Source organism: Saccostrea echinata, unplaced genomic scaffold, assembly GCF_033153115.1.
Source record: "Saccostrea echinata isolate AGI-Se365-2 ecotype Australia unplaced genomic scaffold, CSIRO_AGI_Sech_v1 ptg000054l, whole genome shotgun sequence".
Classification (NCBI taxonomy): Eukaryota; Metazoa; Mollusca; class Bivalvia; order Ostreida; family Ostreidae; genus Saccostrea; species Saccostrea echinata.
Window position 1 is genome coordinate 51,614,637 of NW_026889803.1, and position 64,830 is coordinate 51,679,466.

Consider the following 64,830-nt stretch of genomic DNA (forward strand, 5'->3'; position numbering starts at 1 on the left):
GTCTGTTTATTAGAGCATGTCCCATTGTTCTTAAGGAAAATGGTAAATTTACAAAAATATGTAAATATCTGGGAGAGAATAAAAAGCATAAAGGACCTTTAGAATGTTCATTTAATGTGTCAAATCAGTGGAACTTTCTAGAATTCCGAGAGTGGATAGACGACGTAAACATTAGCGTTAATCTTGAACTTACCTGCATGAGAGACGGAAAAGTATTTCTACCTTCTCCTTTTCGAGCCGGAAAACTTCAGAAACTTCACGTAAAAAAATGTATAATTGATGGCTAATTGATGAGCTATGGAAGACATCGAAATATCCTGACTACATGTCAGATTTATCTCTCACAGATGTTGCTATTCTTTCTGACCCACATGAAATGGCAGAAAAGGTTATGAACGCAACCTCGTATCTGAAATCTGATTATTGTGGACAGGAAACACTGCTAGGCTTAGTCGAAAGAAACGTAACTATTGTTAGTGAAAAAACAATTGATTTCGGCTTTTTAATTGCTTACCATGATGCAGCAAAGAAACTTCATAGAAATATAAACTTCACGTGTCATTTTGATAATATGGAATATATTGAGTACACTGGTATGAATGCTATAAGTAAGGATGAAATGGACACATTAACATTCAATAAAAAATATCCGAATCTTGAAATTTTTAATTACTCGTCAAATTCTCTCTTTGAAATCCCCAGTCATCTAAGAAATTGGTGGCATTATTTCCCTCGGTTATTATACATAGATCTCTCCAACAACAATATTAGTAGCTTTTCCTTTGAACAACCTGATGCTAAACCCAGTTACGTGACGATTGACTTAAAACATAACTCCATAACAAGTGCGCCATGGGACCTGTCCCCGTTAACAAGTGGGAAAACAGTGATTGTGGTTAACCTTTTGGACAATCCCATTCACTGTGGATGCAGTGCCTGTGTACTCTCCAAGTATCTGAACGATCTCCATCGGCTGGGTTTTTCAGGTGAATTCCTTGATATAAAGTGTCATTCACCAAAGGATATGGAAGGGACGAAGGTTAAAACACTATTCAACTCCACATTTTGCGAATAATTAGATGGTTTCCAATCTAAATGTTTTGTTCATGTTGTTTACATTTAGCACTAATAGCCAAGTGGGACTTCAGAAAAGGACACAAAAAAAAAGAAGATACGTAAATTAAAGTTGACTGTTCAATAAAATTTTATTGATTATTCGCTTCTTTCAGTTTGTGTTGCATGTATATATTTGGTAATTTGAATGAATTGGGTTTTTTTTCTTCTCTTTTTTGGTTTTGTCAATTTATGAAGTCAATAAAATAGGTGGGGAAGTCATGTCTTTATTATTTTGATTTTCCTTAAAAATAGTGGTAAATCGCCAAAATACATGTACTAGTAATTAACTTAAAATATTTTAAGGTATTCAATGTATAACGACCATATTTTGTATCTAATAAATGAACGGTCCTATATTTGTAATTATGGTATCATTTTGATGGTGTTGTGAAATAAAAATACTCCACCAAAGAAATTTTAAAAATGTTGATTATTGTCAAATTAATTGCACCTTGAATTTTACATTGAAGTCTATGGACACAATGTATATGTTATTTAGATATTGTAAAAAGTATTTTGAATTTCATGAAAAGCTCTTAGTGAAATATGCATAGTATACACTCTCTCATTATTAAAATATGAAATAAAATTAATCATTTACCACAGATATTTTGACAAATTAAAATTTTCTTCTTTGCATCAAGGGCAGATAACTCTTCAAAAACTTTGAAACTTTTTATGTATATATATGCATAAAAGCAACATTTATTCAAAAACTTCTACATTGGAAGGAAAGAAACCTCTTGCTGTGCCTGCAATTCAACATTTCGATATTAATATCAACAACGTTTGATATAAAAAAGGTTATTTTCATTCATTTGTCAACTCCATATATCCCAATATGCTCGAAATAAAAGACTCCATGGTGTTTGCATCATTTGCTACATCAATGGATAATTTTACTGACTATAAACTTTATGGCCCAGTAAAGCTAAACTTTATAAGTGGGATAACTATTTTTTTCCTCACCTTCCCCAATACACATGTAGTAATATTCCACGATCACCTGTATGGTGTTCATGTTGGTGTTATGGAGTTCCCAGCTACCGCATTTAAAATTAGCTTTTCGCAAAGTTATTTGGTCGTTATAATGACCTTGTTTGCAAATGCAACCTATGCTCTGACATGTTCATCACCAATTGTTTCTCCGTTGCTTTTACACCATTTTCACTACGGACTACACCGTTCACCTGATCAACTCAGAGGGCAAAGATTTAATGTGACATGTCAACAAGGACTTTCAAATCTCCAAGGCCCCTTATACCATATCTGTAGTTTGTGTAATGGCCCTGTTCAGGATTCAGTTTTTTTCCTCACTCAATTTATGAAATTGCTCACTGTTCGTTTTCGTCATCGTAAACCTTACAATATTGTCAATTTTTTCCCTTTGTTTCTTTCTGATGAAAAAATTGATAAACAATAATAATCTTTATTTAGATAAGGTAACCATAAGTTTGAACAAGATATTTATCATCAGGAAAAAAAAAATCATAATCCGCTTATTCATTAAAGAAAAAAAAAGTATAATCCGCAGAAAACAAATTTTGTTTTTTTCCTGCAATAGTTGCAGTCATTAATCAATTTCCATATCAACAGAGATTGCATATTATTGTTCATATTTATATCTTTATGAGTTATAAAAAGTTCCAAAAAGAGTGGTAAAAAATGAAAATAATGTATTATTTAACCGTACGTTGCATTGATGGAAGAACCAACTTCCTGAGAAACTTCTCATACGGTTGGCTTAAAATTTATATAGATTTAAAGAAATGCTGCGGCAAGATATAATGAATTTTTCCACATTTTTACGAAAGGATTGTACAGTTGGTAAAAATCTCACAAGTTAAAAGGTAATTTGTTCCATACATGAATGCTGGAATATTGAAAAAAAAAATTTAAACAGATTTGTTCGATACTTTGGTAAACGAAGGTCATGATTGGTTTAAAAACGTAAAACTTTACATCAAAAGAAATAAATTCAAATGAGTCTCTCAGATATTCAGGTGCAATATCATGGAATATTTTGTACAGTAATACATATATTTATGAAAATATTTCAAATCATATATGGTCAGTCAGCTAAGTTTTTTTTTTCAAATATGGTAATGATTGGGCATCAAGTGCCACATCTCTATTGTAATTTGAGGACTCTGTCTATGCCAGCACTGGTTACATTGCCCCAAATAGTTAGACAATAATTTAAAGAAGGCAGAATATATGCATTATAAAAAGTTTTCTTGTGTATATGGAACGATTTTTTTTAACTTTGCGTAAGGTTAATAATTTATATGTAAAAGATTTACGAACTGAATCAATATGGTAATTATAGCGCGATAAATGATCAATATGTACTCTTAAAAGTTTTTTCAGATTCAACGTTTTTAAGCAATTTGATACACTCAAATGTAATTCAGGAAAATTTATCTTCGATTTTTTGTCTTGGGTTCCCATAAGCACACATTTTCTTTTATTAATATTCAACAACAATTGATTTTTGGAACACAGATTTTTCAGTCTCACACAAGTCAAAATTTAGGGCATTTTCAATGCATTCTACACTTTAATGATATGTATGTAAAGTTGCATCGCCGGAAAACATATCAATATTTGTATTATTTACATGTAGAGGGAGATCAGTTGTGTATATATAAGAATAATAGCGGACCTAAGATAGATTCTTGAGACACTTCTGCTTTGACGAACAAAACCTCCGGGGATTATGTACCCATGTTCACACACTGAGACCTAGAATCTAAATTAGATTGAAACCATTTAATCGCCATTTGGTCAAAGTGATATGACTCAAGTTTTTTATAAGGATATCACAATTAACCAAATCAAATGATTTGCTAAAATCTAGGTAGGTTATGCCTACAAGATTCCCTTGGTCCATAGCTTTTAACCAATTGTCTGTTAGTTTTATTGGTGCAGTTTGACAGAATGAAACTCTCGAAAACCAGATTGTGATTTAAATAAAAGATCAAAGATAGAGGTAAAGTTCAGTAGTCTATTAACTGTGTCTTTCAAATAATTGATTTAGATAGTGTTGGAAAATGGATATAAGTCTGTAGTTCCCAGGATCAGTATGGTCACCATTCTTGAAAATAGGAGTGACTTTAGCCTGCTTTAAGGTATGTCACTCGTGAAATTTGTTATATCAAGGATTTTTTGAGAAGTATATTTTGGATAAGTACTCATATAGTATGACTCAAAATCGCAGAGAAAACAGGGGGTCAGTGTGCATCTGACTGAGCTACGGTACAATTAAGTTGACCTTTTTGCACTTAAATTTTAACTCTTTGGTTAATCACTTTAACCCTTATCATATTTTATCAGATGTAACCATGGCAATAAATATAATCTTATTTTACGTAAAATAGTTTGAATAATATTTATCATTGAACAAATCTTGCAAATTAATGCGCGTAAATTATTGTGTGACCTTTTTGCACTAAAAAAGTAACATATTTGGGGTATTAAAAATCTAAATGGGCAATAAAATATTTTCTTGTATCAAACTTTTTACGAATTGAGTGCTGATCAGTCACAAGTATCGAGTAGTTTTAAATAATGAAAGAAAAAGCTGGGGTCAGTGATGTAAATTTTGAAATATTGGTCAAAATATGCGATTTTCAGGTCAAAAACTGTGTAAATTTTATCTTGACTTCTTTAATATATCTTCATTTCTCGGCAAAGTTTGTTGAGGGAAGGTGTAAAATTTGTTATAAAAATATAAATTAAGACCTATATTTAATATTCCTAGCATATCATAACGGAAAATATTCTCTGAGTAAAAGTATGTGAGGCTAAAGTTCCAAGATATTAAATTTAATAAATGTGCAGGTTTGCAGAATTTTCTGCTAAATATCCTTCCACCACAAGAAATAGTCCCTCATAAATTTTGCTTCTTCATGAATTTTTGAGCAGTTTTTTCATTGAATGTTGAACAATTTACATTGTTTCATTTAAATATGTTATGAAAATGGAATTTTAATAAATAGTTTTGAAGTAAGAGGTTCTGCCTGAACTTTTCTAAAAAGCTGACGAGTGACATACCTTAAACGTGAAGAAAATACACCATTGATGCAGCTAGCATTTATAAGATGCGTAATTGATTAGCTGAAAGTTTTGGCTGACGAGGTCCAATAAAGTCAACACCTACTGACTTGTTTACATCAAGTGTATTCAACATACAAAATACATCCATCTTACTAATTCGATTAATGATTAAAAAGTTTTCGTTCCCAATTTTTGTTTTTTAAATTGATTTAATAAGTCGAAATCAAAATTTTGTTTGGACATATCTGCTTATAATTTGCTGGATACTTCAGTAAAGTGTTTGTTAAAGATATCTGCAACGATGTCCTGTAATTTTTTTAATTCCACATCATTTTGTGTAAAATGGGACGGTATATAATTTATTTGGATTTAGATGCCAAATGGTTTAAATATCCCCACATTTCTTTAAAACTCGAGTTTTCTCCAATGGCCAATTTGTAATACTATGTTTTGGAGTGATCAATAAATTGTATGACTTTATTTCTCCAAAGTTCCCCATCAAGCACCCCGTACTCCGTTTATTCAATATGTCATTTTTAAAAACTTCTTTTCAGAAGCAAAATTGGAATAGAAAAACAAATAAACGTAATGACTATAACGCCAAGTTATAGAGGGACAAGCAGGGGGAAACAACCTCAGGTATGATAAAAACTACATAAATGCCTTAAGAAGGTTGGATCCTGTTATCAAAAGTAATGAGAATATTTTATGAATCTACACATAGCTTAATTAAAAATCAAAATAAAAAATGGGGGTTAATGCACTTCTTTCGGCGCCACGGGATATTTCGTATGATCTTTTTGCAGTGCAATTACGACTAACATATCAATAAAATTTTCAACCTTTTCCCTTTAATATTTTTACTCAAATAAATTATGGGTACAAACACAGTCTTATTTCATCTTGAATAGACACATTAAAATTTGTGAAAACAAAAAATTTCAAATTGCTTCGCATGGGCAGTTATTTGACATTTTGCATTCGAAAAATGTCATTTTTCTGGCAATAAATAATTTACAAGCAGTAAAATCATTTGAAAGTAATGACATTTTACTGAATTTCAGCAGAATGGTTGCAATTATCTTACTAGTATATATGAAAAGAAAATTAAAAATGGGGGTAAATGATATTAATTTTTAGATATTACTAATAAAGTGTAAATTTTAAGCTTAAATTAGGGCCATTTATTTCTAGTCTTTCAAATATATATTATACTATATTTGTCAAATCTGATGATAGAATTTATGATGTCGTTAATTTAAGGTTAAATGCTACATCACAATTTTAATTAATGATGTGCAAGACATATCTTTTAAAACACGGTTTCAGCATGGAAAGATAGACATCAGCTCTTAATTATTTTATATGAATTTTTTCGTATTCTTTCAAAGGAAATATAACAATTGTTTTATTTGTAAATAAGATGCTTAAGAGTTTGAAATTTGCTATTAACAAATGTGCAATATAAATATCTAATGAAACATGTCAAGAAGAGTCAGAGAGACTTTTGAAATTTTTTAATAAAAAAAATTTATGAATATAAAAACTATAATTTTTTAATGAATTTTAAACATATAGATGAGATTTCCAACAGTAAACCTATAGAGAAGAAGTATAATGTAATTATATTTCATAAAAAAAATCTGAATCGAAATTGCGAATTTTAAGGGGGAAAAACGCTAATTTTCAAATTGGACCAATCCCGATCAAAATTAAACTGATTATAAGAACTGGATAATATAACAATTCTTCTAGAATACTAGGTTCATTTGGTGTAATATGGTTTACAAAATAATTAAACTTATCAATCAAATAGATTTCTCAGTAGAAACTGTATGTGATAGGCTGTAAATAGTGAATTTTGTATTGATTTTGATCGGAATTGGTGTAATTTTGATCAGGAAATTTAGAATTAGCAACTTTTTTTAAGTTCACATTTTCATTTCAAATTGTTTGTACAATATGATTGAGTATTATATCTTTCCCCTTTGTGACTTATTTCTTAAAGATTTTAACCATAGATTAAAAAAATATTTTTTTATTAAAAAAAATTAAATTGCCAATCTGACTCTTCTTGAAATGTTTTATTAGATATTTATATTGTGTACTTATTATCAGCAAATTTTAAACTCTAAAACATCTTATTTGCAAACAAAATTATTTCTACAATTTAAAAAAAAACCAATCATATAAAATAAATGAGGGATAATATCAATCTCTCCATGCTGAAACCATATTTCATATGAGATACATGTATCTTAGAGATCTATTAGATAAAATTTTGGGGTAGCATTCCTCCTAAATATATAATATGGAACCAACATATAACAGTTCACTGCACAAAATTACTTTGTGTGCAAGCTGCGAGAAAAAATAGAAATCCAAACTTAGCAACACTGTAAATACTTCGGAAGAGAAAAATTGATTTTTTTTTTCTTCTAAAAAAAACTTCCGCAACAAAATATAGTTTCTCACTTAATGCTTTTGGTATGAAATTTAAACACGAGGTTTTAATTGAATAAAGTTAAATTGGCATTGTAGAATCCAAATTTATTGTAAATTGTAAGAACTAAAACATTTTGCAGAGTTTTTAAAATAGAGATCATGACGAAAATTTGCGCAAAAGCTCGGGAACGAACCTCTTAACTAACCTCTTAACTAAATAAATTTTAAAATCATCCGTTTTGAAAGTGTGTAAATACGGATTAATTATCTATCTTTGGGAGTTATTTTTTCAAGGGAGGATATTCACATGGAAATTAATTTTAGAAATTAGATATCCTGTATATAAATGGTTAATGTTGGTATTATAGAATTAATATTCTTGATGAAGCTATTATTGTCTGTGGCTTGCTTAAATTGACGTCAGGCAATAAAGCTGATTTTCTCTGAAGTAATGATCAGTTGAGGAACCTATTATCTAAGTAATTGTAGAAATGCTTCTTTTGATAAACCATTATGTGTATACTATCTTTCATCATGTTGTTTATTCTACAGGTGACTCTCGATATTCGAAGTTCAGAGGTATGGATGTGCGATTTTATCGGTATACACATGTACCGGTATATCAGGATTTTTAATTGCGTGATACATATCGTGATACGGAGACTAAAATACCGGTATTTAGGTACATAGTTATAAATTCCAGAAATTATTCAATTATTTGTTCATTCTTTCAAATTACAATTACAGGAAGCGTAAACAATGTTGAAAACCTTAACTTAACGGTATTTTAACATCCAAAATTGCTTCATAATATGTAAATAAAAAAGTGAAGTTATGTTTTTCCAACATATTTTTCGGAAAAATTATGAATATTCATTTAAAATCAGTGTAAAAATTGCTTGTAAAAATATCATGACATTATTGTGATATTTTGGGAAAAATCGTAATATATCGCGATACGAATTTTTGGCGATACCCATCCCTGAATCAGAGGACCTTAAAAAGTTCGAGAGATCGAACGTTCGAGAGATCGGAAGGCAAGTATTGTCTACAACCATGTTGTGTATACTATTTATCAGCCTGTGTGTATACTTTTATCATTATGTTGTGTATACTATCAACCATGTTATATATACTACGTACCATCCATCCTGGTGTGTACAATTTATTATCCTGTTGTGCATACCATCTAAAACCATGTTGTCTAACTATCCATATTATATATAATATTTACACTTCCCAGTTAATTCAAAATTTACAAAATTAATTCTATGAAAGTGATTTTAAGCCCTTTCAATCAATTTTATATTATGTCGACACTTGAAAATTTGAATTAATAGTAAAGAATCTTCGAATAGTGGGGTTCACGGTAGCTCAGTCGGTAGTGCGTCGGTGAGTTCGAATCTCGGCCGCGACTGACCTAAGTCGATAAAATATAGGTAGCAACTGTTCCTTCGCCATGCGCTCAGCACTTTGAAGTGAAAGTTGCGGGTCCTTCGGATGAGACCTTAATAACCGAGGCCCCGTGTCACGGAAGGCGTTGGCACGATAAAGATCCCTCACTGCTCAATGGCCCTGAGTGCCGAGTAAAGGTCAAAATTTGAAGCCCTTCACCGGTATATGGTGACGTCTCTATATGAGTAAAAAATTCTCGAATGGACGTAAAACAACATACAATCAATCACTCGAATGGTGGGAAAATTCCGATTAGAATATTAAGTATCATGAGTTGGATAACATTTTAGATCTTTTTTTTTTGGTTTTCTAAAAAGCTAATTTCCAATTAAAGTTAAAATTTGAGAATTAATTATTCATATACTTTGATAAACAAGTAGGTGTTTTTCTTTTAACAAGTGGATTATTCATCTCAGCATATTCATTTTATTGATAAAAATGAGAGAATAGACGCCTACTTTCTTTGCTGTACCGATTATATCTGTAGTAAATTCTGCTTATTAATTTGATAATCGAATTGCGTGGTGGAGATGTAAGAAAGATTTATATTCATATATTGTTATCAGGTAATGAAAGATGAACAGTATGGACAGAACACCTTTATATTGTTATCGAAAGATGAAAGATAAACAAATCTGAATACAGCACCTGTTTTATTGTCCATTTAATGAAAACCTTTGATTTGAAAGATACCACGCGATAGCAATATGCACTTTTCAGCCTTGTAGTGTTATTATTTTCTCATTATAGATAAAGAGAAATCAGTTTCAACATCTTGCATTGATATAATGTACCTTTACGATGGAGTGATCCCCATCTTCAAGTTGCCAACTAAGAAATAAGTCAAGAGGCCCATGGGTCACAACACTCACTTTAGTCGCCTTTGTCCTACTATTTTTAAGAAATTTAAAAAAAAACCTTAACATTTTTATGAAAAAAAAGATCTCATATCATTGTTTTAACCTTAAAGGGATCACTTAAGTTGAATTCACACAGCCTGGGGTGCTTTCATATCATTATGACTTCATTTGATTTTCTCCAAACTATATATGCAGAATTAGTGTTATAAAATCATGCTAAATGACACTAGATTCTCCCTTGACGAAATACATGAAAATTTCTCTAAGCACATAACTTGTTGACTGATTTCTAAGGGTGATGGTACAGAATCTTAAATTGATGTAAAAATTGTTATATACAAATGAAAATTTATAAAATAAATGAATGCTAGTGTATGCATTTTTTAAGGGAAATGTTAAGTAAAGAAACCTGAAGAATCTCAAAATTGCCATAAGATATTTCGGTTAGAGACCCCCTGGAAACTTTTAAGGAACGATCATTTGCCATGGAAACGCATTCCCTACTGCCTTGTTACACACTTTGCGAGTCCTTTGTTTTGATCAGGTAGACAGTTAATATTCGGCCCAACACCAGGTTGATTTTGCAAGTAAGGTCAGTATACCAACCAAAGAAGTTGCACAATGCAGACTTAAAACTAGTTAATCCTTTATCACATAAGCTTATTTATAATCAGCACGAACTTAACACTACTGTCGCTGAAAATATAATGCTGACAGAAGCATTTTGTTTATCGAGCTGCATTTCAGAAAATTTTTGCTTATTTTATGAGGAAAACTTAGTTTCTGGTATTTGAGTTGGGTTAGCTGGAAAATAAATAAATCGGGATCGGAATATCTCAAATTCCTTCTCTTTGCCCTGGATCCAAATAGGAAAGGTACACGAATTTTGTAGCAGACAAAATTTTGAAAAAAAAAATATCCTTTCATTCACAGTGTTTCTTAAATCCCAACCCATCCCATTCCCAAATGTCAAGAGTAAAGGTAGAATTTTGCATCATGAGGTAAACAAAAATTTTAGAAGTTTTGTCTGTTGTTGGGTTTTCTCTATCATTTCAGGTTTTGACTAGAGGATTAACTTCACTTGAAGATATCAATCGTGGCGTTCCATTGGTCTGACTTTGTATGCTGTGACTTTTAATTGTGTTCAGCCTCGCGTGAAGAATTCCAGCATGGCATTCCATTGAAATGGAATTGAAATTGAAAATCTTGGAATTGAAAAACACCCATTGAAATGGGTGTTTTGGTTGTTTTTTTTCCGTTGTGTCATCTTGTGTTTCAGTTTGCGCCGAGCCATACTGATGCTGTAATTCATTGTGCTGCTGCTGCTTAAAACAAATTTATTTACTTTGAAAATGTGTGCTGCTTTCAACAAATTCATGAACTGGTACTGTGGAATCATCATTGTTCATGGGGGATCAGTGTTCGTGGATTTCGTGGGTAACCCTTACCCACGAATTTACATCCCCACGAACAATTATTTTGTCAACGTACTGATTAATTAAATCTACCAAATAAACGAGCTGCCCACGAAATTACATACCCAGGAACCAATAAAATTTTGCTTGCCCACGAACATTGACCCCCACGAATTTAAATGATTCCACAGTATGCTTTGCTTGCTTAAAACAAACTCAGTTACTGTGCAAAATGTGTACTGCTTTCAAAAAATTCATGCATAGCTTTGCTCGCTAAAATATGTTGAATCACGTTAGCGGTTAACTCGAAACGATAACTCTACATTACATGTAAAGTAAGGATGTCATTTTTACTCGGACAGCTTAGTCGAATAGTCGGAGGCTGTAGTCGAACGATAGTCGAGTACTCGTTGAAATTAAATTTTTCTTAGGTCATTTACACTCTGTCTTTACATACACTGTTTGTACGATATGAATTCTACGCTATCAGCATTGTACATATATATTTCTAAATCGTAAACATTTACGTATTAATAAATATATATATCTTATGTATATTTTAATTTCAAAGATGATATTTATATTGCAAAATTTCTCTCAATGCAGGATATCAAACACTCGCATTTGTCATTAATTTTCTTGATGTTTGTACATGTACCTGTTATTGGTCTATGACTTGAAGCCATTTGAACGGTTAGTTCAAGTTAAATCAGTGACCCGTGACTGGTAAACAGTTAAAAGCGTACATTTTATAAAACATAGAGAGCTTGCAAAAATTATATAAATATTAATTACGAGAATTTGTGCAAACAGTCAATACAATCTCAAAATGACTGAAAATGACTTCAGAAAGAAACACCAATAAATTACTCTCATAATGTTCCCCAATTTATATGTACGAACAAATGTATATCAGTTGTTTATTATTAATTAATTATGAGCTTCTTAACGAGTGGTCTTATGATATTAAGGGTTGGAACTTTATAATTTGGACCTAGCAAACTAACTAGATCTTGACACCCCTCCATTTACAGCACTAAGAGGTAGGCGATCCTATATAATCATTTTTTTGGTAACAATAGTTATTTTTCCAGGTTTGCACTCGGCATTTTTGCGGTGAATTGAAGATTTTGATATGTATGACGAATGTTGGCATTTAATATGAAACACCATGCGGAATGCAATCTCAAGTTTCACAAAACGTAACTTTCCATCGTGACATCATTTAGATTTTAAAGGCATGTTGCCGACCAAAAATCCACACACAAATTATTTCCTTTGAACAATTAACAGTAATTAACTGAGCAGTTAAGTCTTAGCATGAGTTTACTCACGAAAACACTGATGCGTTTTCAAGTCGATTTGGCGAATCCATTTTATTACCTTAAATTTGGATTACTTTTTTTTATATATATTTTAAAACGAAAATTTTAACGAATAACCGAGTAAAAAATATTTAGTCGATAGTCGGTATGATCGAACGATAGTCGAGTACTCGAATATGTGTTGACATTCTTAATGTAAAGTTTATGTAAAATACATACATGTAAAATATAATTGGAAGGTTAATTACCGAAACGGCCATATTTATTCTTATTGATAGTATATGTATATGCTTTCATGTTGTTTGCCGCTGCTGCTGCTTGTATTTTGGGGTCGCCCTTTACGCTTGGCGACCCCTTGCTGCTTTTAAAAATGCCACAACCAACAATCGACAATATTAAAATAAACGTGTTTAAAATCATGTTAGTATTATTTTCCTCTATATAAATAATTATAATTATGCTGAATTAGTGACATATTGACAAATAAGACACGTGTATTCTTTTTGTCATTTTTCTTCTTTTACCGATTGATTTGATATGCTTTTGTTGCTTTTATATCGTATTCATCATTCAAAATATTTAAAAACGTAGTTGAAATGTAAGAGAGCTTTCTATTTTTCAATTCTAATCAGAAATTGAAAGATTAAAAAAGGTGGAAAGCACACAGTGAGTACATTTTGCTATTAAAATGAAAGATATTGATTTAGCAATTGCAGTTATCAGACGAAACAGGAAAGGATATGGAAACAACACCTGTTTTATAATTATCAGAAGATGATATTTTAACAGATATAGAGACAACACTTGTTTTATTTGGCTTTATTCCTATCTTTATATCACCTTCTACTGATGGGAAAATAATAGATGTTAACAATATGTACAGAACTTTATCACCTTCACAAGGCAATTAGTTTGTTTTTTAAGGATAAGAACACTACTCTTGGTCTCCCTTTTGACCGTTCAAGTTGGACAAAGAGTAAATTTCCGCATGTACTTTTATGTCATGAAATTTGTTTTCAAATTTCATAACTTAATATATCTGAATTTAAAGGAGTTGAATGTGTTTTATTTCCTTTTAATAGGATTTCTTTTTCAGAAGAGATTGAATCTTATACAGGGTGTCCCATAATATATGATACCATTTCAAGATTCTGCGAAACCGATTGTAATGAATATTGGATTACAACAAATGCATTATAAACATCTCATAAACATCGCATATATTGTCCAATTTTACTCACATAATTTGATAGTCATTAAAAAGAAAAGAACAAAATGAGTTTACTTTGAAAAATGCTATGGTTTTTAAATGATGCCCTCTAAATGACCTATCTGTGTAATGATAATGTCTAGACATTGCACAAAGTTCCTTTTACTTGAGACAACTGTGCCTGTATCGGTAGTAAGTTCTGGATTTCATCAGAGGTAAACCTTTTATATATGTTAAGGATTCTGGTTTGGGTTTAGCAGCAGTAACCTAAGTCTAAGATTGATAATTACAGTTTCAAGATGAGAGTAGCTAGCTCTTTTTGATAATCCATTTTGATTAAAATTGCAGCTTTTTGCAAAAGTTTGATGTAAATTTGATACGTTGCAATTTCATATGTGTAAGATTTTTTGTTGGCATATTTAGTTGCTAAAAATTGTACTTATTCAAATTGTAATTATTCAAATAATTTTAGAGACAACTATCAAAGAAATTGGCATAGCGATGTGTTTGTCGCAGATATTTCAAATGGTAACATATATTTTGGGACACCCTGTAATATTGCCATATTTGAAGAGGACAAACTCAGAAAATATTCCATAAATGGAACACTTCACCATATCAAAAATATGAAATTCTAAAAGAAGCTAATTTGAATTTGATATTTCCATTTCTCTAAATTCTTTGTAACCATGTACCTAAATAAAAGAAACATACTTTCAATTTACATGAACATATGGCATGAATTCTTTTTATTATTTTATTTTCGAGGCGGTAAGATTTTGTTTGTGTGACGCAGACGAAAGGATATCAAAAATAGCCCACGTGGCGCAGTGGTTAGAGCGTTTGCTCTTGAGTCGTAGAGTACGGAATTGATCCGTACGTCACGGGACTCGGAGACCGGTCTTTTGGATAGGACTGTATAAACCGAGGTCCATTAGGTGCTGGTACCATAAGGATCCATCAATGCTCAAAGGCCTTAAGTGTCGATTACATGTCTAAATTTGCAGTCCTCCATCAGCAAGTGGTGGCGTCTCAATATGATGAAAAATTTCAAAGGGACGTTAAACATTAAACAAACAAATAAACATAACATTGTAATCGAAGAACAATAGATCCCCCGCCCTCCTGCATTTATCAGTGTACAGGTATTTACTTACTGACTGTGAGTTATTCGAACTATATTTTTAAATTTATATAGTATAGATCATTTCAACTTTTATTGGATTTCAAATATTTTGAGTTTTATTTTATCATGATAAAAAAGTTAGAATATAGTTAATTTTTATTACTATTCAAAGCACAACTGTCTAACTACCTGTATATACATTATCAATGGAATTTTCCAAAAATAATAATACTGACGAGATCATTTTTTTTTATATTCCAGTGGCTTTATCTGCTCTGATTAAGAGTAAACTGAGTTATGTTTGCCTCTAAAATCAAACATTTCATAATGGATAATAATAATTTAAATAGTTAAGCCTTCGTTTTTTTATTGTTTATATAAATATTAAAATGGGACATCGCCCACATTATTTATTTCTTTATTTTTGTTAATGTATATTTTTTTCTTTCCTTTTCTTTATCATAAAAGAAATTGTTCCAATGCATCTAATATTAATTCACAGCAAGATGCATTTAATAAACCTTTCTCATCTACCACCTACGCAAATTAATCCTATACTATTATTTGTTGGTCTTTTCTCTGAGCCCAGCCCCGACTTAGTATTCATAACGCAAACACAAAATCAATATAAATGAATATACTATATATTAGTGGCAATAGTTTTCTTACTGAATCAACATTTAAGAAAAGTTCTCCGCAAACAGAAGATATTCATTTGCGGTTGAAAGTTAGAATATGTTGCAAAGAAAAATCTTACATTCCTGCTTTGCAAGTATTTTATCAATTATCTTGTGTCAAATTGTTTTATGCAACACAAAATGTAATTTTGAGGAATTTTGTCGCAACAAAACAGAAAGCGATACGACATGTTCATTCAAAAATGTAATCGACTGGAATATCAAGGACCTCAGGGAGTGGCTGGATGTGATCCCACAAAATATTAACATCGATGTTGATATCACTTGCTTTGGGAATGGAAGAGTTTTTTTACCCTATCCCTTTAAAGCAAGAAATCTGCGAAGCATTGAGGTGAGAAAATGTTTCATTGATGGGTTTTATTCTGAGTACATGATAAATTCAACATATCCCGATACCTTAAAAAGAATGGTACTTGAAGATGTTAAAATCGTTAAAGATCCTTTTGAAGACCTAGGACATTATCTTGAAAAGTCATTCGTTAAATCACTAGCTTGTGGACAAGAAGGTATTGTTGATTCAACTGTGATCAACGCTGAAGTTGTGGATCCTCCACCATCAACAATCCTTGATGATTTGCTCCAGTTCGATGATGTTGATTTAGATAGCATGGGGAAAAATGCTACAGCCGAAAATGCCACATGTTACTTCAAAGATCTTACAACACTTACTATTCATGGCAGTGACAGTATATTCAAAATGCATTTTGAATATATGACAGACAGATCCATTTATCCAAAACTTCGAATACTGAGATACCATCCTACAAATCTTATAAAACTCCCACTCCAAATTAGCCAGTGGGATGTTTTCTTTCCCTCTTTGTCCTTTTTAGTTCTCTCCAATAACAATATTCAGAACTTTTCCTTTGCTCATCCGAAAAGCGAAAAGGAGTCTCTAATGATAAATTTAGAGAACAACAAAATCTCTAGCGTGCCAGACGAAATTGAGACATATCTAGACTGGAAACCATATCTTCTTATTAACCTTCATGGTAATCCCATTCACTGTGATTGTCGTGCAGAAAAACTCAACAAGTACCTACAGAAACTGGCTGAAATACCGGATCAAATATTTCAGAATTTTTATCACTTAAGCAATGTTCTTTGCTACTCACCAAGTGAGGTTGCAGGGTCTACCGTACGAAATGAGACGCGTTACATTCATTGCTCGCCGTAATTTGTCGATGATGAGGGATGAAAAATAAGTGGTTATCCATCTATTGTATACATCTATTTAATTTCCAATTTTTCTGTACTTCTGTTCATGCCTGTGGTATTTACAAGGTTTTGTTAAACTATTTCTGTCAACTATTATTATTGAGATGAATGGGAAATAAATACGGTTTTAAATTTTTAACCGTGTTGAGAAATAGACTAAAATATTTCATTAAAATTTTCATTTTCACGCTTGTGTTTAGTTCATATGGGAAAAAATAATGTACCCAGAAGAGTAATGTCCAAACATGAGTCCCAAGATATTGTTTTGCCCAAAGATTGGACATCTTCGTTTTCTTATGTTTTTCACACAGTACAAACGTAACCAGTAATTCCATTGTATCCAGAATGCATAAATTACCGGCTTTCAAATCTGCTTTCGATTAATGAAGTCTTTTTTATTCTTCAAACCTTGCTTCTTTTTAAACGATCCCTCAGATTCACATAGTACATATGGAGAAAGAAGCAAATTCCTCTGAAACGCCAAATAAGCACGTATTCAAATATCTAAGCTAGCTTCAAATAATTGAAAATAGTTTTAATTCAATTACTCTTGTTTTTAATTTATTTGGAGATAGGTACATCTGATTTAGAGATACATGTAGGTATAATTGATTTTAAGATAGTTACAATTCTGAAGAATTATATATTGGTATAGTTGAGTTTATAATACGTACAATTAAATGGAACCTGGTTATCATTGATTTGTACCTATCTTCAAATCCTTGTGGAGATGTTTTATTGTGTGTATCTTCAATTGAATTGAATCTATTTTTCAATTAATTGTACCTATCTTTAATTGATTTAAAGATAGGTATAATTCAATTGAATCTATCTGTAATTAAATTAAATATAGGTGTAAATGATTTGACATAATGTTCACTGATTTACAAATAGGCATAATTATTTACACATATCTTTAATTCATATATATCTATTTACTTGAGCAGAATTTAATTAATTGAAGATAGATAAAAATATTTCATTTGAAGCTATCTTAAAATATTTGTACCTATTTTCAAATCAGTTGTATATAATTTATCCCATTTTGTATATATTGCGATGAAGAGTGGAAAATAACCCCTTGTGTGTGGGTAAGTTGAATTTCTTGTGAAATATTTTCTAAAGATATAAAATGCAGACTTGCCCCCCGCACTTTATATATACCCAAAAATACGTTTAATTGATTAATTTCATGAAGCCTTTCACAATAATTTTGTTTTTCACTAGTGCCGATGCGATTTTTGTGCAACATTTAAGAAAATTTATAAGTGTCCATCACGTGATCAACACAGTCATGTGACATCACAGAAATGATTTTTTTTTATAAAACCTTATTCAACTCTCTTTACAATTTAACTGTGTAAGTATACATAGATTACAAATTGAAATCAAAACATAGCTAAAAATAAAAATAGTATATATCAAATGCATAGTAAGTCTTCGGACAGCCTTGCGTAAATCAATTATACCTTCAAATCTTTTAAAGTAAGGTATAATCAAATAGAACTTTCCTGCAATATAATTGGACTTATCTGTAATGAAATAAAGGATGAGTGTATTTTATTTAGATTAGGTTTCATTTTTAGAGATGGGTGCAATTATTGTCATATGCAATATCCCATGACAATGACTACGTGTATATCGAATGGAAAAGGTGAGAATAACGCACAATTCTCAATCTCATAAATCCTGTTTGTGATTCTAATCGTGTTCGGGACAAAACACTTAACCATGGAAACTCCAGAAGTTAGATCATATGCCTAAGATAGGTAAATGTTCCCTGTTGACCGGTGACACCCATCGTGAGCACCCTGTATTGATCAAGTAAACAAAGAGGCCCGTTCTAAAAATGTTTTAAACAAGGATCCGCTTTTACGTGGGATCGTTGTTAAATTCAAGATAAAATACTAAGTAATAAGGCAGACCAATGAGCAGAGGATTATTTTGTAAGTTTAAATAAAGGGTCTTGATGTCAAGGGCGCAGAAATACTCGCAATAAATCATTGCTAAATATATATCCATTGAGTTATGGCTAAGACTTGCAGTTATGATAAAAGCAGGGTCTGAGGCAACATCACAGTAAAATGAAAATCCCTTCCATTGTAGGTTACATTTAATATATTCGATCAGTGAATACTACCTATTCAAAATATATTACTAAAGTCAAGTACGTTTCACACAGTTGCTCAGAAAAAATATAGTTCCATTCATGATCAGCAGATACAACAACAAATTTTTAGAATATCGATGTGTATGTAATATGTGGAAGAAAACAAAATTAACGGTAATTATTTTAAGAAAATAACTATTTCCTCAGAAGTGTAAATAAGAAGTACTCATATTCCTAGGCTAGCTGCCTCCTCAGTCTTTTTCACAAAAATATATGTCATTATTCGATTGACAATTTTTTTTCCACCAATGAATATTGATTATACTGTTATAATAATTACATTACTTTAATGATTATTGTTCGTTAATTATCATGCAATTTACTTTTGAAAGAGAATGTTAATCATTAATTGTGTCTGTGTGTGTTTTAATAACGGAATGGTTATAGGAACACCTGCACATATTTCTGATCGCACGTGTGTCGAGCTAAGCTATTTTGCTGATGCAAATGTAAAGTTGCGACAAAATATAGGTCATAATTCTGGCATAGAAGCATTATCAAATATCCTTGTACAGTATTTATGCCATCCACCGAGAGTTTCATGTCTTGCAAGTACAGATGTGTGCACTGTTTCTTAGTTTCTTGTTAGAAAGACTGGTAGGAGTATTTGCTACGGGCATGAAGAACTATGTACCATTTTTTTCCCTTAGAGATCAGCTGCGTCGGTATCTTGGATACGGGGTAACCCATATCTTTTCAGGATTGAATACCTCTCTACACAATAACGACCTCTCCCTTTGAAACACGACGTTAAGTCAACATCACAGCAACATACATGGGTTTAAATGTATCAAAGTTGGTTTACAGTCAAATATTAATATCAAAGGTTGAGTTATGATCATTCACGTGTCTGTGAACATAAAAAAAACCCAAAGAAACAGACGAATAATCTTAAAAGTGATACCTTGAAGAAACTATGCATGCAGGATCTATCAGTTTTCTTTCTATGATAAAAAATTGTGATGTAAACATTCTTTAACTGTTTTATGCTTGTCTCTCCTTTTTCAGACATAGACCACCAAAAATATTTAACCAGTCATCCCATACTTCTAAAGCTCTTTTCTGATGGATAAAAGAATCATGTATTTGCAATGTTTTTTTAATTCTCCGATTTGACCATACTAGGCTTTTGTAAATTTTTGGGTTCATATTTATAAAAACACAATTGTTTTTTTTCCAAATGCTCAGTTGGTAGAAGCCCGTGTAAGAATTAAAATTTCAAAACAAGTTTTAAAGCTTTATATTTTAGTATTTTTACCTTGAATATTCAATCAAATTTCCAAAAACAATTTTTGTATTTTGAGTTTTTAAACAATCTGATGTTCAGAAAGTTTACGCTTCACAATTTAAAATTTAGTATCAATTTTTGTATTTTGAGATTTTAAAATTTACTTCAAACTTCTTAATTTTAACTTTCAAATCGTTTAAGATTTTTTGAAATTTAAAATTTTGATTCAAACATTCAATTTTTTACATTTTGAGTTTGTAAGACTTTCACTTAAATAATTCAAATACCAAATTTCAAAATCCTACTTGAATTTTAAAACAATATCAAAAACGCTTTTGGTCAAACATACGAGCTGTTATTTGTAATTTAGAATATTGAATTGATGCAGGCAAAGTTTCAAAATTCTGTTCTTGTTTTGAAATTTGAAAGTCTGTTTTTTTTAACTTAAATATTAAAATTTAATATACGAAATCAGTTTGAGTTTTTGAAATTTAGAATTTTGAACTAATATAATTGTTAAAATTCTTAAACTCTAAATTATTTTAGGAATTTGTATTGTTGAGTGTTACACGGACCAGTAGATCTCTTTAAATGAAATTAATAAAAAGACTCCTTTCATGACATTAAAATTCTCACTCTCAAATTTAATTTTCAATTCACGATATAATAGCCACTGATAATGAGCAAAATGTTAGATAGTATTCAATTTTCGTATTATTAGCGAGAGTGTATAGCCTTCTAAAAAAATGAATCTTTTTTTTCATCAGAAAGAAAAATACACACATGTCATTAATACAATTTTCCGTATAAACACTATGAGGAGTGGTAAGGTAAATTTGTGATTCAGAAATTGCTTCTGCTTGCTTCCTTATGAGTGAACATTCTCATTTGAAGGAGCTCCAAAATAAACATGGATTTCGGATACATCAGACATCTAACATTGTTAAAGAAGCACAGTACTAAGTATTTGGATTCCAAAATGACAGAATTAATATTTATCTTTATATTTATAAAATGTTATATATAATCAACCTAACATAATGTTATTAAAATACGTGAAGTCATATGCTTTTTTTAAAAGAAGTTTTCTTGGGAATTATTCTTACCTGTGAAAGGATTTCAAATAAGAAAGGCATTGAAATTTGCTTATTTTATCTTATTGTGCCTTTTAAGCATCTTTTTTTTTTTTTTTTTTTTTTTTTAGACATTTCCTAAATTAACTAATTCGTGATGCACAGCTGTTTTTTCAAACATCAGAAAAACAGTTGACACTTAAATCTCAATTATGGAATTTGGAAATGAACCGTTTTATTTTTAAACGAAATACACAAAGCTTACATTCCAAAATATCCTTTAAAAATAATTTCAATATTATCATTAAAATTTTATAAATAAGTTCAATAACTTGAAAAATGAAATGAGTCCCATTATTTTTGAGTGAAATATTCAAAAGAGGAGATAAGGAAATAATATTCATGCATTTTTTTTTTAAAATGGTATTACTTTTTTACTAAATACGAGATACATACTTTATTCATTATTTATCATTACACTTTCTTATCTTTAAGTGCAGAAAAGTCAATATTCATATTTTACACATCAATTTTTTTGAAAATTTATAATACTATGATTGAGAATTTATTTACATTAAACTTATTGATATATCTAAATTATCTTTTTAAACAGCAGTAGTTTAAATTATAATGTGGAACTTTTCCCTAAATGCACAAATGTCAAGTTTAACTGGCTGTCACACTTGTTTCTCTTTTAATATTTTAATTCTTTCTCATTATTGATATTAGAAATGTACTTCATAAAAAACATACAATGCAATACTCTCAGGTGATACCCTCTTAAATAGACCGTGGGTATTTATTTCTAAACGTAATCTTAGAGAAAAATGATAAAAACTTCTATTTATGACGAGAGTGGTAGAACACTGTTCCTAGCATTATTATCTCACCTATTTTATATATTTTTAGAACACATTTTCCCAAAATGTTTTACACAAAAAGAAGAACATTCTTGATATAGTCTTCAATTCAATATTTTGATATGGTGACGACGATTTTAGTAGTTGTTTTCGTTCGTATTCCAATCCATTTGTCCAACTCAACTAAAAATAAAAGAGTCTGCCACATCTGTTTCATATTTGAATGTTTTACTATCTATAAATAGTGTTTGAAACTCACTGCAAAATTAGCCAGACCTTCAGGGCTGACTGCTAGTAAAAGTTGTCAGCCCTGCCAAAGATCTACTCGGTCGAGAAAATAATTGTCTTTTATAAATTTGTTGATTATGTGACTGGAACCAGGTCACCATTACTTCAAACTAGAATCTGTAGACTGATGAATTCTTCCTCTTGGCTTATTACACTTTGCTACCGATACTATTAGTAGATATGAGAGATTTATTAAATATATGAATAATTATCGAAAAATTTAACAGGTCAAGCTGGACATCAATACATGCAAATGTGTTCGCCCGCTGCAAAATTGTGCGTCACGGGCGGTCGGGCGCACGGTTATTTCAAACACTGCTATAAACGTGAATGTCCATCTAACTAACTATACTGTATTAAAAAACTTGATAAATTCAGCATCAATCGTAAACTGCCTATATTTATTCAATAATATTCAAATATTACTTATATATAGCATATATGTCTTCTATATGATTCGGAAATTAAAATCATGTTCTGAGTACAATTATTTTTCTTTAAACTAATGAATGCTGCTGACAAATAAGCAGATTTAGCCGAGCTTCAATATTTTTCACATCAACATTTCGCAAATTCTACGTTCTTTACATGGACTTAATTTGCAAATACAGTCTATTGTTGGATCCTTTTGTGGCAGACATGTTTCCAACCAATTATAAGGCAATTGTTTTTATACCAGTTTGAATGCGAATGACTCTGTTTTCCTGATCAAAACAGAGGGCTCACGGAACCACTTTTAGGCTCCTGATCACATCTTTTGTGTTTCCAGAAGTCCACGATTTTGCCCTGTTCACGATTTATTTCCTTTTCAGAATTAATAAAATTATCTTCATATTTTACATGATTTGGTAGACTTGATTGGTCAGAGATTATCATTGATGTAGTACAGTCCTATAATCAAATAAATCAAAGGAAAAGTTTTTGAAGAGAATCTTTCACAAACCGGATCAGATGAAAGATAAACCTAGGTTATATTGTATTGAAACTTTTTTTCCTTTTAACAAGATGTTACGGTCTTCAAATAATTTACTTAAAAACACTAAGAAACTTTTTAAAAATCTGAGGTCACAAAAGCTTACCAAATTCATAAGTATTTAAAATACGATTTTTCAATACTTTATGCATCCATTCCTTGCGATAAAAGAAGGACTAGGCTTTTGACATTACGAGGGGTGTTCGGAAAGTTCGTGGACTAGCGCCATAAGATTAAAACCGCTTAAGATACATCAATGAAATTTTTAACGTTTAATTAGCATCATCTTTTTTATTTATATAATACACAATACATCATTAGTTTTATTTTTTAATAAATTGTTGATGTTTTTGAAAGCAATGGTATGCCCAGGCGGCGCAACCTCGTAGATTACGTTTTTTTCTACCTAAGTGTAACTTAGATAAAACTCTTTTCTTTTTGATACATGACGATTCGTCATGTAAAAAATCCCGTTAATTCACTCATCGGTATGACACAGTTGTACCGTAAAATTTGCAATTTTTACCCCATTCTGTAAGTTCTATGAAATTTTATCGTAAAATTTATATGAAATGTCCAAACAATTATGGGTTTGTAATGACGTCAGAAAGGGGGGTGGGGGGGTTCTTTTTCCAACATTCTATAAAGTTTCACCCTCTGAAAAAAATGGCATAGACCTAGGGAATATCTAAATGGGCTATCGAAAAATAAAATGCATTCAGAGTACTTTTTTTAAACGCCGAAAAAGATTAGAGAGACGAGAGATGTAAAAGTGAATGTCGATTTGTAGTGAAAGTGTTCAAAGTTTGTCACGTCGAAAAGTGACGTTGATCATGTGTGATAGATGTAGAACTCCGACAAGCAAATATGCTGTTATAATCAAGTGAGGATCTTTCAGATCTATTTACAATATTATATGCATTCACTCATGCTGTTCATGAAATTGTAAAATCATATCAAAAAGAGACGCGAGTTTAAATCTTTACTTAACTCCAAGGAAACTCATCAAGATAAGTGTATGAGGTAGAGAATGCGGACATTGAAAATAAATGACGTCATGAAACTAAATGGCAACAGCTCCGGATGATCATATAATGTCTTTTTTATTTTATGATAATTTGGTAAATAGTCAAGGTATCAAGCTAAAATTTTCAACACTTCTTTAATTTTTGTTGTTTTATGTTCATTAAATATTTTGTAAACATACACTACATAGTATTAATTTTATCGCATCAGTCCACGAACTTTTCGAACAACCCTCGTATGTACAGCTGTTTCTTCGAAAATTTACATTCCATGTCATTGTCATCTACAAACCGATTTTATAAAAAAAAAAATCTGACTCCACACACAGGTACTCTGAAGTTGATATTAGAAAGATGCTTGAGTTTCTCATTGACAATATTATTTAATCTTTGGAGGATAGGTCTTCTAGCAAACCTGAAATAACCATGGGTACTTACTGTGCTCCGTTATTAGCAGAACTGTTTTTATATTCATATGAAGCAGAATTTATTCAAAAACTGCATGAAAAGGAGGAGTGTTTTGCTGTGACCTTTAATTCGATTTTTATTCATTACTTCGTTGATTCTTTATATCCCAGTGATTTCGAAATAAAAAACATCGCGGAGTCTGACACAACCTCTTTTGTCATTTAACTTAAGAAAAACATTGATAGCAAACTGACTACTAAACTTAATGATAAACGTGTTATATTCAACTGTTCTATCGTCAACTTCCCTTCTTTCTGGCAATATACAATTATCACTTGCATATTTGGTTATTTCTCACAGTTGATTTGATACACATGTTCCTCGTACGAACAATCTTTTAAAACGAGTACTGACAAACAAGTTTATGATAAAAAGATAACCACAACCTCGTTTGAAGTCAACACTCTAAAACTTCTCTGGTCGATAGTATGATCTTTGTTTGCAAATAGAATCGGTTGTTAGGTCGATTGTTAACTTACGTTTTTCTTACAAGTCTTTAAGCCATTATTTTCATACTGAATTGAACTGATTTCTCCGTTTACCCACTCATGACAAAGAGCAAACAGCCGTTGTGACGGATTGACAGGGAATGCTTACTTCTCTATGGTACCTTACCCCACCACTGATGTATCTAGAGGTCCTTGTTTGCTCCGCACACAAGTTGTATTGTTTCATTTGGATTTTGAGATTGATTACTGTATGCTTTCTTTATATTTCTTTCAAATCTAGGAATATTTAGACGATTTTAAAAAGATTGAAAAAGAAAATCGTTTGTATGATAAGACACTAAATGCGTGAAAAGATTTTCATTTAGATATTCAGTACAGTGTAAATTTACTTACATTTTATTCTGCATTGTTCGTGTTTGATGTAAAATGTTACGACAATGACTATAATCGTCTACTGTGGATTCTTTATTTTACGCGAGTACTTTATATCGCAAAATGGCCCTTAAACGTCAAATCGCAAGAACAAAATTGGCAAGTAGACGTTTGATCTAGAGGTTTTACATGCATTTCAGAGCCATTAGAATAAAAACAAATAACTTTATTTCGCGAGTGGCGCTTTAATTAATTGTTTCTTATCCATAGAATTAAAAAATAAGACGAACTTTGAAATGCATTGCTTTAAGTAATTTGTAATTTCTTTTGATCACAATGGTCAGAATCAAATGTACAACAAGAAAATCATTCTAATCTTATCTTAAACTTACATTACCCTCCTATTGATTTTTTTTCACGTTCCTTCTGAGCAATAATCTTTTCTTCCTTTTCCCTACCTATTAAGCTATGATCCGTGATAAAGGCCCCTATAATTGAATTGCGTGCATGAAATGCGGATAAAGATATATTTTTATAGCATTATCAAAAATGAAATCTACATCTAATTTATTTTTCATCATCTCCACCTAAGCAAAATCCTGCCCACATATTCGCTAACACAACTATATTATTTTTTCTAGGTGTGTGTGCTGGAGGGAATTCTAAGCTCAAGCTGATTCTGTGGAAACACGTACAGTGTACCTTTCACGTCCTCATTCAGTCCTTATTTTTTCATTTGATTCTAAATTCAAGGCTTTATTTCAGTAAAAGAGTATGCATACCTCTCACCTGTTTTACTATATCTGCACACCAATATGTCATTAAAGACTAAGATTAATAAATAAGAATGCACAAATAATAACGGAAGCATGTATTATTTTTTTTAATACCATTGAATGGTTAAGTGACTATCAGTTCATTTTACTGGGAATATCCTCTGAATATTTTAGTGTATCTCTCTCTGCTTCATTCTGCACCAAAAATAGCTTGCCTTGAAATAACACATCCTGTATGATTTCCTGTTTAATCATAATGATTGATTGATTTTATGTTGTTTTATGTCCCATTCGAAAATTTTTCACTCATATAGAGACGTCACCATATACCGGTGAAGGGTCTCAAATTTTGACCTTTACTCGGCACTCAGAGCCATTAAACAGTGAGGGATCTTTATCGTGCCAACGCCTGCCGTGACACTGGGCCTCGGTTTTTAAGGTCTCATCCGAAGGACCCGCAACTTTCACTTCAAAGTGCCGAGCGCATGACGAAGGAACAGTTGCTTCCCATTCTTTTTTATCAACTTAGGTCAGTCGCAGCCGAGATTCAAACTCACGACCTCCCGATCACGAAGCGAGCGCTCTACCGACTGAGCTACCGTGAACGGTGTGTTTAATCAAAATGATATTGTTGTGTAGATGTTAAACATCTGCAAAATAATAATTCATACTTCAGAAAAAATTAACAAAATAATGTTTTTGAACAATTGTTAAACATGTCCTCTATCAATTCAAAGGTGCTTAGACACAGATTTGAAGTTAATATTTTCTCAAAATTTCTGTATGATATCACGACTTATATATTGCAATAGCATTTCACACGAAAATATAATTAAAAACTTATTTTATCTGGAAATTATTGGAACTACGAATTCTTGGACGCGTTTGATTAACACATCCTTGCACTTTCACAAATTTATCTTTATCCTTAATATTTAAGAAAAGAAGCGATTTTGTTCTGTATTAATGAAAAACATTACATCTATAATCCAGAAAATTCAGTGTAGAAATGTGCGAAAGCAAACCCCCTCACTAATATCGTCAGCCCGTGCTCAGTGTTGTGTACAGAGTTTAACAAATTGAATACACCCGTGAAACGTAAACTGTTTCTGTAAACAGGGCACGAGCTCTGTTATTGTTAATGTTTACGATTCACCGGGTGTGTTCAATTGTTAAAGTCTGCACACACCACTGAGCACGGACTGACAATACTGTGAGTGGGTTTTGCTTTCGAACATTTCTACTCTGAATTTTTTGGATTATAGTTTTAATACTTTTCATTTATACACAACAAAACTGTCACTTTTCTTAAGTATTAAGAATAAAATTAAGAATTGTGAAACTGCAAGGATGTGTCAATCAAACGCGTCCAGAAATTCGAAGTTTTAATAACTTCGAGATGAAATAAGATTTTTTTTATATTTTAGTATGAAATGCTATAGCAACATATAAGTCATGAAATTATACAGAAAATCTGAGAAAATATTAACTTCAAATTTGTGTCCAAGCACCTTTAAACATACATTATCGTGTGTTATAATTTTACCACTATTAGACTTTCATGTTAAATACTAAAATTTGATTGGTTTGGACGCATTTAAAAATCCGTAATGTTACCCTCAGCGTTAGCAACACGCTTGACAACGGGTAGCACAACGAAAGCGTCAATGCATGCAAATCATACGCGTACGGTTCACCGTAGAATTCTCACGACGCCAGTTGTGCGTTTGAAAGAGGCCGAATAAATTTGACCCAATAAAAGCTTGCGTCCGAGGTAGCTTACTTGAAAACAACAAACGACAGACGAAACATGCTTGCAAGTGCAGAAATACACGAAACTTTAGATGATTAAAATCTCTTTAAGTATCAAACAAACAATAAAGAGGTCAGTAAATCATTTTCGAAGCTTTCTTATTGAGAAAAATAGTAGAGGGGAAATTGAAAGCTTTCTAAACGCGAATGTAAAGACGATCGACGAATTTTTGTTGACATCCTAAATCAGTGACATTCAGTATAAAATAAATGGTGCCTGTTTTGGAGAGTGACAGTTGAAATTGACATCCTAAGAAAAAACAATGGTTTTCCGAGAGGCGTCAATTTCAACTGTTACCCTGCAAAACAGGCACCACTTATATAATGTTATATAACTCTCCAGAAGACCACGCACCGCTAAATAATCTAATGCTGATAGACATGATAATACTTGGGGCTACATTCCTTGTCTTCTATAGCAAAGGTAGTCTTTTACCTCATAAAGTGTTTAAAATAAAAGCTATTTATTACATTTTCAACAGTGAAATACTGTGATTTATTATTTATTCAATGTATTTATTGAATAAAAGTGATATCCTGTCACAGTGTGAAAGGATACCAAAGTGATATTCTCTCACAGTGTGAAAGGATATCAAAGTAAGTAAAAATAATTTCTGGCCTGCCATATAGAGCTAGTAACTAAACCGTTTTGACAGAGACTAAAACTGCCACTTCTTTCCAAAATATGTTGCTAAAATCCATGTTACATGTTTTTATCTCACAATTGCAAGGCTTTGACGTCTCAACGGCTCAACTATGACGTCACATTATATGACACTGTGTTAATAAAGACAGAAGAAAAGGGAAATCAAAGAAAATGTAATAAACAGAAAATTCTATGTTTTGTAGTTGGATGTGGAATTTATTTCATTCGTGAGACAGGATTTTTTAATATCTTCACTCGTACTTCGCACTCATGAAAATATCAAAAATTCATGTCCCACTCATGAAATAAATTCATATCCAACTACGAAACATTCAATATCCTGTATATATGCTGTTTCCCTATGTTTTTAATATTACAACCTTTTATTCTTTTTTAATAACGAAGAGATCATTTCATTTACGTGTCAGTGCAAAAAACTGAATTATTCTCGTCAGGCAGTTTTTGAAATGTTTAGAAAAAAATCCGTATTGGCTGAGAAAACCCTCGTAATATGGTCATTGTGTATGTTAAAGTGAAAAAAGTAAAATTATTTCCATAAAATAAGACAGTAAAACTATCTCATATAGCTTAACTAGACAGAAGATATTTCATGTGATAATCCGCTACTGAGCTCGATCTTTGAGTTACATGTATATAAAAATCAAAACTTCCTGATCTGCCAAGATGTCTATTTTTTCCGGAGATTAGAGAACAGAATGATGGGTGAATTCAAAAATAATGACAACCAAATTGAATTTTTTTGAAAAAATTCAACTACCCATAACATAATTTTTACTTTTATCGTCATATTGTACATGTTTTCTAGTTAAAATTCCTGAAGTAGTAATAAAATAGACAATTGGATAAAAAAGTTTTAGAAGTTTTATTAGTAAAACTTTATTTGAAAAAGAAAATATCACTACATCTTAAAAGACTATCTAAAATACAAAATTAAAAGAAACTACAGTTGTTTATGCTTCAAAATGGTATTAGAGATATAAATTATTAGATCTAAACCTTGACTGAGCTTCCTCTCTTGTATATGTGGGAAAAATTGGCTTTTTGATTGTTATTTTACATTATTTTTTTCTATTCTGGCGAAAAGTTTTAATATGAAAGAAATATGAAAAAATAAAATTTCCAAAAAAATCACTCTTTTGTCCATTGAAGTCAATTCTTTAAATCATATGCCAAAAAATGAATTTTTATATACAAGTTTTCTTATTAAAAAAAATACTAGATTTTAAAGTGACCCTATTTTACATTATTGTGTTGTCACAAAAAAACTTACGACTAAGATAATACTTTGATACCTTTATAATTTTTGTTTGATAAAGATATTTATTTTTTTCTAAAATATTATTTGCAATTGTAATCTAATGTAATAGAAATGTAAGATTTTGTGACCTACTACAGTTTAGATACTCGTTAGAGAATGGGAATTTTTTTTTATCTTAGTCGTAAGATTTTTTTGTGAAAAGGGCCACTGACATCTGATATGTAATTTATTTAACATTGTTTTAAAAATTATAAGACAGAATAACCAATTCTTAGTTTGTTACTCAGTTCGTCGTTTTGATATCTTTTATCATTTACGGCACCTTTTTCATATTTTTCAAGACTTCAAAGCATGATTATTTGCAATCGCAGCACAGTTAAGGCTACAAAAAGGGGGCGGGGCCTAATTTGTACGGGAAATATTAACTATGACATCATACAAAACTATCAATTCTTGAAAATACCACAAAATGAAATAGTTGCTATTGTAAAATGTAGGAAACCATCAAACTACATCAAAACTTACTTCAACATGCTGTTTTGTCATTAGATAAATCCTATATAGCAAGGTATAAACGAGTCACTGATCGCAATGCACTTGTCGATGTGACTTCATTTCGTAAAACTTGACGCAGTTTGTATGCAGTGAGAGGCGGATCAAGTAATATTTTCACAACGAAAAATGTGTTTTATAATTAGATAAAATATTATTTGCAGATATTTAAGAAGGCATTAGCTTGGATTCAATGTCTTCTTTATGATTTTATTCATATATTTTCCGTACACTTCCTATTTAATTGATACCGCTGTATATTTGTATGCAAGTGCATCAGAGGGTAATGTAAGTGTCTTAATAAATCGATCTAGTGCAAGGGCATACACTCAATGGATCATAGTAAGCTTTTACAAATCAACTTTAGAAGTATTAAATTATCTGAAAAGTGCCGCGATCCTGGTGAAATCTTGAAAATGAATTAATTATATCTATATTTAATGCCATTGACCAGCAAAAAATTGAGCATGCGGTCATACAAACATGATTTTAACAATGAAGTAGCAGAATCTATACAGGATCGCAGCACTTTTCAGAAACTACGATGCGTGTTGAAAATATTTATAAACTTAACTTAGAATTTTAACTTGGTTATGCCCTTGCACTAGTGAAATTTATAGGTGACCTCAATACTGGAAGTATATGTGCTAAAATCACGTGACTGCCACATCACGTGACAAGTCTAAATATAAAATCTAATCGTCCTCAATATGTAGTTAATAACGATAATTACATATAACCGATATAAATAAAGTCCTAAAAAGAATCGCCATCCTGATTAAGAATATATTTTTAAATCATAAAAATTGCCGATATTTCCATTGTGCACCTTAACTGTACTGCGATGTGTAATTTATATACAATGTATTTAAAAAATATGTGTTTTAAGTGATGAAAACTATTCTCTGAATTGACTGTAAAATGCCTGTAATTAGTTGATAGACATAATGTTTTGAACATCAAATAGTATCAAACATTTTTTTTTTCAATTTATTTTATAGTAAAGATAGATGAAGATCATTGATAATTACAAAGCAGTTTTGTTGCACTCCTGACTGCAGTAACATTAAAAATTAAAATACAGAACACAAAAATTCATAAAGTTTTGGTAACACCAAGTGGTAATGAAATTGTGCAATATTTATAGTCCAATATATCATGATTTAAACACATGAAAGTATTAAAACTTGGTTTTATATCTTAAATTCTTCCCTATTTATGTCGAAACACTAGCTAAAATATATATTTAGAAGATAAAATATATTCTGTAGTACATTTTCCTTCACAGGACAAGCACTGTAATCAACTGAGGGCAACCAGAAACATTATATTCATCAATTTTTTTCTTTATATCTATTCATATTTGATCAGCAATAATTCTAACGTTTTTGTTGCACTCCTGACCAACAGCATGGGAGTCTTTAAAGTAGAATTGTGAAGCGAAAATTACATCAGAACTTGTTTTATTGTTTCAGTGAAGTTGAGGTGGAATAACTTGAATTTTATAACAGTTTTTCAGTGTATTTACTTTTTACATTCTTAAAAAAAATGAAAGAAAAGATAAAAACACAAATGAATTGATAAAATTGAAAGAGAGAAAGATTTTAATAATGAAACTGTCAATAACTTAGTACTAAAGTATTATAGATCATTATTAATTAAATAATAGATGTATTTCTTAGCATGAAAAGAAGTCTTTTCATCATATAACTTGAATCTTTAAAAGATGTGTTGCACTCCTGACCATAGAAATATAGATCTGAAATACAGACAGACCCTGTAATTGATAAATCTTTATGGTAAAAAGTTCTTTGTGTCTTTATTTTCCAAAATAAAAATCAGATAATCGTACACTGATAAAAGTTTTTTCATGCTGGCGAGCAAAACATCAAATGCTGCATTCCAAACATTATTGGGTATGCAAAGTTACTTGACTCTCATTAATGCTGCTTGTAATTTATATAAGATTTTTAAGCTTTAAATTGTAAATAAGTTATTGTTTTACACTTTGAACATTCTTTTTGACTTAGTTGTCTTTCAGATTTTTAAAATTGATGTTAATTTGGCAACACTACGGCCATAACCACAACTTGGTCAATCAAAAGTTGCTACAGTCTACATTTAAAGCTTAATACTTTGAATATTACCAGGAAATTCTTTATTGCCAACAAAAACCATTAATATTTATTTCACAGATCTTCAAAAAATATAAAATTTTTCAAAATATCACAAAAAGGTGATGCACTCCTGACATTTTTAGCATCATTTTTGGGCATAACTTTTTTTTTGCATTGAGATATCAATGAGATATTCGGCAGGTATTTAGACACTATCTAAAGACATATGCTGAGACATAGAAATTTATTCCCATTGCCTGTATTTTTAGTTCAGGTTGATAAATATGTGTATGGTCATTTTTTTTAATTCACCCTAATACCAAATTCAACCTTTTACAAATTTATGAATTCCGGAAAACCTATTGCCCTACATATCTAACAAACATTATCTCGATATCTCAAATTACATATATAACAATAGATCTATAACCCCTGATGCTCATCTGAGTATCATGAGTTCTCTCAAAGAATGACAAGTTAGCCTCACCTGGAAATAAGCTTGACTCATAACTCCACTCATTCAATTTTATTACATCGCCATTGGATAATTTTGCAACTTTCAATACACCCCCTTTAGTGACATGCGCAGCGTAGAGTTTGAATGATCTTATATATACCACGAATATATCCTGCCATGACTTCGGGTTTAACTTTCAGGCAAACTGTTTGAAATCAAAAACTATACTTTCAGAAATCCGATTAAGGAAAAAAATGTGTGATAGATTTGTATATTTCAGCATTGCATTTTCTTTACTGATCGGTGCATGCCAAAGTCTATCAGCTGAAATTATCTCTGAATTTACCGAGGGTTGTCAAACTGAGTCATCTGGAAACTTAAACTGTGAATTTGTCGTTTCAAAGAACTGGAACTTAACAGATTTCAGAGAATGGTTGGATACGAACTTTTATATTGGAAACGTAAGTCTTTCCCTTCACTGCTTAGACGGAGGAGTAGTCTATTTACCCTGGCCCTACAGAGCAAGAAATCTACGAAACATTTATGTCAGAAACTGCTTAATTGACGGCTTTTACTCTGAATCCAATGTAGATTCAGAATACCCTGATACTGTGCAATATCGGGCTTTCATTAATAATTCCATCATTGTTGATATTTACGAAAATATGGAATTGATGATGAACTTCAAATTTTTAAGGCATAGCACTTGTGGACAGGAAACTGTAGTTTTCACTGTTGACGAAAAAACATCTTATACTTTTATACAAACTACAAATATCCCATCAATAGATGATTTGGCCGCTGCATTAGACGCTTTGACTGAAAAAAGAAAAAGCATAAATTTGGAATGCATTTATGAAGATATGATCTATTTTGAGAAGAGTGGCAGTAACAGTATATCACGTATGTATTTTGAAGAGTTAACTGACCATTTCCATTATCCACAGCTTAAGGTTTTCAATTTCTCGTCAAATTCTTACCCACGCATTCCCGACCAACTCAAAAAGTGGTGGAAATATTTCCCTGCCCTACAAACCTTAGATCTCTCGAACAACAATATTCAAAACTTTTCCTTTGAATACCCTGATGTCCAGCAAAAAGCTTTATCCATCAATTTGATGAACAACAACATAACCAGTGTTCCAGAGGATTTGCTCTCGTATTTAAGTGGGAAAACCCTACTCCTGATTAATCTTCTAGACAACCCCATTCATTGTGACTGTCATGCAAAGGTACTCGCCCAGTATCTAAACGATCTGTGTCAAAAAGCCCGGTTCTGTAACATATCCAAAGTTAAGTGTAACTCACCACCTCGGTTTGCAGGGAAGGAAGTGCGGCTACTGACGGATTCAGAACTATGTCTAATCAGAGTTTATTAATTATTAACCTATATCAATTACTGCCTGTATAAATTCCGTATGAAGTCGGGTCTCTAATGTGAAAAGCAATGTTTGGTTGTTTACTTCTGTCACTTTATTTGATTACATGTATTGAAATGTTTGGGAAATAAAACTGGTATTTTGCTTTGAATTTATTTTTAAGAAGTGAAAGAAAAAGTGAGCGTATACAAACACAGTTTAAGGAATCTCTAAACACTGTACACCAAACTGTTTTATTTTTAGGGCAATTTTACGCAGTCACTAGAAATAAGATAGATCCAACAGGAAGTTACAGTTAATGAAAGAATTTGTAATAGATTAAAGTATTCCTAATATTATTGCCTGACGCCACGTGCGTCAGGCAGTATAAGGATTAATATTTTCATGATCCGAAACTAAACGATCATAAAGAGTGAGCTAGATTTTTTGCAAGCTGATTTACATCGGAATTTGTTACCTGCATTTAAAAAAAATACAGTTTGCAGAAGAAACAATCATATTACTGATGCAAAATAATGATGTGTTTACTTCCTTCAGTTTTTTGCATGCAACTGTTTATTCTTTGCAATTATTTATACGGACATGTCCGTGTAACATTTTTTCTGCATTTCTAAACTACTGGATCTGTCCATTGGGGTGACACACACATTTTGCGCCAAATGTTACAAGTCAATTATTTTCGCACCTTTTTATTGGATTGTTCTATTGAATGGGTGTGATAACTTATATGGAAATAAATGTTTGTTCTTTTAACCAGATTCTTAAGCTTCAGATTTTTTTTATTCACTGCAAATTTTATCTCATTAAAAAAAAAAACACATTGTCGGGTCGATATGGACAGGCAAAACTAAAGCAATGGGTTTGCTGATTATTCTTGCTATTTTGTGTCCCGGTTATTCCATAAGTGGACTAGTCCAATCATAAACGATCTCCCTCCACCAAGTAAATGGGACATCCCTTCTTGTCCACCCGTTCTAAATAAAAGCCAGTAGCGTATTATTTAATGCTTTGTGGTGAACAAGGGTTTCCTTTTAATACAGTGACAAGAGTGTAGGCCAGTACCCGTAGAGGAATGGGCTTCACTCCCGTAAGGTTCTAAATAAAGAATTCGCGAAATGAAGAAGACATCATGCTGTGTACTGGTTTTCACTTAATAAAAATCACGTTATTATAGGAGAAATGAGAAAGGTCCTGATATCGATTGAAAAGAAAAACTGTAAACGATTTAAAAACTCTACATTTGGGGGAGGGGGGGGGGATTATTATCTTATTTTGCTCTAGCTATAAAGTGTACAGGCCATTTATATACTTATACCTAGAGCAGCATTGAAACATTTTTGTCTCAAACATTTCAAGACAACTTTTCTAGTTAAAACTATTCTCAATTTACTTCGTTGTCGAGTAGGACGGAGAACAGACCAGTCCATGAATAGAAGCCGTTTCATCAATCTATCACTGACCAGAGAGTGTGCATGAAGAAGCGAGCCCTCTGGTAATAAGAGAGTGTATAAATTTCTTTAGAACGACTCTTCTAACTATTTCCCCAGAATTTCCTATCTACGCAAGCGCACTTGCAGTTTCATCCCAATGAAACTGGTCAGCCCGAGGACTAACTATCTATAAATGACCATACAGTACGTAGCATGTCTTAAATATTCGTTAATCTGTAATATCCGGTTATGGCATTTGAGAAAGTCAATTGTACATCGTAAGTAATGAAGTATCGCAACTATGTCGCTCCTTGATGACGGAAACGTTTAGCACTTCTTTTGCTTATACGTTTCATAGATATTGATTGATTTAGTCAGGCAAGCTTTTTCAAAAGCCATTACTTGTATTTACATATTGAGTGGAGGTGGAGGTTTCATATATGGATGTTTTACTGTCTATTAACGTTGATGGTCATCTAACTAACTACTGTATTATAGAACTTGATAAGTTCAGCATCAATCGTCAACTGTCTCCATTTATTCAGTAATAATCCAATATTATCTATATATTGCATATATGTCTTCTAAATGATTTGGAAATCAAAGTCATCTTCTGAGTACAATTACTTTTTTTTAAACCAGTGAATGCTGCTGACAATGCAAAAAAAGCAGATTTAGCCGGGCTTCAATATTTTTCACATCAGCATTTCGCAAATTCTACGTCCGGTACAAGGACTTAATTTGCAAATACAATTATATTAACTGGCAGACATGTTTCCAACCAATTATAAGGTCATTGGTTTTATACCAGTTTGACTGCGGATGACTCTGTTTTCCTGATCAATACGGAGAGCTCACGGAGCGTGTAAGAGGTTGACAAAGAATGTTACCCACTTTAAGGCTCCAGATCACATCTTTTGTGTTTCCAGAGGTTCACATTTTTGCCCTGTTCACAATTTGTATTCTTTTTGGGATTTATGAAATTATCTTCATATTTTACATGATTTCGTAGACTTGATTGATCAAAGATTATAATTGATGTAGTACAGTCATATCATCAAATAAATCAAAGGAAAAGTTTTTGAAGAGACTCTTTCAAAAACCGGATGAAAGATAAAATTAGTTTTATTGTATTGAAACTTTTTCTTTCTTTTTAACAAGGTGTTACGGTCTTTAAAATTAATATTTACTGAAAAACTCAAAGGAACATTTTTTTTAAAAATCTTAGGTCATCACAAAAGCTTACCAATGTCATAAATATTCAAACATACTTTTCAACACTTTATACAAACATTCCTCGCGATAATTAAAAACTAGGCTTTTGACATCATATACAGCTGTTTCTTCGTAAATTTACATACCTTGTCATTGGTCATCTACAAACTGATTGTATAAAATAAAAAACATTCTACCTCCACACACAGGTACTCTGAAGTTGATATTAGAAAGATGCTTCAATTTTTCTTTGAAAATATTATATAATCTTTGGAGTCCAGGTGTTCCAGCAAACTCCCATGGGTACTTAGTGTGCTCTGTTATTAGCAGATATGTTTTTATTTTCATATGAAGCAGAATTTATTCAAAACCTACAGGAAAAGGAGACGTCTCTTGTTGTGACCTTCAATTCGACCTTTAATATGTCGACGATCTTTTTATCAATTAAACATTATTGGTTTTCATTCCCTCGTTGATTCTATATATCCCAGTGAACTCGAAATAAAAAAAAAATCACAGAATCTGACACAACTGCTTTGGATATTTTACTAGAGAACAACAATGATAGCAAACTAACAACTGAACTTAATGATAAACGTGTTGTCTTCAACCGTTCTATCTTCAACTTCCCTTCTTTATCTAGCAATATACAATTATCACTTGGATATTTGGTTATTTCTCACAGTTGATTCGATACTAAAGAACGTGTTTCTCGTAAGAACAATTGTTTAAAACGAGTCAGGATACTGACAAACAAGTTGATGATAAAAAGATATCTACAATTTTGTTTGAAATCAACATTTGGCAAGTTCTATCGTTGAAAGTATGACCTTGTTTACAAATACAAGCTGTTGTTTACTTAATTGTTAACTTAAGTTTTTCATATGAATCTTTAAGCTATTATTTCATACTGAATTGAACTGATTTCTCCGTTTACCCACTCATGACAAAGAGCAAACAGCCGTTGTGACGGATTGACAGGGAATGCTTACTTCTCTATGGTACCTTACCCCACCACTGATGTATCTAGAGTTCCTTGTTTGCTCCGCACACAAGTTGTATTGTTTCATTTGGATTTTGAGCTTGATTACTGTATCCTTTCCTTATATTTCATTCAAATTTTGGAATCTTTAGACGATTTTAAAAGAATGAACCGATTGAACAAAATCGTTTTGTATGATAAGACAATAAATGCTGAAAGAATCATAGATATGCAAATTGTTTTATCGTGAAAAGATTTTCATTCAAATATTCAGTACAGTGTAAATTGACTGATATTTTATTGCGGATTCCTTATTTCACGCGAGTGCTTTATATCGCGAATGTGCCCTTAAACGTCAAATCGTAAAAACAAAGTAGAAGTTTGATCTAGAGGTTTTACATGCATTTCAGCGCCATTAAAATGAAATCGAGTAACTTTATTTCGCGAGCGGTGCTTCTCGCGAAATTACGCGATGATTAATTCCTCGCATATATTTGGGAATCAACAGTATCAATATATGCTAAAAGTTATGCATGTTCTTTATCCATGAAATTAAAACTAAGACGACCTTTGAAATGCAATGATTTAAGTAATTTGTAATATCCCTTGATTAGGATGGTCAGAATCAAAAGTACAACAAGAAAATCATTCTAATCTTAACTTAAACTTACATTACCCTCTATTGATTTTTTTCACGTTTCTCTTGAATAATCTCTTCCTTTTCCTTGCCTATTAAGTTATGATCCGTGATAAAGGCCCTCATAATTAAATTGCGTGCATGAAATGCACAAAAAGATATATTTTTATTGCATTATTAAAAATAAAATCTACATCTAATTTATTTTTCACTATCTCCACCTGAACATACAAAATCCTGACCACACCTTCGCTTCCTTTGATTGTAAATTCAAGGCTTTATATGTATAGCTCTCACATGTTTTATTATATGTGCACACCAATATGTCATTCAAGATTAAAGAGCAAGAGCCACTTGGGGCCTTTTTTTGGCCCTGAGAATTTCTGAAAAATCGAAACTGCTCAGTTTTGATTGAAAATGCAGTATTTATAGCTTGGACCCTTGGTGACCGTGTACCTATTGCACATGACGTAATTTTCTCTCTTGCCAATGCATTATGACGTCATAAAATGCGTCATTTTTTCCTATATCTTGTAAATTCCCTTAGAAATGGCCAAATGTTGAGGTATTTTTTCAATATTTCAAATAGAGCACAACCTCTGATCCAAAATATGCAATTACATAATGAAAGATCTGTTTCTGAAGATCACAAAACATGTTTTAATTTTTGGATCGTGGGCTGTGCTCATATTTTAATTCTTTGCTGAAGGTAGTCAAATACGCATATTTTCTGTAAAATTCAAGAACATTGCATTTTCTCAAAGTCCAATACCTGGATTCTCAAAAAGAATTTTTGTTATAAGAAATGAAAGCACTAAGTCTCTACTTTATTTTGATATATGAAATGGGACAGAGGGTGATAGTCGATTGATTGATAAAAGGACAGGGCCATTTTATGCATAAAGTGAACCTAGCTCTTTAATAAGTAAGAGTGCACAAATATTAACGAAAGCATGTATTTTTTTAATAGTATTGAATTGTTATGCGACTATCAGTTCGTTTTATTTTACAATAAACATTCACCATTTAACAATAAAGATTCATCATCTATTGTGGACCCACCTTTGCCATGGAGCCCTGATTTGACAATCTTGTAGAAATGCATGGATATCAATACCAGTAATTTGTTCCCGATGAAAAGTTATTATACAGTTTTCTCTATGCTATGATGCAAAATTTGATTCTCAATTGTAGCACGAAGAAAATGAAAGTTGCAACAAAGTATTCAGAAAACGGCCTTACATCAGATCCACGAAAAATTATCAATAAGAAAAATAATTACTAGTATCCTTTGAATAAAAATTGCTTCTTCCTACATTCGCCACTTTTTATTACACCCGACAGCATGGTCTGACTGTCATAAGCGTAAAACTGTTAAGTAAATATACGTGTCTGTGTTTTCTTTAATTCATCTCAGAAATATTTCTTTTAATTACTACCTTTGCCTAATTGCAAAGAAAATTTGACCGTCAACGCATTTGTAACATGAAACTGACTATGCAATGCCTCTTCAATGTCTTCATGTCTTTAATATGAATACCTATACACAATATCGATTTCCAGCTTGGAAAAAAGTTGGCGTAACTATAGATAAACATAGTTAAGATTGTTTTAAGATGCCTTTATAACTTTTATTGATTATCGATAATGAAAATGAAAAATCCATCTCAATTCTGTGCAAGTAAAAAAAAAAAGAAAAAAAAGAAGAATTTAAAAAAAAAAAAAAAACAAGCATAATTATGGAATTCCATATACGACAGCCAACTGTTTACTGCTAACTGCTCACTGCTTACTGCCAACTGCTCACTGCTTAATGCTCACTGCTTACTGACAACTGCCAAACATATTTGAATAAATTTTCATATTTATATTGATATTTATGTGAATTTTCATAAAACATAACTTATTTTGGAAAACAAAGAGATACAAGTCTTTAATTTGAGAAAATTTTTCACTATAGAAATTAACGGAAAATGGAAATTTATTTCCCCCCCCCCCCCCCCGCGAAACTACAAATCCTTTTTTCAGATGTTATGATTGTAAACGTGATTTCACAAATTCATTCCTCAGGTTTTGTTGTCTCACGGGGGTAGGGTGGGGGCACGTGTTTAAGGACAAAAAAACAAACAAACAGGAAAATAGTCATTTTATTACCATTTTCAAAAGATAATAAATAAAAAATGCACATTTTCATCTGATATATTGAATTTTACACAAGTTAAAGATACGGTGATATTTAAGAGTCATTTATCCATTTCCATGAATATATGAAAATCTGGTGATGTCTTCAGCCTGATTTCAATTGATAAAATTTTTTACCCCCTTATGAGTGGCAGGGTTCTCCATCATTTCAGATTTAACTGTGGCGCAAGACTTACACGAAGTGCTAAATTCGCGGTCATTTCGCGACCGAATCTGCGAAGAAACCACAAAATAAATTGAAAAAAAAACACACTGCCCCTATGAATCCATAGTTTAATACACAAATTTATTAATGTATATGTATAACTGTGACAAAAGACCCCCCCTTCCAAACGCATACGTACTTATAAATAAACAAATATTAGCTTATAGAATCTGAAAATACACGTAATAACACCAGTAATTACAACTTTCTAGCATTTAACCCTAATTTAAAAAATAATATTGCTTACCTGCCGTGTTCATTAAAGTTCAGACGAAATTCTGGTAGATCACCAGTCATGTTTACATCTAGTCTTTATACTTGCAATTATTAGTATGAAGTATCTTACATGTGAAAACTTGTGAATTAAAAAAGAGTTTATGGTCATCAAATTATATTTTGGTGGATGTATTCATTATCTGTTAATTTTTCAACATTACAAAAATACATGAATATTTACGATCGATACACGTACGATGTTTTGACTCGTAGTGTCAATGCAATTTTAGAAACTTACATGTAGTTATCTGTAAAACTATTAAGGCAATGAATTAATTGGTATTTTAAAATTCAGTTGTACATGTAATTATCGTGAAGTGTGAAAAAATGGCTTGTCGCTTTTCATTCATGTATCTGGCGAGGTCTGGAAGATAATTAATTGTAAAAACCAAACAGTGGATCATAATTAGAGCACATTAACAGTTTAGCATTAGAAACTGAAAAACGCCTTTACGGTACATAATTTAGAAGTTTATTTGATTAATAAATTTAAATATTTATCTTACTGACTACGACGATCTTACTGTGGCGCTAATATTTTAACTGTGGCCGAACTGTGGCGCTAGAGAATTTAACTGTGGCCGGGCCGCCACGTTAACGGCCTATGGAGAACCCTGGAGTGGAGTTGTACATGTAGTAAATAAGAGCAATTAACTTTTTGTCACTAGTTTTTAAAATTAGTACTTAATACTAACGAACATTTCTTTGCATTCAAACAAGTTTTAATGTCCAAATTGTCATTTAAATTGAATTAAATGGATTGAAAATGTAGGCGGTAATCGCGAGTTAGCATGCGTAGTTCTTACAATAATAACAAAATTTGGCGGATTTGGGAATTTTTGAATTGTAAAGGAGAGGAAGGAGTAAATCGGAAGTAGGAGTATTTCCTCTTAAAGACAAAACATTTCATTTCTGCATTTCCTTGCAGGCAAATAATTCGGTAGCTCTTTTTGACGCGAGAAAAAAAAAAGGGGGGGGGGGCAGATACGACAAAAGAACAAACTTTTAGTAGGTTCTTGTACAATGTAGGAAAGGATAAAATTATTTTTAAAATTCAAGTTGGAAAATCCAAGATTAAACTTGGAATTTCCAACTTTAAAGTTGGAATTTCCAACTTTAAAGTTGGAATTACCAACTTAAAAGTTGGAAAAGCCAAGATTAAAGTTGAAATTTCAAACTTTAAAGTTGGAATTACAACTTTAAATTGGAAAACAAAACTTTAAAGTTGGAATTACCAACTTTAAAGTTGGAATTACCAACTTTAAAGTTAGAAAAGTCAACTGTAAAGATAGAATTACCAACTTTAAAGTTGAAAAAGCCAACTTTCTAACTTTAAACTTGAAAAACCTAAGATTAAAGTTGGAATTACCAACTTTAAAGTTGGAAAAGCCAACTTTAAAATTGGAATAACCAATTTTAAAGTTTGAAAAGTCAGTTTTAAAGTTGGAATTACCAACTTAAAAAAAAAATTAAGTGGCACTAATACGTTTCCATAGCTTAGTGTTAAATATCAAGCAATATCTTTCGATGTTTCTTTTTACCCTAGAAAAAGTATCTCTATTTGGGATTTTTTATATGTGTCTTATGTAAATCGTTTTAATGGCTAATGTTAGATCTGTAAAAAAAACATTCGTGGTGGTGGTTGGGGGGGGGGGGGGGGGTTATCCACTAAATTTCGAACAAACATTTATACTATACAGTAGTGCTCCCTCAATAAAGACCCTGTGACTTTTTTATTCCTTGTCAAAGGAGTTATGTTAGGTTGTGCCCCCCCCCCCCCCCCGGCACTGAAATTGCTTCCTTGTCCGAGATCAACTGTTTTACATAGAGTAAAAAGGCCTTTATGATTTTTTATTAGTATATCTGATATAAATGCATATACCAACAAATATTATCTAAAATCCTATTTAAAGTTTGTCCCCCCTCATTTTTTGGACTATGTAATGCCTTTAATATCCCCCTTCCCCCGTCAAAAAATTTATTGAATTATTTGCCTGCAAGGAAATGTGGGAATTAGATGTTTTGTATTTAAGAGGGAATGCTCTTTCCTCCCATTTCTTCCTTCCTTGTCTTCAATTTTTGTTACTATTGTAATCTATCATAGGGTTTATTCAATTAAGCATGCGTATTAAAGATAACAAAACAGGCAATATCATCTATGAGCAGTGGCAGTTGGCAGTAAGCAGTGAGCAGTCGGCAGTAAGCAGTTGGTAGTAAGCAGTTGGCTGTCGTATATGGAATTCCATACATAATAGCTTTTTTTCCAGAAGTTAATACTTTATCCCTAACGTCCAAATACAAGTATTTCTTTATTATTGATAATTATCTAGAATTTAAAGTTAAAACAATTTCTGTACCTTTTCGTTTACCCATTTCACACAATAAAAACATGACTTTCAAATTTGTCGTTATTGCCTTGCACTCATAGTTAAAACAATGGGCGCGATTTTAAATTGAGAATAAGCCATCTTAGCTTTCAACTGGGATAACATGAATTTTACGTAAATTTTGAACTATGTGACCATCTACATGTATTCCGATCGATTTTGATTACTATTTGATTTATCATAAAAACAAAACAAGGTCAAAGCTATTCAATGTTATTTAAGAATTTATGCTAAAACCACGTCAATTTATTTTATTGAGTTTACAAAAAAAACTAATTTATTTTCCAGAAATTAAGATAACAAAGACTGACCAATCACGTAAACCCTGTAAACAAAACGAATTGTGAACATGACACAAACACGGACAGCTGAAAACGCTGGTCAAGTGCATAAACGCATCCCCTGTACCGATCAAATCGGTCAAGAATCATCTATAAATTAGATGTAGTAAACAGAGGTATCCGTAGTCAAAATAAGTATTTAAAAAAAATGATGTAACAATTGGTCTGAAGCATATCAGTCAAAATCAGACAAAATGATAAGTTGTATTTGCAAACAAGGTCATATATAGAATTGCCATATGCTGACTTTAATCGAGACTGTAGAAAAGCTCTGTACTTAGTAACATCAACCTATCCTAATTTTTGAAAATTGATCGCACTCGAAACAAGCACTTGCGTACCGAATAAGTTCCTTATGCAGATTGTGGCTCGATAAGGTAAATCTGCTTCCAAACGGTGAGGGTTTACATCAGTATATCCCAAGACCACATTTCACTGTTCATTTTCGCGCTCTTGACCGCTGTCTTTGTCAGTAAAAAATTCAAATGCTTCATGTTGAGTTGCAACATTTCACATGCTACACTAAAAGAAAGTAAGGAAGGAAAATTTTCCGATATAATTGATTTAGGTACATTTGTATTTTGCAATTTATTTGTATTTACATGTCATCTCATATCTATGCATTATCTCTAAAACCGAGGATATGATCAGAAGACCTGATGAGAAATTCAGCTAAAGATAGATAACTGCTACGGCTAGAATTTTGTGAGGCAGAAAAAATTATTACATATTTAAGTTAAAAAGGTATTGCTTCTGATGCGTATAGATGATGTAAATGATACATCCAAACATTTATCAAAAATCATTGCTTTTTCAAAATCAAATTCCATTTATCTATTTATTCAGTAATCAATGAATGAATTAAATTAATTATTCATTTTTATCGATTTACTTTTCAGTTTGCGTGTTTCCTTTTGCAATGAAAATACTGCATCTACTATTGACCATCAACTTGTAAATAGGATGGAATGACTTTTCTAATTCCCAAATACATGTAGTATGACACTAATAAGTCTAATTGTAAGGCCTTAATTTAAACACTGAATTGTCTATGGAATTTTTCGTTTCCCCGATCATGACATTGAACAAAAGGCGGGTGTGACAGGTCGCACGGGATTTTACTCCTGCATGGCACCAGATCCCACCTCTAATATTTTTAGAGGTTCATGTTTACTCTCCTCCCGATTTGTATTGTTTTAATGGACTTTTGAGCTCAATTACTGTTCGTTATCTCCATATTTCATCTTCTATGAATTCAAGAAGTTTTTCTTAATACCGATAATTAATAAATTTAAGATAAACATTAAAACTTCATTACTATAACACTTTTTAACTCACCTTAACCGAAGGTTCAAGTTAGATTTTCTTATTTTTGTCCGTTGTCTATCATCGTCATCGTTGTTGATGTTTATTGTCGTATACGTTTACAATTTCATCTTCTCCAAAATCACTTGGCTAATTTCAACCAAACTTTGTAATAGTATTCCTTAGTGAAGGGCATCCAGGTTTGCTCACAGCATCATCTTGGGGGATATACTTGGCTGGGGTTATTTAAAAATCATCTACTTTGAACTATTAGGTCAGAAAAAAAATATACTTATATGATAGCTTTTTGATAATGTAGGTTTGGAACAGAATTGGCCATCAAAGTTTTACATAGGGATTTATAAGAAAACGGCCTCAGAAAATACTAGTACTGGTTCTCATACCTACCTGGTTCCAGAAAATTTTCTATCAAGCCTCTTTCTTTATTCCTAACTAAAATACTTATCTAACAGTTGTTAAGGAGAAACTTCAAGAGTATAGTACAACAGTATATTCGAGAAGTGACGTAAATCAGATGTGGATACTTAAAGATTCCAAGTAACTTTTACAAAATTTGAAATCACAAAATTTTAACCAAAATTAATAACGTCAAAACGTACGACTTAACAATACTTTAAAACTATACCCCAAGAAAAGTTATAACCCAGGCTTTTGACATCGCAAACAGCTGCTTTTCAATAAAAATGGAACTTGCAAATTTATTTACTTTGTCATTGGTCATTTACAAAATTATTTTGTTAAAAAAACATTCTGATTGTGCCCCCTCATTAGCAGACCTATTATATATTCATATGAAGCTGAGTTTATTCAAAACTTTATACATGAGAAGAAACCACTTGCTGTGGATTCAACTCGACATTTTGATATATCGACTACGTATTATCAATTAACAATAGTTACTTCCATTCTTATGTCGCTGTCACGTAGCTGAGTTGGTAGAGCGCTTGCTTCGTGACCGGAAGTCGATCAAAAATAGGTAGCAACTGTTTTCTTCGCCAAGCGCTCGGCACTTTGAAGTGAAAGTTGCGGGTCTTCCGGATGAGACCTTAAAAACCGAGGCCCCGTATCACGGTAGGCGTTGGCACGATAAAGAATCCTCACTGCTCAATGGTCCTGAGTGCCGAGTAAAGGTCTAAATTTGAAGCCCGTCGCCAGCATATGGTGACGTCTCTATATGAGTGAAAAATTCTCGAACGGGACGTAAAATAACATGCAATCAATCACTCAATCATTCATTCTTATGTCGACTCGATATATCCCAGTGAACTATGATATCAATGATACTACAGACTCTGGCACATCTGTTTCATATTTGGGTACTTTACTAGAAAAAGGCGTTAATGGTAACCTAACAAAAAATTTTATGATAAACGTGATGACTTCAACTTTTCTATCGTCAACTTTCCTTATTTATGTAGCAACATACTTTGTCACTAGGATATGGGATTTATCCCTAACAAAGAAATACTATAGTTAACTATTGTTTACTATAGTTAACTAAAGTAAACAGTAGTAAATCAAAGTTAACACTATAGTAAATCAAAGTTTTCAAAGTTATCACTATAGTAAATCAAAGTTTTCATAGTTATCACTATAGTGTCATAGTGATCACTATAGTTAATCAAAGTTTTCAAAGTTATCACAATAGTAAGTCAAAGTGAAAAAGTTATCACTATAGTTATCTAAGTTTTCATAGTCTCAAAGTTATCACTATAGTTAACTATAGTAAACTATAGAAAACTATAGTTAGCTATAGTATCTTTTGTTCGGGATATCTCGAAGTTGATTCGATACGAAAAAGAATGCTCCACGTACCAATAATTTCTAAAACAAAGCAAGGTATTGACAAACAAGTTGATGAAACAAGGATATCAACAATCCCCTTTAAAGTCATCATTTCGTGAGTTCTATGGTCGATACAATGACCTTGTCAGCAAATACAATCTATCATTAAGGAGAATGCTGACAGACGTCTTCTTACAATTGTTGGGCCATTATTTAAACACTGAATTGTCTACGTACTTTTCCGTTTACCCGATCATGACAAAGAGCACACGGCGGGTGTTACAGGTAGACAGGGGATGCTTACTTCTCCATTGCACCTGATCCACCTGTGATGTTTTTTAGAGGTCTGTGTTTGCTCTGCTCCCGATTTGTATTGTTTTAATGGACTTTTGAACTTGGTTACTGTTCGTTATCTTCATATTTCACTCTTGGCTCCGACAAAAAGCATGTTCCCTCGACACAGTTAATAAATGCTACCTCGAAATTTATATGAAGAACTTGAAAACTATTGCGTTTCGTGTATGAATTTTTTTTTTTTAAATAATATACATTTTTTATCAAGAGTATCATAATGTAGATATTGGTGCATATGTCTCTGGGAAATTCGTTTGGTTCCAGACAGTAAAATATAAGAGTACATCCACATTACGTGTCATCTTCGTCTAGTTTCTCCTGAATTGAGAAAATGTTAATCCTTTGCATAAAATTATGACATAGTTTAAGTCGAAATTCAGTAACTCTACACAGTCCCATTCCTTTCCAATTTTTAGTATACAGGTTGAGAAGCTTCAGTTTCATGTAGTCATGAGAATAAAAAAAGGTATAAGGTTGACCTTTTTACTATAGATAACATCAGTAAATGCAAAATTCAATGCAAGTACTTTAAATCGAATGGGGATACAAACCAACAATTTTGTTGATAGATACAAGAAAATAAAGTAAGTACAACGTTCATTTCCTGTCGCCCGCGTGGCGCAGTGGTGAGCGTCTGCTCTAGAGTCGCAGAATAAGGAGTTGGTCCTTACGTCGCGGGTTCGAATCCCACTGTGGGACATGGAGACCGGTCCTTTGGATGAGACCGTATAAACCGAGGTCCCGTGTCTCAGTAGGTGCTGGCACGAAAAAGATCCCTCACTGCTCAATGGCCCTGAGTGCCGAGCATAGGTCAAAATTTGCAGCTCTCCACCAGCAAGTGGTGGAGTCTCCATATGAGTGAAAAATTCTCGAGAGGAACTTTAAACAATAAACAAACAAACAAACGTTCATTTCCCTACAACCATTGTCTTTCTTGATAAGAAATTTAAACACCTCATACTGAGTTGCAACATTTCACATGATACTTTCAATGAAAGCGGAGAGGAGTTTCATCTTCACCTTCAAAACTGTTCGCTTTGTGATCGTGGGGCCTTGGTTCGATCCCCATTAGCCGCACTTTAGACGTAAATATAAGCTGTGACTGCACCCGGCACCAGAAGTGACAGCTACGGATCTTTCAGATGTGACCTTACAGTGCAGGAAACTAATTTTGTTACAGCATCGATGCTGATTTGAATGCTTCCTTTGCTTGCTGATTTGAATGCTTCCTTTGCTTGCTGATTTAATGCTAGTAATCCTTATCCTGATGCTGTTTTATAATTAGGTCAATGCTACCGGAAGTAGCATCATGCTACCGGAAGTAGATAATGAATTTCAGCATTGCCATTTAAAGCAATAAAAGTGCCTTTTACAATTATTTGATCATAATATCTCACTATGTATCAATAATGTGAATACTTTAACCAATATTCTTTCTTTCTTTTTTAATTTTTTACTGAATTAAAACTCATTGATTTTCTGATGCTAGTAGGATAATACTGATTTTATGTAGGTCAGTGCTGGTTTTATCCTTTGCTTGCTGATGCTGATCCTGGTAATGCTGTTTTTTAAATGCTGATGCTGATGCTAGCTCGATCCTGATGCTACTAATGCTTATGCTGATGCTGGTTTATGTAACAAAATTAGTTCCCTGCACTGTAAATAGCCAAGGTTCCGTGTAAAGGCAATTGTCTCAGAAAGCCGAGTATAAATCTTAATTTGAACCCTTTCACCGGTATCCGGTGACGTCTCCATATGAGTGAAAAATTCTAGAATGAGACGCAAAAGAACCTACAATCAATCAAAATTGTTATAGGTAATTTACAGGATATTTGTGTTTACATATCTCTGTATTTACATATTTCAAAATCAATGCCATCAAAAGACTGGATTAGAAATTTAGTTTAAAAAATAAAAACTATACTTCTTTTGCTGAATTTTGGGATGCAGTATAAAACTATTGACAAATTTCAAATTAAAATGCGTACTTCTAGATCTAATTTGAATATATGGTGTAAATGCAACAGATTATTATTTTAAGACTATTTTTTTGCAATTAAAGGTTCCTTTACAGTATCATCATCTTCTTGTGTCACCTGATTAGTAGAGCAATTCTTAAAGACCAATTTTCCTGGCGTCCGTCTAGCTGTTGCACAATACTGTAAATGTTGTATATAAATAAAAAATTGTGCATATAAATTAACATTTATCAGATATATTTCTTTCTTTTGCTGCAACGAAAAACTGTGCATGTAATCATGATCTCCTTTGTTTGGAGGGCACCTGGTGGAAGACCCCTATTGTTCTAAGGGATTCTGAATAAGGTTACTATAAAGGTATTTGATTCGTCTGAAAAATCTGGGGTTCACCAGCATATAAGATATTGGACAGGATGTTGCAACTCTGCTAAGAAAACAATTGGGATGGGCATTCATTATTGCAAAACCTTGTTCATTTAAGTTGAAGCCTGATATCACCAAGTTTATTCTATTTTGTCTTTCTTTGATATTACATAACGTTTCTAGTTGTTTGTTACATTGCGGACATATTCTTTTCAGCATCTCAATTACAGGACCTCAGGGGTCCTTGAAATTAAAGCGTAGAGCAATAATGTCTGTATTGTTGGAGATCACGTGAAGACAAACAGTGATCAAAACACACCTGAGACATTTTCCTTCTTCGTGTAAAAAGCAAGAATAATCTATTCAATTGTTGAATATTAGCCTATACAAATCGAAAATTATGCATTTAACAATTTTCAGCTGAAATGATTATTGTCCCTCCTGTGGCTGTCATTTTACGACATGAATAATAATCGGTCTAATTTCACATTATTATAAGTTTATTATTTTTTTCGTAAATAACACGAAATTTTTGATGAATTATAATTTCCTAAATCATTTGTTTGACTTTTTATCAGATCATTAAAAAACAGAGAATTTGAATCAAGTCTCCATTATTTCACACCTACGCTTCCTCTTTAAGACACGTTTATTCACCTCTGTGCCATTTTTTTTTTTCACAACACGTCAGTTCTCTCTTTTTAAGACCCGGTGGAGTGATTTGATGTCTGTGGCCCTGACACCAGTGACATCCACCGACTACAGCACACGTAGGTGACTTTTACTGTACATTTCAGTAACTTGGTCACAAAATCATTCGTAAAAAGTTATCGTTATATAAGGACATTTTTCGGATCAGACGCTCCCACAATATTGACATTCTTTGCATTAATCAAGTTGAAAAGAAATGATACAACTTTCGATTTTCAAATAGATTATGATGTATAGCAGTTCATGGGGAACATTTGTTGAAAGGTCTTAGATTCCGATTGAAAGGGTCAGTGTTATTATTAATATATATTGATAAACATCATTGAAAGATTTGAGAGAATTGTTATAGATTATTTGACTCCAGTATTGTCTTTAAACATATATAAACGTTTTCGGTTATATTTTTTTTCTAGAGTGCTACAAATATAATTCGTTTTAACTGTTTATCATATAAGTAAAAGTTTTTAATTCTACACTTTTTTAACATAACTGTTTTAATAGATCTGTTCTTTGTGAGTACATACTTATAATGACAAATCTACACTCAGTCTGATATGTTATCTTATCTATTATCTAAGATTGTAGTTAAACCCAGAAAGTAGGTCAACAAATTAATTCGAATCTCTCTCAAATAAATTTGAAAATGGCATTTCAAATACAAAGTTAAAGAAGTATTCAATCTGGCTCAAATAGCCCCACCAATCATTTTCTTTTTACATGAACTAACAAAATGTTTGGAAATTAATATTTGTTAAGAACTGCGAACGAAGGTATTGTTCCGCCATCCAAGTCAATTTTTAAAAGTCAACATATTTGAATGAATTTTCATGCATATGAATTTTCATAAAACATAATTTAATTATTTGGGAAAACAAAGAGCGATCATAACTCTATAATTTTAGTAAACTATACCTACCTATCCTCTTCACTCCCAGTGGAGTTTAAGGCCAACACAAGACAGCCACTTAGCTCTCTTCTTGGCCATTGTCTTTGCCTCTCTCCAAGTCAGGTGAAGGTCTCTCAGTTCACTTTCGACTGTCTTTTGGAAAAGCTTGTGTTTTTACAATAGAAATCAGTGGAAAACGAAAAATATTTTAATCCCCCCCCCCACCCCTGTGAAACAAAGATTTCCTTTTTAGAGGTATTATATATATTGTTATGTAACAAATTCATAACAAAGCTTTTGTTGTTTCATCGGGGGTGGGGGGGGGTGGGGGGTTGGGGGCTTATGTTTACAGAAATGTTATTGAAATTATTAATCAATTACTATTTAACCCTTCTTTGCATTAAAAAAGTTTAAATGGTCATACTGTCAATATTAAATATTCAATAAAATGGGTGTAAAATGTAGGCAGGAATCGAGAGTTAGCGTTCATAGTTTTTTTTTTTCTTTTTGAACTTGCAACCTAATTGCACTAGTGTCGAAATTAAATGAATTCAAATTTGTAATATTGACAATTGGAATTTCAGTCGTATTTTCAGTCCATTTCATTGAATGACACGGCGACTGTTGAGATAGGACAAGTTACAAGTACATGAAATGCTCCGATGATGGACGTTTACTACATAATGACTTGTGCCAGTCATCGCTTTAATGGAAGTTCTGTTTTCGCAAAAAAGTCACTGAATGCGAGGACGGATTAAAAAAAACGTAAGCGATAAAGATATATCTGTCACTCAAACGCTTCTAAGAAGCAAAAAGTTGTTTTTCAATCTATTTTCTTTATTATAACTTCAATTTAGTTACATAACACCAAGAAATAATTGATTTTTTAAGAATTTATTGCGCCCCTCCCTCATCCATTTTGAAAACGAGTAGTTTGTGTGTGAAAATGTCATACCGTTTTCTTGAATGTCCCTTCCATCAAGATTCTTTTTGTATTTATCCTTCTAATAAATGTCCATATATTCAACAGGTTCTTATTACATTCACAGTAAGTGAAATGGGTTAAACAAGATAACGAGGTATTGAATCTATTTCCATTAATTATGTTCCCCAAACGAAGTTTGGGAACATATTGTTTTTACTCTGTTTCTTATTATTATTAAGGTCTTCCGTTTCAGACGGAAGACCTTATAGTGATTCTACTGTTTATTATTATTATTATTTTTTTCCCGTTTTTTGTCCAAGCGATTTCTCAGAGATGGCTCGATGGATTTTCTTGAAACTTTCAGGGATTATGAAAAATAAAATAAACTAAAAACATTTTTAAGGATTTTGCAAAATTCACTTCCGGTCGTCAGATATGTCCAATTTTCGTTTTTTTCAAAAGAGATCATGTCCGGACGATATCTCAGAAACGGTAAAAGATTAAGACCTCAAACTTTCAGGGATTATAGATCATGACAAGTACCTTTGCAGAATATGTTTAAATTTGTCAGCCGTCACTTCCGGTCGTCACAGAAAGTGATCAAAGAAATCAACAATATCAACTTTTCTTTTTTGGATTTAATCTTGCATGGCATTATTGGATCTGTTTCGCAGTTTTGAAATATGTTGGTCCCACCGGAAACAAAAACGTCAACTTCCGGTTATAAGCGAAAAACTACATAATTTGAGCATTTTACTTTCCCATAAATATCGCTTATAGATTAAGTATTTGAAATGGTTTTTTAATATGTTATTTAGACTGCAAATGTCTAGAGTAACGTCAAATATCTTGGTAAAATTCACTTCCGGTCGCGTGTTTTACTGTCCGCAAAATTAGAATTTGTGCAAGTGAGATCTCAAAAACAGTAAGAGATTAAGACACTAAACTTATAGGAGTAATAGAATTTAAGGAGTAGGCAAAACTATTTGGGTTAATAGCGTCAGGCGTCACTTCTGGTCGTCACAGGAAGTGATCAAAGAAATCAAAAATTTCAACTTCTGTCTTTTGAAATAAAACTTGCATCATATAATTGAATCTCTTTCACAGTTTCTATATTTGTTGGTCTCACTGGAAACAAAAAACGACAACTTCCGGTTATAAGAGAAAACTATGTACATGTAATTGGGATTTTTATCTTTCCCAAAACTATTGCTTATAGATAAAGTTTTTTGAAATGATTTTTATATATGTTATTGAGATTGCAATTGTCTAGTGTGACGTTAATCATCTTAGGAAAATGCACTTCCGGTCGCGTGTTTTTCTATCCTCAAATTGAGATTTTGTTTACCAAATTGCTCAGAAACAGTACATTGCTGAAGTCTAAAACTTTCAGAACTGATAGTCAGTCCTCAGTTTATCTACATCATGTAAAAATCGTACGTTGCCGTCACTTCCGGTCTTGACAGGAAGCGATGCAGAAAAGTGAATTGTTACAGTTTTTTTCTTTTTACAGAAATGTTTGGCTAATGCGCATGTTAGATAAACCATAACCATGCAATTTATTATCACCGGAAGTGCAAACCGAAAAACCGGAAGTTGTCTCAAACATGAGTAGTTTTTCATGGAAACTTTTAGGGAGGATCAGTTGTGAATAATTAAGGTGTAGAATGAACATTTTATTCGTTTGGAGCACTTTCGTTCATGACGAAGTACATAAAGAAAACAGGAAAGTAATTCCGTTTGTTTTTATTTGTATTTACATATCTTTGGAAGCCTTGAGATGACTTTTGTTAATTATTTAGAGTAATCTTATTGGCAAGATTGTGGGTTTTTTTCGAAGAAGTCAAGAAAACGGAAGACCTGTTATTGCCTAGGCAATAAGTATCTAGTTATTATTATTATTTTTCTTCCTGGGTACTTTTTTGTCCGTGAGTGATCTCCGAAACTATACATCCGATTGAGTTGAAACCTTTTTAGGGTTAATAGGAATGTTATGTAGATTTGCGGAACGAAGGTCATTTTGCGCGCACGTGCATGCACGTGCGTGCGCGTGCAATGAGTAAAATGACCAATATACTTGATATAGCCATAACTTTCATATCTTTTGATGAAATACTTTGATACTCAGAATAAAAGGATATATTAATAGTGTAGACAAGATGACATGGTCAGAATGCATATGCATGCACGTGCGCGCATGCGCATTGATTGAAATAACCAATACAATTGATATAGACTTAACTCGGACATTTTTTGATGAATTGCTTTTACACTCAGAATATAAATATATATTAGAAGTGTAGACAAGAAGACTTGATCAGCGCACACATGCATGCACGTGCGTGCACGTGCGTGCGCGTGCAATGAGTAAAATGACAAATATACTTGATATAGCCATAACTTTCATATCTTTTGATGAAATGCTTTGATACTCAGGATATCAGGATATATTAATAGTGTAGACAAAATGACATGGTCAGAATGCATATGCATGCACGTGTGCGCATGCGCAATGATTGAAATAACCTATACAAATGATATAGACTTAACTTGTATATTTTTTGATGAATTGCTTTGAAACTCAGAATATGAATATATATTAGAAGTGTAGACAAGATGACATGATCAGCGCGCACATGCATGCATTTGCATGCACGTGCGTGCGCGTGCAGTGAGTAAAATGACCAATATACTTGATATAGCCATAACTTTTCCATTTTTTGATGTAATGCTTTGATATTCAGAATATATAGACAAATTATAAATGTAGACAAGACGACATTGTCAACATGCATATGCATGCACGTGCGCGCGCATGCAATGTTAAAATGACCAATATACTTGATATAGCTGTATCTTTTATACTTTTTGATGAAATGATTTGATACCAAAAATATTTAGATATATTAATAGTGTTGACAAGATGACACGGTCATCATGGACATGCATGCACGTGCGCGCATGCAATGCGTAAAATGACAGATATACTTAATATAGCCGATTTTTTAAAATCTTTTAATGAAATTTAAATATAAAGATGTATTAAAAGTGTAGACAAGTTGACATGGTCATTTTGTACATACATGCCCGTGCGCGCGCGTGTAATGCGTAAAATACCCAGTATACTTGATTGCCTTATTTAATGAAGCTTACAGGGAATAAGACACCAAAAGGAAGTTGGGGAGCGTTTGGGGAACATCTGTAACGGTCCCCGTTACAATTAATACTAGTTTTGCTTGTGAGCTAGTTTGAAGATCATTTACAGATAATTCATATGCAAATCACAAATTTCTTATCTGAACCTAGACCAAGGCAGAATGAAATCGTCTCCTTGTAATGCAATAGAACGTTCAATTTCTAACTAATGACCGAGTTTTCTAAGGCTACCGTTTATTCTGTAATTCTCTTAATATTGAGTTCGTGACTTTGAAGTGTAGAAACAAGAAGTTTCTGACGAGACTGTAGCTACACAGTAAGAGAAAAGCAGCACTAGGACTTGCAGCTACAGCAACACCAATAAATAGAATTATGATCCCTGTTTAATATTTTCAATCTTACTGTATGACTAGTTTTCTTGAATTCATGCTAAAATTATAGAAGTTGTCTTTTAAAAGTAGATATCTGACGTTTTTTTTTAAATTATTATCAATGCAATAATCAAGGCTACACCGATACTTGATATTCTTAGTGTTGTCTCCTTGTGTACTAAGTTTTATCGTACCCCGCTTGGTGCAGTGGTTAGAGCGTTTGTTCTAGAGTCGCGGAGTAAGGAGTTGATCCTTACGTCGCGGGTTCGAATCCCACTGTGGGACGTGGACACCCGTTCTTCGGATGAGACTGTATACACCGAGGCCCTGTGTCACAGTAAATGCTGGCAAGAAAGATCCCTCACTGTTCAATGGCCCTAAGTGCCGAGTATAGGTCAAAATTTGCAGCTCTCCACCGGCAAGTGGTGGCGTCTCCATATGAGTGAAAAATTCTCGAGATGGACGTTAAACAACAAACAAACAAAAACTAAGTTTTATCTATTAACATCAAAGCGAAACTGTAGGTGGAATAGAGTTTTGAGAATAGAAATTTCTCTATTTTTAAGCAACAATAACAACAAAGTTTATAGAAATAAAAAAAAATTATGAATCTTATGAAAATCTCCTTTTGTACTATGTTTTTAGTGATATAGGACCAAAATGAAGATTAGCATTTTGAAAATTGCTAAAAGACACACACAGAAGTTGGATACCTTACCATTGCATACATGTAAGCTCTATTCTGGTCTTTGGCCAGTAGAGCTGAAAATGGACCACTGCATAAGTAGTACGTATAACGATCATTTATCTTTGTATTGATGACATTAATTACTGAACTGGTGGTCTAAGGCGGTGGAGCGAATTTCAGTAAAATGTAAGATAAAATATTCTTTTTTACTGATATAAGCCAATAATATCTAAATTTTATGGATTTCATTTTTTGTGATAAAAAACAATCCATCGTGTCACAAATAATCCCTTTTCGACAGCACAACGCCCTATTTCTGTGGCCTTCTAATTCAGCAATTTATGATAAAATGTTGCGCCGGAATTCATTTTTACATAAATCTAGCGATTTGGCGGGAAAATAACAACCGATCAAACTGTAAATCTCTGAAATGTATTTTTCGTGTGTTACAACAGTATTAAAGATGCGTACTTCTAACACCATTACCGGATAGAGTCATTTAATCCCGATCCAAGCCCTCGGCCATGCATCTCTACATAATTCTGCATCTATTGATTTCTCGTAATAAGCACCAAGTCGTTAACTCAGGACCAACTCTTCTTCACACTTTCTCCGGAGATCGGCGCGCAGTGTCTTAGGTGCTACTTTCCCATTCCTTGCTCCAAAGGTCAGTTTCGTGTCATCTTTTCACAGTGGTTTTAGATTTTTATTTCGTTATACTTTAAGGATTTTGTGAACTATTTTTTAATGTTTGATAAATCTAATTAAATTAAACTAACATGCTTTGGCTTCAATTTCTAATCGTATATTTAAGTTGTTGGGAAAAATGTATTTGTAAGTGTGTTTATCAGATATGTTACAACATTGAATATTTTTAATTAGCATGATAACTTAATGTATTTGTTTTTTTTCAGTGCAGAGAATGTAAAACACAACTCAGTTGACTTGTTCTTTATGTTAAACAAAATTTATAAGAGGACATACAGAGCATGATGAATTTTCCAGTGTATCTCATCTTCCTGCTGTTTCACAACATTAATAAATTAACTTCTTCACACAAAACTGAAAGAGAGTTTCTAGGGAAAAAGTTAGGAAAATTACACGTGACGGAATCCAACAGTTTACATACCTTAATATTAAATACATCGTCACAGAAATACCTGTCATTACGTATGAAGGGGATTTTTGACCGATACATGTCGCCTTGGTATTGCGTCCTCGGCACACCTGGCCGCCTTCCAGATCCTGTATCAGTTCACCACTCCCTCGCCATTATGATCACTTGTGAAATTGAAAAAGAGAATATTTGGTCATTTAAGTCATTTCGTCTCATGGTCAAGGAGATATCGGAACTGACAGGGATAGATATTGGACTAAGTCTCTCTTGCAGTGGAAATGGCACTGTTTCTCTGCCATGGCCAATGCGAGCCAACAACGTACGTTATTTGGTTGTGGAGGCTTGCTTCATTGTAGACCATTATACAGAAGCTTATGAATATAAAATTGATGAGATGCCAGACACGATTGAATACTTTAAGATGACAGATTGTGTCATTATTAACGACAGGAACTATTTCGAATACCTATTAAAATCTAGCGCTTTCCTGCTGACGCGTGCTTCTCTGTGCGGGCCAGAAAACGCCAAGGTTTACGCATACATTAACATCATACAGACTTTTTACGGATCGAAGTCTTTACCATTGGAGGAATTTGATAACCTTGCAAAACTATATACGAAAAATCTTACCGTTATGGCGGCTAATACGGTCAGTTGTCAGTATAAGAATTTGATTGTGTATGATAGGAGTAGGAATGGTAACTTGGGGGCAACATTTTTTGAAAACTTCATTGGCAATTCTTACCCAAATTTAGAGATTCTGAATTTCTCGAACACCGGTCTTCGTAATATTCCTCCATATTTCCGCCACTGGCGTTTGCATTTTCCCAAACTGAAAATTTTAGATATGAGCTACAATCATATCAACGATTTAAGTACAATCATCGACTTTGATCCTGGAAGTGCGAACAAAGGTGTCATAAATTTACAGCACAACAATCTGACAGGTTTATCAAATTATCAACTGGAAGATTTCTTTAGAAAACATACATCATTTTATCTAGATATGCGAAACAATCCATTTTCATGCGGATGTGAAATGCTCGCAGCAAAAAATGTTTTATTGAACACCTCGATACCAATGCTAAAACATAAACCTGGATATTCTTATTTAAAAGGATTAAAATGTTCGAGTCCAAAATTAGTGTCTGGACGAAAATTGATCACTTTGACGGATGTGGAGTTGGGGTGTGAAACAGAAATCAAAGTATTCCAAAGTGGCCCCATTATAATTCTATGTGTTTTGGTCTTTCTTCTACTAGTATGTCTGATTATAATTATCAGGTACAGAGTAGAAATAAAAATTCTAGCTTTTACTAGATTTAATATTGTCTTTCCATGCCAGCAGCAAGATTTTTCTGAAAACAAAAAGTTCGACGCCTTCGTTGCCTACAGTCAACATGACTCTGAGTGGGTTTTAAAAAATTTGGTCTGGCAGTTGGAAACCAAACTTCAAAAGCATGAACAGAAGTTCCAATTGTGTCTCCATCAAAGGGATTTCACAGTAGGAGCGCCTATTGCAGAAAATATCATAGATAGCATAGAACGTAGCAGGCATACTATTCTTGTTATATCCACTAACTTTGTCAGAAGTGAATGGTGCTTGATGGAATTCAGAACGGCTTTTCATCAGAGTTTAATAGAAAAAAGACGACACATGATACTTGTTGTTATGGGGGATTTGCCCCATGGAGAATTAGACAGTGACATTAAGAGATGTCTGAAGACTATTACTTACCTAGAAACACATGATAGGTTGTTCTGGGACAAGCTGGTGTATGCATTGTCCGATAAACAAAGAGTCAAGCGACGAAGTCGTGGGCACCGCGGTATGACCTTGTCGCAATCAAACTTTCTGAGTTCTCAAAAGTATTAACATTTTATCCTTTTCTATGATTTACATACCCTAATATTTAATTGTATTTTGTAACTTACAGTGTAGTTTTCACGGTTTTCAAACTATCATTCAATAATTCAATTCATTGATATTAATTTTTTGGCATTTGTAGAAAAAATGTATATGTATGTAATATTTACATATTCTGTATAAAAGTATATACTTGTGACTTTGTATATTTTATCCGCATAATTTTGATGCTGAAATAATTTTATTTAAAGAAGGCTTACTAGTACTGTATTAACTTGTAAAAATAAAAATAAATATAGCTTAATTAAGCCATTTTACTTGATAATAATAAGATTTTGTGTAAAAGAATATATATATATTAAATAACTGCGCATAAAAGCTGACTTGATTGTGTGGTATCAGATTACTCTCATGAATATTTCAATTTCATCTCCAAGCCATCTTCTAAAGATCACTGATCATTCTATCTTTTATCAGTTTAACTCATAGGATATCTTTGATATCGTATATTACTAAAAAAAATATATCGTTAGTTTATGCTCTTATTCTTTAAAATTGCTCATTAAATTTTCAGGCAGATAAACAGAGAGTGCCGTTTATAGTACATAACACAATGGAACCATGTCAAGGATATATTTAGTGGATTTGATTGATTTTAATCCATATTTTGCATTGAATGAAAGTATAGCATAGACTTTATTTTACACAACCTTAGATCATCACAAACGCCAATATCTATGAAGAAAGAAGAATTAGTAATCCAGAACGAGTGTCATATGGATTCGATGTGAAATGGGACAAAAAATTTCTTCTATATTCATGTACATTGATGATTCAAAGCACAATGAATAAACCGATCTTATTAAATGATTTCTAATTCCACACACATGTTCTTCATTGTCTAACGTTTTGGCGTCAGACAGTACTGGTGTCATAACAGTATTTCACTTGAGGTTCACGTCAAATCATGGCTGACGCAAAATAATTCCTGAATCTTCCCTTCCGATTCGGACATTTTAACACGAGACTGGAGCTGAATTTTTTTTTTTTTTTTTTTTTTTTTTTTTTTTTTTTTTGAGATGAAAAACAATATGTAAACTTCCTATATTGACTAGATTCATTAAAATTTAGTGAGTGCTGAATTTTCTATATACTGTATTTGAGTGGGGAGTGATTAGGTCCTAGACTTGATTTTCAAGCACCTGCTCGACTTCGAGCGAGACAAACTTGCGTGCCTTGCTGGATGGCTATGTATTTTTTGGTACTAAAATCTTTATAAAGAATTGTTTTACAAGATCTGAAAAGGAAACTTCTCAAAAGTTTGTTTTCAATTAATACCACCTACTCAAAGTTGCGCATTTTTGGTAAGAATATATAGCAAAATTTAATACTGTTGTGCAACCTGCAAGATTTAGCAAAGCCTTGTTGGACAAGGCGTTCAACAAAATTCTTGTGATAACTCGATCTTGGAAATTTCATAGTATGAGGATTAATGGAAACATGTTAAACACCCATACAATTTTAAGCCAAATCATTGGACTTGATGTCATTATTATCACATTATACACTACAGGTTACGTAACTTTTGGCCATTCTCGAATGCATCATTCGTAGCGAAATAGCAGGAATGAAGCTGGTCAGTTCAACACTTGTTGAATATCCTTAATGTCTGATTAACTAATGGATGTTTGTTTCAATGGATACTAAATCTCTCTACCTTTAGAATTTTTATAGAGTCAACACATATTCAAAACTTGCAGAGGTTTGATTTATTCATATAAAGTTTTTTTAAAATCCAACTGAAAGATAGATGATGAACATTCCTTTGCTAAATGCAAAGATGTTGGCTCATTTGTAACAAGCTTATTCAATAAAATTTCATAATTACACAAAACTGTTCACTAATTGATGTTTAGTTTTTATGTGTTGTAACTTTTTCTCTCAAAAGCAATGATTATATCTATGTATCTAGGAACAGGCCTGGTGCACAAGCAAAACATTTCATTTAAGGGGGGGGGGGCTATCAAGAAAAAAATCCTTATCAGGCGAAAAAAGTTTTCAGACTTAAGCTTTATTATTTACATGATTTAGGGGACACAAGCAAAAAAGATCTATATCTATAGTACATTATATATCGACAAAATCCATGGAGTGGGAGCGGACTCTAACTCCCCCCTCCCCAGTTCCTACGCCCTTATTTCGCATAAAAATGAATTAATTTGTTCTCGTCAGACAAGCTTTTTAGGAAACCTAATACTTTTATCTTTATTATATTTCACAATTTCACAAATTGAGCCCCAGTACCAAGAATGAAGAAGTTGAAAACATACAGCTGGTTGATCTGTTATCCAAACCGATTTCAGATTATTAAATTCACTTGTTTAATAAAATTGGATTTGATGATTTTCACATTATCGAAAATCAAGTTTACTATGAATGTTGTGGTTTGTGACTCGATAGAATTCATACAGGGGTTATCCATCAGCTGCGCATGCGCATATTTACGTGTACATGACCGCAGTACCAAACTAATTTGACACACAATTTCATAATGTTTTCATCAAATTACAGCAACTGGTCCCCTTTCTGTGAACTTATTCTAAACATCCTCTTAGAATAGAATTAAATTTCTCACGATTTATTCCATCACACATAAAAATTATTTTTATAGTAAATTAATTAATTACTAGTATTTTAAATTTACCTTGACATGAATGTAGGTGAACTTGCTTGAACTTGTGGGAAGGAGGAAGGAGACGATATTTAATATGCGGTCATATTCGAAGCGGCACACCTAGGCAAAACTGTGTGAGAAAAAAACAAGTATCTGTAATTTTAATACACACACACACACACACACACACACACACACACACACACACACATATATATATATATATATATATATATATATATATATATATATATATATATATATATATATATATATATATATATATATATATATATATATATATATATATATATATTAAAAATGTTAATGACATTAAATCATAGAGTTACTTTTATGAAATGTAACCTCGAATTATTAAAAGTCGATCCCTGGCAACAAAAACATTGTTAATTCTATTTTGAAAAAATGATTCTTTTTTTTTTAAATTGACATGCAATCAATTTTGGTGACAAACAACGAACATAAACTAATTTCCCATTTATAACAGCTAATTTTCTAATTAGTTGTGCCGCCCTCTTCTTCTTGCTTTATTTTATGAAAAACAATCAACGATAAAGCTGGAAAGTGTAAGATGTGTCTTCTATATTTGAAAGGAAGTATCTAATATATGTCCCTGAGCCCTACCCCTGAAAAATCCAATTATTAACGGGATCAGTATGACATATCCATTAAAATGGCGCGCATATTTCTCTGTGAAACCTCAACAAGAGCAAGGCACTTCAAGTTTCACATTTCTCTTATAAAAGAAAAATAAACCCATACCATTATGGGGTAAAATATTTTTATATTATAATAAGAAAAATATAAAACATCGAGTGCATGTGCTTTAGAGATATCATCTTACTCGCATTATTGTTATAATATTCTTCTTTGAAAAATGAAATGCAGTAATATTTCTGTGGCATATTAGAAATAGTTAATTAAGGAATAATGATAATTTCTTTTAAGGTGACAATTAGACCTTTACGTCTTTTAAATTTTGAGATAACCTAATTTCTTACAAAATAATAAAGCAAAATATAATGATGGATCATATTATGATACATCCATGGCAACGGCCGACAATTCAGAAATGTTTTGAATCAGCCATTTTAAACAACACAAGCGGCTGTATATGGTAGGTTTTAATGAAAATTATAAACAAAATTATAAAATGCAACCATGCATGGATGTAAAACCTATATTTAAACGATTGTGATGCAATTAAATATCTGTATCTGAAGTTGGATGCATGACTTTATGGATTAATGTCTGGGAGCAGATCAATTGCATGGTGTTTTTTTTCTCTCGACACTTTTTTTCATTTTATGTGAGGAATCATGATTAAAGCTACGTAGCGAGGACGTAAGCTTCAGCTCTGTTTCCATCTTCAATTTCAGCACGTTTCCATCTTCAATTTCAGCACCATTTGTAGCTTTAAATGTGTAAAAATATTCAGGGAAGCTGTTTTGTCAAAGTTTTAAGCAATTTTCTCAAATAATCAAATTTCTATGGAATAAAAAAGTAATACACTCATAGCTTGAAATCAAATAATAAATAAAGCTATGTTAAAATATTTAAATGTATCTTAACCTAGCACATATGTATATATATATATATATATATATATATATATATATATATATATATATATATATATATATATATATATATATATATAAGGGACACACAACAAAACTTTGAAGTTCTTTACAACATTAAGCCATTAGATTTACAATATATCAGATATAATTTCAAAATACTTAGTAATAATAAGTGGGGAGACATTGTGTTAACACAGTTGTACATATACCTTAGCCTGTCATAATTCATACACATTGTCTCTTTAACTATGTTAAAAAGTCGATAAGAATCATAATTCATACTGAATAAAATTGGCACTAATTTTCGAGAAGATAACTGATAATCGCTCAGTTTTGTTTACAATCAGTTATCAGCATAATTTTTTTATTTCGGAAGTAGGAAAAATATAACTCTGTGTTGGTGAAGTGTCGTCAAATTTAACTATGCATGAATTTTAAAGGAAATGTCAAAAGCAAACATGAAGAAACATATAATATATGACCTATTATTACTACATT

At 32.1% G+C, this 64,830-nt stretch overlaps 2 protein-coding genes across 2 annotated transcripts; both read left to right on the plus strand.

Annotated features, from left to right (window-relative positions):
• Positions 1 to 34,137: 34,137 nt before the first annotated feature.
• On the plus strand, positions 34,138 to 34,851 carry LOC133205000 (leucine-rich repeat-containing protein 24-like). The gene has a single exon (XM_061340741.1). It carries the CDS (start codon positions 34,138 to 34,140, stop codon positions 34,849 to 34,851), a length of 714 nt encoding a protein of 237 aa, XP_061196725.1.
• Positions 34,852 to 58,062: 23,211 nt separating this feature from the next.
• Positions 58,063 to 60,080, plus strand: LOC133205001 (protein toll-like). The gene has a single exon (XM_061340742.1). It carries the CDS (start codon positions 58,063 to 58,065, stop codon positions 60,061 to 60,063), a length of 2,001 nt encoding a protein of 666 aa, XP_061196726.1. The 3' UTR covers positions 60,064 to 60,080.
• Positions 60,081 to 64,830: the final 4,750 nt, after the last annotated feature.

Excerpts from the sequence above, each read along its gene's own strand:
- LOC133205000 (XM_061340741.1), top strand. The coding sequence starts at position 34,138 with ATGGAATTGATGATGAACTTCAAATTTTTAAGGCATAGCACTTGTGGA.
- LOC133205001 (XM_061340742.1), top strand. The coding sequence starts at position 58,063 with ATGAATTTTCCAGTGTATCTCATCTTCCTGCTGTTTCACAACATTAAT.